Source organism: Pogonomyrmex barbatus, unplaced genomic scaffold (genome assembly GCF_055798465.1).
Source record: "Pogonomyrmex barbatus isolate J1 unplaced genomic scaffold, ASM5579846v1 scaffold16, whole genome shotgun sequence".
NCBI lineage: Eukaryota > Metazoa > Arthropoda > Insecta > Hymenoptera > Formicidae > Pogonomyrmex > Pogonomyrmex barbatus.
Window position 1 is genome coordinate 6,939,714 of NW_028297112.1, and position 72,089 is coordinate 7,011,802.

Here is a 72,089-nt window from a genome sequence, read left to right on the forward strand (position 1 = left end):
ATTATATCGGTGTTAGATATTCCGTGTGACCCTTCTAATATTTCATTCTTTTGCGATGAGCTCTCTGGCTGCATTTCGTCAGTTGTCGAAGTGCCTTCCTTGTGACACCATGGGTTTCCAAGGGAATTTTGGTCGCGATCCAATATTCGATGATCGGGCCGCGGCGGGCGCGTTTGATGACGACTTCGACATCGAGGTTGATGATATCGAAGTTCGCGAATTCATGGATAGTCCTGCCGCTCAGAACCACTTCCGTCGTGTGCGGGAGTGGTTATGGATCGTAAACCAATTTTATTGTGATGGAGTGTTCCTCGTCGGCGAGGATTCCATTCGTTTTGTCGCCAATGGTGCCGATAGGGTAGTTGAGTTACCCTGGTCGGTGGAACTGTACGAATTATTAATTTATATGCCCGAGGCCGTTTCGGCGGATATCGAAGGATGACAACCCTGAGGATGATCCTTTGGAGGATTTACCGGCCAATGACGAGGACGATATGGGGGATGACCCCGCGGCCAACCCCGCGCAGGCGAGGGACCGCTCTCCTGGGGCATTTTTATGTGCTTCGTAGTTATAGTTTATAGTGTAGTTTGTAGTGTTAGTTTTTTGATTAGTTGTTAGTTGTAGTGCTTTTGTAACTGTGGATGTTGGATTATTTTCCGGACCTGCTGAGATTCTTCTTCGGTAAGTCCCAATGTTTTTATTTTTATTTTCTTATTATTCTTATTTTATTCTTATTTTTCTTATATTATTCTTATTTTGTGTTATGTGCTTTTGCTTTATCTGCTTTTAATTTTCAACGAACAGTTTAATTCGGTTCGCGTGCACATTTATCGTTCGGCGGCCCATTTTTATTTTATAGTTTAAATCGCCTAATTTTTCTAAAATTGTATAGGGTCCAATCCATAACGCGTCTAATTTTTTCGATCTCTCTCGCCGGACTGTTTCGTCGTGTAATAGAACTTTATCTCCTATTTCGAACGTGCGTATTTTTGTTTTTCTGTCATAGGTTTCCTTCGCTTTTTGTTTTTCCTCTTTTACATTTTCCTTCGCTATCTGATTCGCGGCTCGTATTCTTTCAAGGAGTTCTTGCGCATAATCATCGTATGTGTACGATGATTTCGGTGAGCTCGTTAGGGCCGTAGGTAGTGGTGCCTGGTGCCCGTATATCAGTTCGAACGGCGTGAATCCCGTAGCGGTGTGCGGTGTCGTATTATATGCGAACATCGCATACGGTATCCATTCGTCCCAATCTGTCTGATCATTATTAATATAATGTCGTAAATATTTGGTTAATGTCCGATGTGATCTTTCGAGTGCTCCTTTGGTTGTTTCTGGATGATAAGCCGTCGTTTGCAATTTTTGTACTTTTAATAATTTGCACGTATTTTTAAATAATTCGCTGGTAAAGTTTGTTCCTTGGTCGGTCAGGATTTTGTCTGGAATTCCATATTCTAGAATGATTTTTGTCACTAACTCTTTTGCTATTGTTGTTGCCTCTTGATTTTGTACTGGTATTCCTTTGCTAAATTTTGTTAAATTATCTTGAAATGTTAATATATATTTGTTTCCCATCGTCGTTACGGGCAATGTCCTACGATATCTAACGTGCATTTCTCAAATGGTTTTTTTGGCGTATCTGTTATCATTAACGGTGCTTTAGTGCGTCGTTGCAATTTATTTTTCTGGCAATATTCACATTTTGAGATGTATTGCTCAACATCTCTTTTTAATCCTGGCCAGTTGTGGTGTAATCGTATTTTATTCATTGTTCGTTCAACGTCCTGGTGTCCTCCTATAGGTGTGTTGTGGTATTCGTATAATATTTGCTTCTTTTCTTCTTTATATCGTTTTTCTGACGCGTCGTCGTCAGTTTGTTGCCCTTCTGTTATTGCTGCTACGTTACGGCTTAATGCGTCAGCATTAGCGTTTGCTTTCCCAGCTTTATGTATTATTTCGTAATCGAATTCTTCCAATTTTAATCTCCATCTGATTAAACGTGATCCGGGATCTGTTACATTAAATAACCATATTAACGGTTTATGATCGGTAATTATTTTAAATTTTGTCCCGTATAAATAGGATCTGAAATGTTTTACTGCCCATACTATTGCGAGTAATTCCTTTCCAGTCGTATTATAATTCTGTTCTGCTCGTGATAGTACACGGCTGGTGTACGCGACGGGTTGATCTTGACCTACCTCGCCTTGCGATAAGACGGCTCCTATTGCATAATCCGATGCATCCGTGGTTAGGAGGAATTCTCTCGTGAAGTCTGGATATTTTAATATCGGTGCCGTCGTTAATTTATTTTTTAGCATGTCAAATGCATTTTGCTGTGTTTCGGTCCATTCAAATTTTTCTCCTTTTTTTGTGAGTTTTGTTAAAGGTTTTGCTATTCGTGAGAAATCTTCGATAAATTTTCGATAGTATCCGGCTAATCCGATGAATGATTGCACATCTTTTACCTTTTTGGGCATAGGCAAATTTTTTACAGCTTGCAATTTTGATGGATCTGGCGAAATTCCATTTTAATTATGTGTCCTAAATAAATTACTTCTTTTCTTAAAAATTCGCACTTGTCCGGTTGGAGCTTTAGATTATTCTTAGTCTTTGGAGAACTAATTTTAATCCTTTATTATGTTCTATTAGGCTAGGACCATATATTACAATGTCGTCAAGATACACTAGACATTTAATTCCTTGCAACCCTGTTAAAATTGAATTCATTAGTCATTGGAAGGTTGCAGGTGCGTTTTTTAAACCAAATAGCATTCTATTAAATTCATAGTGACCGTGGTGTAGAGAATGCCGTTTTATTTTTATCTCGCTCTGTCATTGATATCTGGTGGTAACCTGATGCGAGATTCAGTGTCGTGAAGTGAATCGAATTTCGTGTTGCCCAGCTGATCAAGTATATCCATTATGTTGGGCAACGGGAATGAATCTCCGATTGTGAGATCATTTAATTTTCTGAAGTCTATTACAATTCGTAATTTTGTTTTTCCTGACGCGTCTGTCTTTTTGGGTACGACTAATAGTGGTGCGTTCCATTGGATGACGCTCGGTCTGATAATTTCTTGTTTCAACATTTCTTGAATTTGTTTATTTACCTCGTCTTTATGTTTTTCCGGTAAACGATAAGATCGTACGTTTACTGGTGATGAATCTGTTCGTACTAATATTTCATGCTTAATCTTTGTTGTGCACGATAATGTGTCCCCTTCTAGGTGGAACACGTCATTATATTCGTGACATAATTTTAATACAGATTTTCGTTCTTCCTCATTTAAATGTTCTGTGCGCAAGGAATTGTTTATTTACTCTTCTCGAGCTATTAATTTTGTCTCTTTATTTTTTGTCTGCATTGCGTTCATAGATTCGTGTGTTATTTTTTCTTGTATATTTATTTCTTCTAATATTACTTGTGGTACCTGCACGATTTTTTCTTCTTCCGTAATATTTATTATACTGATTTGGCATGTATAATTTCGTGGTTCGACTAGGCAACATCCAATAAAAATTCCAGGTACCATTTCCTCTGGTTTCGTCAATCCAACTATGTTTTATTTAGTCGTGACTTGCACGATTGTTTCGCTGCGCGGCCCTAAAGTTACGCGCCTGTATGGGTACAGTCTGAATTTCGTATTTTGAAATTGTACTGAATTTGTTTTTGGATTGAACGCAGTTATGTATTTCCAAATGAAATCTGCTCCTAGGATTGCATTGTATTCCATTGGCGCATTATCTCGCACTATGTATACGGGGTGTCGTATCTTTTTTCGCGACAATTGCACCGTAACATGTGTTTTGCCCAATATTATTATTTCATGTCCTGTTATGCCTGTTAGCTTAGTTTTCTCTTCGTAGATTAGGACGTGGTCTAGAACATGTTTTAGTTTTATTATTGTTGCTGATGCTCCCGTATCAAACAAGAAATTAATTTTTCTACCTTTGACTTCTGCAATCGGTAATGTGATCACATTTAATCCAGTGTTGACGAGCGATGTTCCCTTGACGTGTGCCACGCGATACTCTGACTCGGGGCGCGGGACGATCGGTTTATCTTCGCCAGTTTCGCTCTTTTTATTTTTAAAGTTCTTCGGGTTTTTCTCTTCACGAATTCGAAAAAATTTTTCCTGTTTTCCGATTTTCCGTTTAATGACCAACATTCGTAAATGTCCTATCTTTTTGCAATAGCTACACTGTTTTTCAATTGTATTTATTCGTGGTTGTCCTGATTTAGGCAGGGTATATCTATTTGAGAAACGGCTAGTTCTACAATCGCGTCCGTAATGACCGATTTTTCCGCATTTTTCACAACGCGGACTGGGTGTATGCGCTTTAAATATTGGCCGGTTTCGATAGATTAGCGTTCGCATGCTAGGTCCTCGCGTTTTTTCTTCCGCGATTGCTCCTGCGATTGCTTCCTATATTGTTTGATATCGCTGCGATCGTACAATCAATTTAATTTCGTCGTGTAAACCGTTCTGGTAATTGTAGAGCGCCTGCTCTTTTATATTTTCTAAAATCGCGCGTTGCTATTCGACCGTATGATTTTTTCCTTCTTCCATGGATTCGTATAAATTCCATGGCTATATTGTCTGTTCGTCTGCCGAATTCTTGTGCATTCTCGTTTGGTTTTTGTTTGAGCGAGTTGAATTCGAGTTGTAAATGTGCGGTACTTCGTTTGCTCAGATATTCTTTTTCTAGTTCTCGTTTTAATTGTTCGAAGTTTATTATATCTCGTGTACGGGAATCCATCATGGCCTTGCCTTTGAATTTAATGCAAAGAATGGCTTCTAATAGAAAATGTTCATCCGCGGGATGTATATTTTTTATCGCGTACGTACTTGCATTTAGAAATTCGTACACGCGTCCTCGTGACGTGCCGTCGATCTCTGGGATCATGATATGCACGTCTTTCAGTGTGAGAAATGTCAGTGCATTTCCCGGCTGGTTTCGTATATCTTGATACGAACGTCCATAAGTTAGATCTAACGGGTGCGGCAGAAAATCCTGAGATATTCTCGTTCGTTCGCTTATAGGCAATTGTGTTTGCCGGCTTAATCCGTTAACTTGCACACGGAGATCGCGTATTTCATCCATTAATTCTCGAAGGAGACTGTTATCGGGCGGTTCGTTCGACTTTCTTGTGGTCCATGTCTCTCGACCGAATGTCGTAGTTGCAAAATTTCGTTGTCGATTTCATTCTGTTGTTCGACAGGTGAGTGAACCATTTCGTTTATTAACGATTGGTATATGTTGAAAGAATTAAATATGCTTCTGTCTCGTAAATTCGTGTGTAGGTGTTTGCGTGTTTGTACGTGTGTGTTAATGTGAGAGTCGGGGTCGTTCGGTTCGAGCAAGCTGTAATCTTTTTCGTCGTACGGAAATTCGCGTTCGGTTATTACGTGGACATCTTCGTCACTATCGTATCGTAGTACGCGGCGCACGTTATCGCGTATTTCTTTTAACGCGTTTCTCGCGGTATTTAACGCGGAGATAGTATGCGGAAATTTTACGGGGTTATTTATTGACCGCGATTTTGGCCAAGTCGCATTCGCTAAGCTGTCCTTCGCTGCAGACATTCGCCTTTTTAAAATATAATTTTTCGGACTTACAATAGAAGATAGATCGCATACACTCGCATGATCGCTGCTTGTGCTGGCGTGTCAGTTGGCTGCGTGTAGTAGTGCGTGTCGGTGAAGCGTCTTTACTGCCTGGTATCGTTGTACACGGTCAGCGCTGGCTGGCTCTCGGTGCTGGACTCTCGTCGTTGCTCCGCTGCCACTGGACACTCGTCGTAGGTCGGCACTCTACTAATGTTGCACTATACACTTGACACAATTTCGTGGGCGGCTTATTTTTTGACGGGACCTTTTTCGTCCGCCTGTTTTCTATAGGTCTTGTATTTTCTGCTTATTGGGAATTTAATTCTTCTGCCTGCTTGTAATTTATTACTACAGGTCTTATCTTGTTTCTTCAAGAAAAAAAATTTTTTCTTCTGCCTGTAATGCAATGCGTCGAGGCTTACTCGTTTGATTCTGCTGGTTTGATTAACGATGATCCTCTCAAGTTGTTGTTCTTGGAGATGGTTTTGACTATCCCACCGCTGCCATCAAAATGTTGTACCCCGGATGGGCTACAACGATAATATTAGAGATAGTCGGGTTCGTTAAGCCTAAGGAGTTGGGACTCCGAGCAGGATCAAAAGAATGGAAGGAAATCTTCTTGAAATCACTAACACACTTTCTTTATTTTAATTGGTTTATTTAATAAATGCACAAATTCTTGAATTTAGTATTTATTATTTATAATAATATTTCTTATTTTATTACTTTACACACGGTTAAACGTCGGCGGCTCGGCGCGTATCGCGTTACTCTGGCGGCCGACGACCGAGTATGTCACCTGAGATGCTGATAGTACGGCTCGCGTGAACTTCGCCGCGCTCTTGTAATATCTTGCGCGATGTTTATAATAATGATTCCGAACGACACGTTATTCTTGACTCTTGACTCTCCGGCGACTCCGCCTTGTGTAACCGGTTATATAGTTTGATCGATGCCCGATCAGCATTCGGTTGCGTGATATTGATTAATCAATATTACGCTCGATTTGATCATCAAATTTAGAAATTTGCTGATAGATTGCTTTTTCGTGTTCTCGCGTGATGCATTTCTGCGGTCTTTCGAAAGACTGGTCGCAATTTCGGCGGTCACACATTTGTGTCGTCTTTCGAAAGACTTTTCGAGATTCATGCAACCTAATTTTGTTGCCATGCGGACTACTTTTATTATTGATTGTTATTTTATTATTGGTTGTAGATTTGGCTACAACACTGATATGGCCCGCGCGATTCTAGCTTTCGGCATTGGCAGAGGCTTTCCGATACCACCGTTCCTCTCCGAGCACCAGGGTACGTCCTGGTCGGCTGAGTACACTCGGCACTGACGCCTCTTTCTCCGCACACAGCTGGGGCCCTCCCCGGCTGGCCGAGTTCACTCGGCATTCACTAAGACAGACGAGGGGTACACCCCCCGTCAGCCGAGCCCTCTCGGCAAGGAACGGGCCCATCCGTTCTCCGATCTAAACGATCCAACGACCTCGCGAATATCTCACCCTCGCGACAACGCCCGCAACACGCGTGCATGTTTTAAATCATCGCTGATTTAAAGATCCGCGGCAAACACGTGCGACACCGCCGCCGCCGCGCACGCCCCGCGCCACCGAACTTCGCACAGCGATCAGTATCGCGCCGACTGCCAGAGCGATACCTCATTTGTATCAAAACAATATACGCGCGCCGATCGCCGTCTCGCCCGTCCACGGCCACGACCATTCGCGAAAATCGGTGCATTCCATCGCATCCCCCACTGTTATTCTTTTATTTGAATAAATCATTGTTATTTCTTATAATTATCGCCTAACGACTTGATAACCAAATTTCTGTCTCCAACGTCCTCGCTTCCTCCTCCTGGTAACCGACTGACCGCTCTCCGCGGAAAAGCGGAAAAGAGACCGTTTTAAATGAAATTACACTCACGTAACAAATGATTCTGTCACTAACAAGATAAACTAACTTAGAATTAACTTAACTAGAAATCGAGAAAAATTTAGAAATGGAATTTGGAATTAGAATTAAGATTTAGGAATGGAACTTTGTAATCGCGTGACACTTGTACGGAGCAGATGCGTAATATTCAACGGCGCGCACAAGAGTGTCGGCACGTGGTCGTGCGCTGTAGTGCCTCGCCACGGCGGCTCAAGATGGCGGATAGTGTGGGTACGCCAACGCATGTGGCGCTAGCAATGGCGTGGATTGTAGATCATACTAGATGTGTGCGCTTATGTTATATATGCAATGGATTCGGCTAAACCAATGGAAAACGCGGATTGAGAAGCATAGTTCTATTAGTAAAAGCAATGTAAATGTTATTGTTAATGCTATCGTTTAGTGGTGATGTAGTTAATGTTTTAGTTAATAATAATAATAATAATAATAATAATAATAATAATAATAATAATAATAATAATAGCGTTTGAAATTGATAATATAGTACATTAATTATAATTAATGTAATATTGCTAATAATATAATAAAAGTGTGTAATAATGCTACTACTAGTACTACTAGTACTAGTACTAAAAAAAAAGTAATCGTGGAACGCGTCGCGTTTGACGCTGTACGGCAGGAGGGCCAATGATCGCGGTTCTGAGGTCATCATGGCGTTCGGGATTAAGGCGTTATAAAGGTGAGAAAAAAATTTATAGTGACTCTCCGGACGTAACAAAGCAATTTCTAGGGCTAGCAGGATATTACAGACGATTTAGCTCTAATTTTTCTAAACTAGCAAAACCCTTGATAAATTTATTAAAAAATGACGTACGTTTCGAGTGGACACAAGAGCAAGAAGAATCATTTGAAATATTAAAACAAAGATTACGTGAAGAATCTGTGTTGCAATACCTGATTTTTCAAAGCCTTTTATCTTAACTATCGACGCTTCTAGAGTAGTTGTAGGAGGAATACTGTCGCAGGATGAAATAAATAAGGACCGACCAGTCGCGTATGTGTCGCGAACTCTGATAATGAATTAAAATATATAAATACGAAAAGGAAGCGCTATATTGTGTTAAACATTTCCGCCCATATTTATATGGCCGAAAATTTACTTTAGTTACAGGTCATAAACTCTCTATTATGATTTAAAAACGCGCAAAATACTAACATGAGAATATTACGATGGAGATTAAAATTAATCGAATACGATTACGATGTTGTATACAAAGCAGGAAAAACTAACATAAACGCTGATGCGTTATCCCGGTAAATTTGGAAGAAATGGATTGCAGGGCAATTACTGATAGAAGAACTTTAAATCCTAATGAAGCAAAGGATGCGGAAATAATTTCCAAAATGTTAGAAGAACCCGACGAGGAGGAAGAAATAGAAGAGGACGAAAACTTCGAGTTATATCTTTCAGATGACGAGCAAATAGAAAATTTACTATTTGACGATTTGTTTAGGGATAATACGGATTCAATATTCTTTACAAGAAGAATTAGACGAATTACCAATGCAGCAGACAGAAAAAGCACTAATACATGATCCACCGAGAGCCAGCAGAATGCTCACTCGTAGCCAAACGACAAACGAAAGAAATAAACATTTAAAATTAACGCAAACTCAAGGAGAAAATGAAATTAATGAAATTGAGAATCAAATCAATAAGAGCGACAAGGAGGAGGAAAATGAAACCGACGACGAAAAAGAAAGCGAAATAATAAATGAAAGAAATAAAGAGCTTAATAGTACAAATAAACTTAAATCGACTATCATTGACAACAAGCTAATAAAAAATAATGTTGATTCCCGCGAATTATTATTTTTGCGGAAAGATAACGTAGCATATTTTGTTGATGTCGACGGAAATCCATTAGATTCTGTAGCACAAAAGTTATTCGAGCTCAACGAATTGCCTATCCTCAACGAGTTTACTCTGTGTAAATCGCAAGTCGTAAAATGCAAAAATTATTTCCACGTGGCCTTACCCATGGTGAAGGGTTGAGAGAAGGGCCAACATGATTTTAAATTATATAACGCAAACTCTGATTGAATTACGAAAAATAACAGAGGAATTAAAATTTGAAACTATTACTATTGCTAAAACGGATTTTATTTGCAACATTCCGTGGAATGTTCAATCAAATGTTAATATCAAAGCACAAATGCAAATGACCTTTCTCGACTCACTAATTAAACTAATTATTTGTAATGGATTGGTAAAATACTTTCCGAAAGATCTTCGCCCTTCTATAGGCGAAACACATTGCTCACCTACAGGTGGACATAGAGGCATTACTAAAACGTACAACAGAATTAAGCACAATTACTATTGGGAAAATATGAAATCTGATGTCCAACGGTATATTCAGCAATGCCTACAATGTTAATTGAAGAAGTTAGTACGTGTTAAAACGAAACAACCCATGATAATTACCGACACTCCGGGAACTGCTTTCGATAAGGTAGCAATGAATATTGTCGGGCCTTTATAAAAAATTGAGAGAGGAAAACGAGTATATTTTAACATTGCAAGACCACCTAACTAAATTTTGTATGGGAATACCATTGCCAGATCAAATTTCCGAAACGATAGCGGAAGCTTTCGTAGACAGATTTATTTACTAGGAGCACCTAAGACGATATTAACGGATCAAGGGAGAACTTTTATTAGCGAGCTAATGAAGAAGCTCGCCAGAATATTTAAAATCCATATTTAAAATAAGTTCCTCACAAAACAACCTCTTTCCATCCTCAATCTAATCTTTGCAGAAACCACACCACGCGCTGGGAGAATATTTAAAACAATACGCCAATGAGCAAAGAATGGGATCGATGGATGGGACTCGCGATGTTTAATTACAATACTAGCACGAGGCTACCATATGAATTAGTTTTTGGGAAAATAGCAAGGATTCCATCACATGAACCCTTAGCTCCCAAAGAACATTTAACAAGTTACGATGATTATTTAATAAATTTAGTTACGCACATTTGATACAAACAAACGCTCGGGAAAATGTCGAAGCAACATTTAAATCAAAGAGGCACTATGATAAGAAAATCAACTCGAAGATTTTCAAACCCGGAGATTATGTATTTTTATTAAAAGGGCCTAAACCAGGAAAATTCAGAGATCAATATACTGGATCTCACGAGGTGTTAGAAATATTGAACAAAAATAATGTAAGAATTTGTATAAAGAAAAACAGTCGAGTGGTGCCTAACAGATTACGAAAATCGCATATTAAAACAGTCGATCATTAAAACCAATAATTAATCTCACCCGAAAATAGCCGGAAAAGAGAAGGAATAATATGCGATCACGATAAACGATCACGATAACTTAATTACCTAACTATTCGATAACCTACTAGTAAGAACAAAAAAAGGGAAAAAAGGGGAAATTATTTAAACTCACCGGTGGAGATTACATCCATAACATCGGTGAACGTCGAGAAGCTCTGCCCACGCCTCGACCTCGGCCACTACCTCGTTGATAGTCTAGTTCGGATGGTCCCGAATGTTATATAGGGACATCCTCGGGTCTGACCGCTCGACCCCGTCGGTGACATGACAGGAGGCGTCTTATCTCCTCCATCTTCTCCAGATCGTCGCTGCGTCTAAATCGCGACGAGGGGGACTCATCGCGCTTTCCCAATACCGAGCCAGGAAATTCACCAGGCTCTGGCATATCTTGGGCATTCGCTTCCGGCCCACGAAGCCACCACATCACTTCACCATGTTACTGTCCACTTCGGTTACGAGATGATTTTCTCGTATCCACGAACGGGATGGATGAAGCGGACGCTCATCGTCTACCCGATTATATTGCAGCCACTAGAGACGCGATCGCGGCGATAATCGTGCCGTATCAACCTCCGGCACGATCCTATCCGGAGACGGAAGAAGGGAACGATCGAACATCACGAGCCGGTTGCGGTGGCGGCGACGGCGATGCCGCGACGTTTTCGTGGGAGCGGGCTCGGAGGATGGCGACTCGAACCCGCATCAGCACCGGCTCTCGCGACGAACTTCTCGAAAACTTTTAGGAGAAGCGCCGCTGAATCGGAAGACAACCTAAAAGAGATCATGGAGAATCCTTCGTGAGGATACAGGATAAATAATCCCTGCATCTCCTCCTCCTATCATTACCTCCTATCGAACCGGCCTCGCTACTTAGGCTCGTAGCTTACTATCACGACCGTAATCATCGAAAAATCACGCCATCCTTACAGCACAAAGACTCAGGAATAACTGTGGGCTCACGAAATCTAGACGTTTATGGAAAGCTAGCTTCATCACATCACTATGAACACTCGGTATACACATGTTTCAGAAATAAGTTGCAAAACCCCAAAAACGAAATAAAAAAAAAGAAGGAGGAGAAAAAATCCGAGAAAATACGAAACAATATTTCAATAATCATGGCAGAAGTCAACGAACCTGCCTGCCTGCTAAAGTTCAAATTTTATCCTCACAGATAAATTTTTTTTTATCACCAACCCTGGTTTCCAGAATATGTTAAACGATAAGAATACTTAAGAATGACTACAAAAACACTACAAAAATTAACGAATGCGACCTGTGAAAAATTTGAAACCCATAAATAAACAAAGAAACAGCTGAATTACAAATCAACCGCTATTATAATTCAATAAAGAACTAACATTCAAATAAATAATAATGAAATAATCAAAATTTCAGATGGATCATCAAAATTTCAGATGGATCACGAGAATAATCACCACAATCCTGATAATATTAATAACGCGGATTGACGAAAATTATGGAATCATAGGTTACGATTGCGGATCGCTATCTGCAAATTACACTACTTCATCTTTATTAAATATCGAGGAATGTGACATTCCATCACAAAACGTAGAATATAGCAAGGTCTACGTACAATTATTACAGATAAATGAATTTGAGGCAGTAAGAGTAATTCAATGCAAAATCGATAGAAATAGATGTTGAAATCGATAGAATGATCAAAAGATGTGGCATGTTTTCTCACTCTATGGACATTTTTAACGGCAAATATTCTTACATAGAAGAAACATCGCGTGAAGTGTGCCAGCATATGCCTATGGAATGTATCAATTACACAACACGTATATTACCGGATTAAAATCGAATCACACTTCAGCACGACCGGTAACATTAGCAGGCAACGTAGACGCCGACAGTGCATGCAAAGGGAGCACATATTCAGATCCATACGGCACGTGGACAGACGTTGTCATACTCGCAAGTATAAGGATTACGTTAAAGATTACATAGCCGATGTACGAATAAACACTAATCGAGTACTACTCAGATCGGGAGTAGCTTGTGAACTTAACGCTACTCGTTACACGGATATAGAAGGAGGCGATAGCTTTTGGGACCTAGTGCCTGCCGATTCTTGTAAATTTAATAATTGGGGGTATTATATAGCGGATATGCAAACAATATTAGACATAACATTAACGAACTTCTAACAGTTTACTCTTTAACCGCTCAAGACACTGTTTTTGCTTTAGCAACTAAAGAAAAGTATGCAACATGCGGATATACGCTCACATGCACGGAACATCCCAAGTTATTTTTGAAACCTCACCTGGCGTAGCAGTCTTTAAAGTCTCTAAAAAACAATCTCGAGTCTCTAACCTCGACATCTTTACTTATATGAACTCGAAATTCGTTAAAAAACATATCCGCACACAAATAAATCAATTATACCAAAATATTTTACTACAGCAATGTATACTGGAACACAAGATGTTATAAAATGCTTTAGCTATTGCCATGCAATCACTAGATATTTTTACCTATCATTTAATGAAAGAAATATATGCCTTTATTGGCGGATGAAGTAATTCACATCGTAAAGTGCGTACCCATCGAAGTGAAAATTGCACGAACCAATGATTGCTACAATCAGCTACCTGATTCGAGGAAACGATACTTATTTTTTAACCCCGCAGACTCATATTCTTTTGCGCCAAGGGATTCATGTAACATATAATTCGTTTACACCTGCTATATATCTCTTAGGAGATGCATGGTATAAATTAATGCCAAGACCGGTGGATGCATAAGCACCGACCAATGAAACCTATGACTGACATGGAAATATATTAATCCTGGAGTGCTCGCGAGCGGAATATACATCGATAGCGATTTTGAAGATCTTCGCGATCATATAATGTTCTCTGTTGAGAGGCCGATAGTACTCAACATCATGGCCAGAGGAATGATGGGACGACCAGCGTCTTTGAACGGAGGCTCATTCTCAAATTTAATGAAGCATCTATAACAAAAATAGCTGAATCTGCATGGCAGAAATTTTGGAGTAAATTTTTGATCTTCAGAAACATCAGCACCGGAGTCATTGGAATAGTAGGGAGAATACTTAGTAGAGAGAATAATAAAATTAATACTAGATACTCTCGTGCACGGATAAGCACACTGTGTATGGATGGTCAATATACCTAGGAGCTATATGGGACTCATTAACTTAACTTCTATTACTTCTATTACTTAGGAAAGAAGAGAAACAAGCCTGAAAATCCGAACAAGCCGAACTCACGGTCCCAGTCGAGATGAGCAAAAAACTAGACACAATCGAACAACTAAATCAACAAGATCTACAACCCGTATACCCTCCTTTCTTTACTAAAGAAACCTCCATACTTGCATTCCCACTTACACTGACTGCAGACTAGAAATAATATTAATATAAAAAAAACCATCTTTTCCCTACCTAACAACATTTCTTTTATATATATATATATATATATATATATATATATATATATATATATATATTATTGTTTGCTATAACCAAATCTTTTTTTTAGAACAACAAAAATGGAAATCGAATCATGACACTAATTTTTTAACACACGGACGTTTGGACGTGAAAATTCTGCGAGTGGAATCGCCGCTACTCTTTTGAGTCCAGCTCAAAAACGGCGAAGCTGCATTGGAAAAGCTCCACCAGAAGTTACATCAGAGGATTATAAAACAGGATTAACTGCGCTACCTGAATGACGTGAAACAGGACGATATAGTAACCATTAAAGAAACGCTTGATGGAGAGGCCTTGTAACCGCGGTTCTCTCCAACACAAACAACCAGGATCGCCCTTCGTGACTGGGGAGTCATTTACAGGAGATATTCATGTGTATTTCCTGGAGAATGTATTTCGCGACCTACTGTGGCAAGCTTTTATCTGCGGGCTAGCTCCCCTCGTCTCTTGTGACCTGTGCCGCAGGACACGAGGACTTTATGTCGAATCTTGGCGGAAGGATGGATTCAAATTGTCCACCCCCTCGCCGACGGCACAGCCCTCGTATCAATGACCGTTAAACATAAGGCAGAAAACGGATTTGTAAACCTGCGTCGAACGCTGGTCCAAGCCGGACATGCTCGCTTCGAGCAATATCTGATCGGAAATACACTTCCATCAGTCTGAATAATCAAAATACATAAGTTACATATTAAACACTTACATTATATACTATTATTATATACTCTTACACTTATTATTATATACTCTTATACTTATTATTATATATATCTATATATATCTATATATATCTTATATATATATATACATTTGTCATTACTTGTGTGAGACTAACATAGGGATTAAGTTTTAATAATACTAAGTTGTCCGAAATTCGTGCAGCATATTTGCTTTTCTTTAAACAATATAATAAAACAAGATTTGAAAAATTAGTACAAAAGAAAGGAGTTATTTTCTTTCTTTTTAGAGACTGATAGCATATCTAATGATATTATTCTTATTCACGTGCATTATTATTACTATGTGTGTTCATTTATATGCGCTGAGGTAATTAATTAATTTTGTTAAATGGGCTTGTTGTTGTTACTGTAACCGAAAATCATTTATGTGGTTAGGAGATTAATGTTTCCACTTTTTTAAATTACAATATCTTATAATTATGTTTATTACGGCTTATACAGGTATTTTTGGTGTCAGTGTTCTACAGCAAATTAATCTTTGTTAGATCCTATTGTGGCTTCGAAGAGCCTGGGGTCTCTGTCGTTGGAGATCACTCGGAAGAGTTTGTCCCAAAAAGTTCCTCCAAACGAACACGGATTTCGTGGCCTCTGTGTTTCCTCCTACTTTTCCTGCCCGGCGTCCGTGGACAAGATGTTGGCGTCACAGAAATGTCCGATGTAGATATCGGCCGTGACGGAATTGCAGGCCGTTTTGGCGAAAGAGGCTGTGGACTTGTTTGGATGGCCGCGTCATTCGTTGTGGGCTTATGCCAATAGGAGCATAGCCACGGACTCGTCTGCGTGGTTGCCGTCGTCCCCGTTGTATGTGGAAACTCTATAGGAATGAGCCTCCACGTTAGGAAGGAGATCTGAGAGCTTCTTCAGATCACTGAGGTGATAGTCGCGACTGTTGGAGGAGATCCTTTTTGCCTCGATGTTTCCGCGGCAGAGCAACTACCGCTATTGGCGTGGCTCTGAGAAGAACCGTTGGTTCAGAGCTCACTCTGTGGTAGTTTACAGAGGCCCGGGGCACAGTACATACAGTAACGCAACTCGCTGTCGGCACTTTTGATGTTGGCGTGTACGAAATTGAACTGCACATGCGCGAACTAAATACGTAACCAATCATAGATCTATTCTTCGTTGCTGCACTAGGCTGCATTAAAATGTTCTATCTCGCTTTCACTAAACTTTAAATATATATCTATTTCATTTTAAGTAAAATGAATGTATGGATATACACTAGTTTAATTATAAAAAATAAACTTCATATCACTGAATTTTTATTTCTCTTTCTCTTCCTTTTATTATTTCCTCTCTTTTTCTAATGTACTTATATACTAGTATTACATTTAAGATATAAATTAAATAAAAATGATATAAATATATGATATAAATACATAGTTAATAATGAAAAATACTGTATAGACAATATACAATATAAATATCAAATATGAACTAAGTAAAAGTAAGAAAATAATTTAAAAAAATATACATAAATATATATAAAAATATAGAAATATTGATTAATAAAAGGAAAACTATATTATATTATCTTTAGTAAAAAATTGCATAAAATATGAAAAAAATATTCAACATAAGGAAATAGTACATAAAAGAAATGTAAGTATTTATATAATATTACTTTAAAATAAAAAGATAAATGTAAATATATATAAATTTATAAGATTTAAAAAATACAATTATATTTATAAAATTTAGAAAAAATATCAAATTTAATGAATAAATAGAAATCTAAGTATATAATAGTAAAAATATTTTTGTATGGAGAAAGAACAATTTATTTTAAAAACATTACAAATATACTTATATATGCAATTACAATTAGATTAAATATAATGTCCATTTACTTTTAGAATAAGAATGAATAATTTTCAAAGGAAAACATTTTTTTTATTTTCAATATTCCAAATTTATAATACAAAATGTAATAATAAAAAATTCTAATAATACAAAAATTTCTATCTTAATTTTTATATATAATTTCAAACTTGTCGTCAGCGATACATATATAATTATACATGATCATATAGCTTATACAACTTTAAAATTCTCTATCTTCATTATAGTTTTTTATTTATTAATGCAACTATGATTCCTGGCGCGAGAAGCACTTATTAATAAAAAAAAATAGATTTTAAAATAAAAAGAAATATAAATATCTTTTTTTACATTTCAACACAATTGTAACGCACAAATATATAATAAAAAAAATAGATAAAGGCCATATGTTGTGCACAAGAAATAATCCAAAAAATCAGTTTCTAGACATATTTTAATCGTAAAAAGTTAATAATAATTGAAATATTAAAATAAGAATAAGCTTAAGAAATGTTACATGCGTAAATGTTATATGCATACATGTTACATGCGTAAATGTTACATGCGTAAATGTTACATGCGTAAATGTTACATGCGTAAATATTACACGGATATTTATACGGGTTACTTCTTCTCTCCTAATTTTCAATCATTTGTCTGCACCTCAGCTACTCGATCCACCTTGGTATGGATCAAAGAAGGAAAAGAAGTCTCCTATAATAATTAATACAATATAATTTTATAAACAATATAAATCGCAAGCATAAACAGCAAACAGTAAATATTAATAAAAAATCACAAATCATCACATACATTTGACTTGAAAATTAGCAAAGAAAAATTAATAGAAAATACATTATTTCGAAAACACACTTATAAATTAGAATTAAAGTATAACATGCATAGTAAAAACAAAACTGCAAGTACACATGCATATAAAATAGGAAACATAAAATAGAAAACAAAAGTTATAAATGTAAAATATTACACAATTTTCTACTTTTTATATTAACACTTTTTCCACATGTCTTATTTATTTATACGCATACGTATAAATAATTTTATTAAATAAACTTGTGGAAAATTTGAACATGGTAGTTCAAAAGATACAGTCTGGGCAAGTTGAAATAAATAATTACGAATATTTTTTTGGAAACAATTACTTTCAAAATTAGTAACAAACATCTTTTCTAATTTGTGAATGTAAGAACAAAAATTGTAACCTGTTACTTGTAAATTTTCAAATGAATTTTCTTCTGTGGTAGTAAAAGATCGAAAAGAAGTATATAAACTAGTGTCATCTATAATAGTCTTGTTTTCATTAAGATAAATAGTTTCACACGTTTCACATGTATGTATTTTTGAACATTTTTTAATCAAGTATCCGCATATCTAAACGCATTTTTTTCCGGTAAATTCATATTATAATAATCATGATTCGGGATATCTAAAATCGGACGCGCAGATGTGACTAAAGATGGAATGAACACAGAAGGTGATGAACAACTTGAACATGATGTCCCAATTAAATTTAATATTGTATCAGTGTCTTCAGCACAATTTTGCGTATCTGTATGTTGCAAAACTTTCATGCTGAACAATTTTTTAAAAGCGCGATTAAACTGTATTGGTGTAGGATTCAAACAATTACCGCCCTGTTGTCTAATGGAACCAAAGAAATTTTCAATACAGTCTTGATTTATTCTTCATGTGCGTAAAATGGAAAATCATGACATTTTAATTTCTCTCAGAGTAACATTACACTTCTAATTGTTATCTGCCAGCAAAACAGTTAACTTTAACACGTGCATTATTTTCATTAATTATATTTATACTTTTCAAAAAAGAAATCATTTGTTCTAAAAATTGAATTTGTTTTTGGCTTCCGGTAAATACTTTTCTATATTCTTTGGGACTATTTATTGTGAAAGAATTTAAAATATCAAATAATTTGTCAAAATGATCAACAAAATCAATTATTCCCACTGCTTCACTAGAAAGAAAACCGAAAGACATTTGTGTGACACATTCCCGCAGCTACGTGATTACTAAAAATTTGGACGGCATATTTGATTTTCATTTTTTGAAAATTGGTAGGTTCGATATGATTTTTAGCTTAGGAGCGGTTTTCATCCATTGTTTACTGTCTCTATAAAATTCCACAATATGAGCCCATGACGCAACTTTGTTTCATTCCAAATTGTATTCGATGTTTGTATAAATTATCGCGTATTCTTTTCATCAAGTGAGGCGTATCAAATATATATAATATTTCTAATTCATCAACAAAAAAAACAGAATTTTCGGTTGAAATGCCCAGTTCACGAGACAATTGTATGAAATTAGACCCCATATCCGAAATTAAAGCATGCACAATTGCACCACAACCTTGTAATTTTCGAATAATGTCAAATATAATAGACTTTAACACACTTGATTTACAGTTGTTTCCACAAAACAAAAGCAAACTGGAAATTTCCAATCTCCTGCAATGCTGCGTGCCATAACAACAAAAGCATTTTTCGCAGATTTTGCTGATTTCACATTACCCATATTTTCAAATCCTATAATTTCATCTTGTGATATATTGTAAAATAAATGAACTTTTAAACTCATTTCATCCACGCATAATATACAATGGCGTTCTAAAGGCGTTTTAATGAATTTAATTTTACGAGTAAAACTTCAAAGATATTATTATTTATGCTGTTTAACTTGCCATGTTTGCGTGAATGATTGAAAACTATGAATAGATAGATGGTAATGCGAATTGTTTTTTAAGCTCTCGATAATTTGGAGGACTTAAAAAATATAATCGTAGTGCAAATTGTTTAAATTCGGAAGTATATCTTCTCCCATGTTTGCTTTTAATTTGGGCATCAACTTGTGTACATAAAAATTGTACAATGTATTTGTGGGTAATAACTTACAACTTAGTTGATGAACAGTTTCATGTTCTTTGAGATCTTCTTTATTTTTTCTTGTATTTTCCATCTTCTCTATTTTTCTTTGAAGCCGTCTAATTCTTTCGCGCAGCATTTTATTTTCTGCTTGTAATTTAGAATTCCGCTCTCTTAATTTCTTCTTCTTGGAAAAAAGATATAATTATAAAAGTAAAACAAATATGTACATATGTATAAATATATATAAGAAAGATTAAATATCAACTAAAGTATATATATTATGAAATACTATTATATATTAAGGTTAACTTAATGTATAATATTTTGCTTTATGTTTTTGTTTACATTTTTGCTTTATGTTTTTGTTTTGTTAAAAATAAGAGAAAATAGCAAAATATCTCTAACGTAAATATAAAATGAGAAATATAACTTAAAATATATTTTAAATATACTTTAATAACTAATTAAATATTATAAATTTTATATCTTTACAAATAATATAATTAAAATGCATTTATGTTATTAATTGTAATATAAAAACTTACGGTTTAGCGATCTCAGCATCTGTATCCATAGGTAATATTGTTTTTGATGATTGGATATTGCTGAAACATATGACATATCTTCTTAATATTTTACTTTATCTAGATAAAAAATAAAATTGTTTAGTTGGCAATAATATATAGCAGCAAGAACTAACATTAGTATTAAAAACAATATTTATAAGAATATTTATGTAAAAGTTAGAAAACCTGTTCGTTTCTTCTTGTTAACAATCTTTGACAATCGTTGATCTTTGAAAATCATTGACAATTTCTTCTGATACTGTTGTCACAAGTGTATCACTGTAAATGTTATAGTATTATTTTATACATTATCAATTATTGTTCATAATTGCTTCAAAAAAAAGAAAACGTTATTCAAAATAAAAAATGTCTCATAAAAAATGCATTATTTACTTTGTTCCAAAAAATATTGTATAGCATCAGGATGAAGACTTGCTCTACTTTTGCCGATTTTATACTACTTTTCTTCAAAATGCAAGTGGCATAGTCGATAGTTCCGATGAGCATATTCTGAACCCATTACTTCTAAATCTAATCAATCAGAAGCACGTATCCATTGCATCCATCTATATTTTACCAAAAGTTGTTAATATACAAAAAATATAATACGTATACATAAATAAATATATAATAAATAAATAAATATATTTGAGAAATAAAAAGTTAAAGACACACACACACACACACACACACACACACACACACACACACACACACACACACACACACACACACACAAATAAAACATAACTAAATTATACATGCTTTAAAAAAAAATTAAAACAAAATTACCTGTCGTATTCCTTTGGAAACGAAAAAAAGTGTCTTTTTTCTGTAATTTTATTGTTATATTTCTTTGCAACACACCATAAACTTGATTTATAAGTCGACATTTTTTCCCCTTGTATTTTTATATAATTTGTATATACTTCCAAGAAGCAGTATCTACAACAAAGCTAAGATGAAAAATGTTTCTTCTTGGAGAATTGAAAATCTGTATAAATTTTTATACAGATTAACTATTTACCAAAGAAGAAAAAACTCTTCGTTTTCAATTTACTTTATCTTCTTTCACTAATCACTATTCACTGAACACTGAACTATTCACTAATCAATATTCAATATTCACTGAACACTGAACACTCCTATTTATTTTCTTTAACACGCCTTTTAACAGAGTAAACTATTTCATTTCTGTGTGTCAGATGCTTGCTCCCGCCAGTTTTGATTGTTGGGTATTTAAATAACAGAGAACGCTATAGAAAAACCCAAGAAGAAGTGTGAAAATCAGTTACGTGATTGGTTACCTACATAGCTCGCGCATGTGCAGTTCAATTTTGTACACGCTGAAATCAGGAGAGTTGCGCTGCTGTATGTACTGTGCCCGGGGAGCTCACTCTGTGGTAGTGTACAGAGGCCTAAAAAGCTCACTCTGTAGTAGTGTACAGAGGCTCAGAGAATTCACTTTGTGGTAGTGTACAGAGGCCCGGAGAGCTCACTCTACACCGCAAAAAGGCTAATACGTTGCTTCTGAAAAGAGCCGTTTGTACTTCTCCAAGAGGCACAGGGAGCACAGTTTTGTTTTCTCGGAGGACCAGTGAGCACAGTCCGAGAAGTGAGAAGCGTGCTGAGGGCTTGTTTTCGTGCCCTTTATATACTGCTCGTGATCTAATCTTAGTCACGAGAAAGTGCTTATCTTCCTGCACCGCATAGCGGTGGCGCCGCGCACTACGATGCTTATATTGGGTGTGCGCTTGTGGCGTATCGCCAGGCGTACCGCCACAATTTATATATCTGTGAATTTTAATTGTAGCGTATTTACTGCATTTTTCTTTCTCTTTCCATGTAAATATTAATGTATGTATGTATTGGTTCAGTTTTAAGAACAGACCTCAGCGGATATATATATATATATATATATATATATATATATATATATATATAAAGGCATAGGAAAGACGAAAGAATAACAATAATAATGATAAAAGCTTTTTCTTTCCTCTTTTCTAAGAAAAGGAGAAATTTTTTTTTCAGGATGCTTATGTAAGCGATAAAACCTAAAAGTAGATTCTTTACCTTACGAGAAAGAAATAACATAATTTATTAATATAGAAAAAGGAAGAGAAAGAAAAAAGAATTGTTATATTTCTTCTTTTCTTTTTGCAAATGTTGTCTACCCCCAATTTATCTAAGGCGGGGAGTGTGTTACGTCCGAACTTCACGATTCTTTTCTCTTTTTGGAACGAATGGGCGAGCTCCGATATAGCATAAAAAATCACGCTGAATAGTAAACTAAAATAATTTTTACGAGCTCAAGCTCCGTGGATGCCAGTCTGCCGAACACGTGAACCTCAGACTGTTGAGGGCTCGCTTTTCGAACTAACAAATAAACTATAAAACCCGATTAAATTGCAACTAAGCTAAAATAATACTTGATAGCCATATGTCGAACGTAAAGAAACCCTGCACTGGCGACGACGGAAAATCATAAATTATCAAAATTATCAAAATAGGTATCTGTCTTCCCTCATAGCAGACTGCGTACTCGAAGAGCCTTCGTGGCGTTAGTTATTTAATCCGCTGATTCAGCCACAAATATTTAGATAATGCCATATGTTAATAGAGACTCAAATCCACTATCTAACTATCCTATCTAAAAATTCTCTTCGTAATTCTATCTCATAATCAGACTCTTTTTTCGAAATTCAGAACTATGATAGGCTAACTCCCCCCACATCCCTAACGATTCGCTAATTCCTATTCGTTGAAGACCCGTGAGATACTTTTAAGTTCGAACCGAAGCTCCACTCCCGCGATAGCTTTTTATTAAGATCCTCTCCGGAGGAAAGCACTTTTGCGCTTATTTTTTGACCGGCAGTCTTTACGCGCTCTGATCCGTCAGTTTTTTTCACTAGCAAATCTTTTTACGGACATTAGTATGCCTTTGCGTTTGTTCGCGTTCGCATTCACTTCTTAACTCCTGATTTAATCTTTGTTGTTTCTCGCCGAAATAACCGCAAATTTAATTATTAATATTTTAATATTGGGACGGATGAATTAAAGTAAATTTATAACTTCTCTTTATTTTCATTTATTATATTCAAAACGAGAGTGTTTCCTTTTTTGTGTCCTCCTGTTGGTTTCGACCTCACCACGAGACCCCAGGAGCATCCTGTGGAGAACCACTGGCCGCTGGTCCCTACTTCCCCGCTTGTGTCTAGTCGATCCAACAACATTTCTACGACATTTCTTTGTAATCATCACAGTAATAAGTCGCATGGATTAATATGATCTACCTATCACCATTTAAATATCGATTGTTTCCCCTTGCTCCCCTCTCCCTTACTTATCTTTCTGAGCCTACCGTGTTTTAACACTTTTATACTTACATAATTGTTTGTTTAAATTATTCTATTATTTCTTTTTATTTATTTATTTATATTGTAAAAACCGGGCATGATCCTAAATATTTTAACGTAGAGTCTTACTCCAAACTGCCATGCCCGACGACCTCCGCACTTTTGTGCCACCCACTTACATGCAATTTTATTCTTTTCCACTCTCATCCGCCCATTGGAAAGGATATTAACCGTTACCATTATCTACCGAGTAATCACTATGCGTACCATTTCTCCTTTATATTAAGTATTTTGTGTTTTAATTTTATATTTTGTTTCACATTAATTAATTAAATATTTACTTTAACAATAAATTAATTTATTCATTCGTAATTTAATCCTCTCGTCACACTCGTTCCTGTCCACTCTCGGGGATCGCATATGGTCTTATCCCAGGCAAAAGAGATTAAATTCTCTTGCCTAAATTAACGGATCGACGGACGTACGTCACACAGTCGGAGTCATAGCGTCTTTTTCAAGACGTTGATCCGTATCGGCTTGTACGGTGCGTTCGACTCGCAGGCACGCTCCGGAGCCACCTGCGAGAGGATATTCGGTGCGTCTTTCCTTGCCCTATCCCTTAAGTAATAATTCTGGGGTTTGGACGTAACACTCTATTTTATGAGCCTGTTAGGAAAATTTTTGTCTTTATTAGACTTTCCGTCCTGTCGGCGCCGAGACTATTTGTTTAAGGAAGAGAAAAAAAACATTTAGTGAGCAATATATCTTTCATCGAGAAACGAATTTTTCGAGATTGTTCGAAGCCCTTCGAAATTGTTCGAAAGGAAGAAATTGTGGAGTACGTAGAATGTAACGAATAAATTATATAAAAAATATTATTTATAAATATTATTTATAAATATTTTTGAAAGTAATATTTACATTATTATTGTAAAAAGATAAACAGTAAGAATGCGATATAATACATTAAGTGTGTATGTACATGTTTTAATGTGCCCCGGGCACGCCAAGTTTTTGTATGTCATTTTTTTTTCTTACACATCAGATTTCAATAAAATTTTTTGGCAACTACAAATTGACATTAATTTTGGATTGGTAACATCTTTTTTCCTTTGCAAAATTTCTTTTCTACTTTATAGGATTAAAAGTTTAGGCCATTTTTTTAATATGATTTTTTTTATTTTTGACATGTTTCTTATAGAAATAATTACATAATTTTGTAATATAATACTTGAATTAAAATAGAAAAAGTCTTGGATGCAAAGATATGTGTCGAATTTTATCTTATTTTTTTTAAAAAGATCAAACTTTCAGTTAATGTAATTATAACTTAGGGCCACTTTTTTGATATCAAATCTTTTATACAAATGACATATTATTAGAAGCGAGTAGTATATATTATATATATTATTATTGAACATCAGTAAGATGACGTAATTTTGTAATATTTGGATTGAAATAGAAATACTCTTGAATGTAAAGATATGTACTTGAGTTATGTTTTTATTAAATTTTATTTTTTTAAGAAGATATAAATGGCGCCAGAAATTGATAAAAAGCTTTTAATTGATACTTATCATGGTTTTATATTTTAAAAACAATTGTATATTAAACTTCCGAGATAATGTAACTATAATTTGGCGCCACTTCTTTGATATCAAATCTTTTATACAAATATTAGAATTGAATATTATATACTATTCGAACATTAGACATAAGATTGCGTAATTTTATAAATATTAGATATCAGATTACGAAATATTACAGATTACAGATCACGAAATATTAATATTACTTTCGAAATAATGAAATAATAAAAATATAGCAATAAAAAAAGTTTAATATTCAAATAGATTAAGTAATATATTTTATAATGATTTTTAATTCTTTTTACTTTTTACATTTAATATTTTGTATAATGATAATTTTCATAGTTTATTTCTTTATTTTTAAGTCTCAGATACTTAAAGAAAACAAATACAAACATAAATTACAGACACAATGTCTGACAACTCAATGGGTACATACAAACAAAGCAGATCAGTGATTTTTTATGATTGGTTCTTGCCTTCAGTTTTTCTATGAATCTAAGTAGGTATCAATCCTAATGAAAAATTACTCAACACTCACTGATTTTTGTTTATTAAATGTGCCATTTTGGACATTCTTTGCTCAAGGATTACCTTATTAAAATTTTGCCTCTGAATTTTTTAAGGAAGCAAAGTCCATTATTAATTTCTTTTTAGAAAACTCTAATGCTCAAATATCTAATATCTAATATCTAATATCAAATATCTAATATTAGGTATCAAAATTTAATCTCGATTTGGCAATATCCTATAATTATTACGTGTATAAATTAATTTATTTTGAAAAATAAATTAATTTAATAAATTAATTTTGAAAAATAAATTAATTTAAAAAAATAATAAAAAATAATTTAATCTTATCTTCTCTCTCTTCTAAGTTAACAATGTACATTTCTGCATATATAACAATGTTAGCGTGCTGTTTCGTCTCATTTTAACATTATCATTCATTATATATAAAATAAAAATAGAATGACAAACAACGCGCTATTATCATTATAAACACGTTTTAAAAATAAAAACTTACATAAATTAATATGGCACTTTATATTTGATGCTCAATAATCCAATTCAGTCAATTAACGAATAAAATTAATTTATCAATTTCTTCATTATTCAAAATTCTCGGAGAAATATCTGATATTGTAGCTTAATAAAAAAGCTTAATAAAAATAGATCAAATAATTTGAGAAATTAGTAATTAACGACTGAAGATATTTAAACATGAAGAAAAGATATTAATAAGAAATCGTACTTAAATTTAATCTTTTAGGAACTAAATTTTCTCTTAAAACATTTTAATTTTCTGTTAACTAATTTAGATAACAGATATATTCAGATATATTCAGAGACTCAAAATTATACAAAATAGTAATCCATATTTGTATTGCTATATTTGTCAGTCTTAAACTATAATTTAGAATTAAATTAATTATAAAATTGAATTAATTGTATTACAAAACTTACAATTTATTGAAACAGAAATTTAGTTCAAGTTGGGTTGTCGAAAAAGTCATGACGCATTTTTGTAACAGATTGCGCTAGTTTATTTTTGAAAGTACTAGAGTCATTCACATCTATATTATTGCTATGTCATTTGAGACAGCTGACAGTTCTAGCTTCATTTTAAAAAAAAACTGAGCGATTTGGTTAAGTTTTGGAGATTTTATAACAAGTTGAAGATGGAAGACCAAACTGTGTATTTTCGCCACATACTACTGTTTTACTTCCGTAAAGGGAAGAATGCGAGTAGCTATATAAGGCCGGTTCTAACTCAGGAGCTCCGAGGGGGGTAGAGGAGCAGAGGAGTTCCGCGACGCGGGGCACTCCATAAGATGGATGCGGGATCCGCAAGGCGAGGAGATGGAAGTCCGCGGGGCGAGGAGGTGAAAGTCCGCGGGGCGAGGAGGTGGAATATGGCGCGGGGTCCGCGAAGCGAGGAGTGACGTCACCGATGCGGGGTCCGTTGTCGTCGCCGCCGTCGCCGCTATCGCCGCCGTCATCATGTTCTCTCTCTTACCATTTTTTCTTCTGTCTTCCTTCTTTTCTCTTCCTTCCTCTTTTCTTAAGTTCTCTCTCTTTCCAGCAAGGTACCTCGTTTTGTCTTGATATTTTTTTTGTAATTTTAATTTTTTAAATTAATTATTTTATTTAAAATTAATTATTTTTTTAAAGGAGATTTTTTTAAATATTACTTAGTAATTTAAATTTATTATTATGAGTATATTATTTATGAGTATATTATTTATGAGTGATATTATTATTCAACAAGATGCGTCGGCACGCGACTCGTTATCGCAGCGCAACCTGAAACCGCTGAATTGAAAGGAAGAATGGAGAATAAACCGAGTAATATAATATCATAATATACATTTATTGGTCATGTAATGCATAGTGTACAATATTATCTATTGCGTACGCTAATAATTCACAATCTATAATCAAAGTTTTGTCAAAAATGTCGCTCTCACGCAAAGTTTTTATTGCAATATGTTTATCTGTGATACAATTCCGCCGTAAAAAGTTTATAAATTGTTTAAATTTTTCGCTGACACCATATATATTCTCATAGAGTCTGTAATATACATGTTCGACGCAATGTTCAAGTTCAAATAGAAAGAATACGGTTGATGGCTTCATGTACAAGCATGTATCGCGCAATGTAAACTTTACAATATTTGTATTTCGCATTTGAACAAGTTCTATAATTGTAAGATTAAACGAACTTACCAAGTGAAGTTCGATCTTAATTATGCCTTCCGTCTCGTCCGGATGGACTCTCCTCACCCTAAGCGCTTACGCGCTTTTCCCACCCTTTTGACGATTTGCTTCAAGACTTTAAAATAATGAAGAGACAAGATGGCGGACTTGGGGCCTGGATGCCGGAGCGCCCCCTTTTCTGCTTTTACGATTCTGTGAATTCTGTTGACAACGCAGGCGCGGAGACGTAACTACATAGTTATCCATCCACATAGAAATGAAATAGCATAATTAAGATCGAACTTCACTTGGTAAATTCGTTTAATCTTACAATTATGCCACGTCTCGTCCGGATGGATAATATGTAGTTGTTCATAGCGCGATTTGCAAATAAATGTGTCTTTAATAAAAGACTGGGTAGTAATACATCAAACTTATAACAAAAAATTAATTTGATCCTTATCACAAAAGAAAAGATAAACAAATAAAATATCACTAACTAAAAAACTTGATATTCTTAATGTAACTTAATACTGCTACTGATAGTAATACTGATAATAATATCTTAGGACAAAAGAATGGAATTGCAAAAGTCGTCTGCGTTAATAATTGGGCGATTATAAAAATTCGCAAAAATTCGAGATTCTCCGGACTAGCTCGCTGCTCTCTTGATAAGATCCAGAGAAACTCCCCTAGCGGCAGCAAGGGAGGTAGAAGCATGCCGAGTGCTATGGGCTGAAAAAAGATCGCTCCGCACTCCGCACTCCTCCAGACCTCTGCGAATCCAGCGACTCACCGTCTGGACTCCGACCGCTTTATAGGGTTTAACACACGAAATAAACAATGCCTCACAATCCGGAGGACGCAGTTCTTTGGTACGCTGTAGATAATGTTCTAAAATGGTAGCAATACAAAGCTCTGGGCGGTCGGAAAACCGTGGAAAAGTGAGGAGAGGTTGGATCTGACCTGGGGCAGAGTTCTGTCCCAGGTCGGATCCAACCTCTCCTCACTTTTCCATGTCTTTATTCTGTCAGGAATTCTAATAATAAGTTTATTATTTGTAGAAAAGATATATGGGACTCTAATAGCCGCGAGAGTTTGTGCGCGCTGTCCTGAGGCTAAGGCTAGGAGAACTAATTTCCTACTGATAGTATCTAGCGTTAGAGAATCATAGGGAAAAATTTTTGCTAGCTTCGCAATTACCGGAGCTGGGTCCCAAATAAAATCGTACCGAGGTTTCTGTGGTTTCATGACACTGACTCACCTGCCGAAACGTTTGATCAGGGAGTGATTGCCGATTGCGTTGTCGGAAATCAGAGAGATTGCTGAACGGATCGTGTTAAACGACGAATAAGAACCGACCTTCTTTAGTTCTTGAGTAAGAAACTCGAGTACTTGGTTAACTTCCGGAGAAAAGAGTGAAATCCGATATTTCTGACAGAAACTCCACCAGGATCTTAGAGGGCGAGCGTATTGTTTAAATGTGGCTGTAGAGAGCGAGGCCAAAATGATGTCTAAAGCTGATGATGGGACTGCCTGAGATCTGAATGCCTTCCTGATAATTTCCCTGCTGCCAGGGAAAGGTTCTTCCACTCCGGATGTTGAGATCTAAAAGGAGATGATAGAAGAGAATGAGAAGGTGCACAAAAGATAGGGTCAGCGATTAGAAGATGATGAAATATTGGGAACCATGGTTGAGATGGCCACCATGGTATGACCAAAATTCCCGTAGCTTCATCATCAATTATCTTACGTAAGACTCTGGGAATCAAAATAAAGGGTGGAAAAGCGTAAAAATAGAAAGAGTGCCAAGATAGCGTAAAAGCGTCTATCGCCCAAGCACCTGGGTCCGGGGCCCAGGAAACGTAAGTCACAGTTTTTGTATTTATTAATGATGCAAAGAGATCGATGTCGAAAGGACCAAATGATTTCTCGATAAGATTAAATGCCTGAGCTGAAAGAGACCACTCTGTGTCGGTATTCACTATACGTGATTCGCTGTCTGCAATAACATTGTCCATCGATGCAATGTAAGATGCCATGAGGTAGATATTTCGTTCCTCACCACCTCCAAATATCTCTGGCAATATCTGATAGGAGGGGATATTGGACTGAGCCAAACTTATTTACATAAGAGATGGCAGTGATGTTATCGACTCGAAGTAGAATATTACAGCTATGAAGATCAGCTGCAAAACACTTTAAGGCGTACAGAACAGCCTTCAATTCTAGAGCGTTAATGTGAAGAAGTCTATCCTCAGGTAACCACCAGCCATGAGTCCGTCGACCATCGCAGGAGGCTCCCCAGCCTGTTAGTGACGCATCTGAGAAAATCTCACGAACAAAGGGGGCAGACCGAATAACGTTGGATTGCTCGACATCCGAGAGCACGTTGAGCCACTAATTAAAATCTCCTCTCAAATAAGAGGGAATTGTCATTTGCCTGGAATAATCCATAGAGAAGGCTTTAAGAGCCAAAAATTTCTCTCTTTCAAATCTCTTGGTATATAAAGGGCTATATTGTATTGCTGGGAAGACTGAAACAAGCGAGCCGATCATACTCGCAAAGTCCTTTACAGAGCAATGTGTTCTCTGAGAAAAATTTCGTATTAGTGAAAACAATCTTCGTCTTTTCTCATGTGGAATGGCCACAGATTGCTGAACCGAGTCAAAAATAAAACCTAAATATTTACATTTTGAAGAAGGCGTAAGTTGAGATTTTGAATAGTTGATGAGAAAACCTAGGGATAAAAGTAACTTTTGTGATGCGTAAATGTTATTCTGGCATTCTTCGTCTGAAGCGCCTAAAAGTAGAAAATCATCAAGGTAAACTACTGAGTGAAAACCTCTTTCTCGCAATGACTTGACTACAGGACGCATAATCTTAGTAAAGATGAAGGGGGCGGTAGCAAGGCCAAACGGTAGGGCCCTGAACTCATACACCTGACCTCCCCACTGAAAACGAAGAAATTTCCTATGTGACGGATGGATAGGCATCAGTAGGTAGGCATCCTCGAGGTCTATAGTAGCCATCTTATAATTAGGAAGCATGAGGCGGATTACTGTGCGCCAGTCTTCCAACTTGAAATGTGGAGGAGAGATGCACGAATTCAGCCTCCGCAAATTTAAAATAAATCGCATACCGCCCGAAGATTTCTTGATGAGAAAAAATGGAGAAAGAAATTGGTCGATTGACGGGTGAACTTTCTCCAAGGCGCCCTTTAGGAGTAAACGTTTAATTTCAGAATTACACAATTCTGCCTGAGTTGCGGAAAACGATGGTTCCTTGACCAAAAGGCGAGGTGGAGGCGGAGTACAAAAGGGGATCTTATAACCCGTCACAGCTTCCAATACGATAGGATCTGAGGTAATTTCTCTTCAATGATCTATAAAAGAGGCCAAACGATCTGCTGGCCTTACTGAATTTAACGGCGGGATCTGGACCTCGGCCTCCTGCCACGACTCGACTGGACAGAGCCCCTCCTCGGCTGATGAGTCGACGAGTCCTTGTGAGGAGGGGCCTTGAAGTTTTTTGGAAACGATTGGTTGATACGAGACGGCTGGTTTCTCTGCTGTTTAAAGTGTTGAACTGCAGAACGTTGAACTCTCTGAACTGGCTGCTGGATCTTTCTAGCCGTCTTGTGTGCTGTTCTTTCGATTGCTTGTGCAGTATTTATTTCTTCGGCAAAGTTATTTCCGAAAAGGTATTCGTATTCAATGGCGGCTGAATCGGATGCACACTTGCCGAGAACATTTAGCGAAGGAACGATGAATGCACGTCTAGTTTTAGATAGGCCAAAATGATGCTCTGATAACAGGCGGATGCCTTCAGCAATCTTGGAGATAGCGGATTTGCCCTCCAAAGAAGCCTGGAGGGATTCTAGCTTAGAGAGCTCCGAGAAGCCAGAAACAATTGCGTTTAAGGACGCTCCTACTTCCCCTTCAGATTGCGATTGATATTTATCGCGTGTGATGACCGTGGCTCCGAGATTTGGAAGAATTTCTTTATTCATCTTAGGAGGAGCGAGAAAAGCAAGTTCCTCTTTGGGCTCGTATTTGGCGAGGAGACTATTTTTTAGTTCCTCTCTAAAACCCAATCGGACATCAGATTTGATCGTATCCAAAATAATAAGCGACCAAGTGGTAGCAACCGGAGAATCAGTTCGCTCGCCAAATAATTCCTTGAGAAGAATATCCGATGCTTTCTCGTTGGTACTTGAATCCTCGACCACCTCCGTGACCACCGGGTTAGAAAAGGTGCCATTTTCCGAAAAATTAAGCGTGCGATCCCGGTCTCCTACCTGAGTGAGCGATTCGTCTGCCTCAATAGATATCTCCAATGAGTGCGAGATCTCGTCGACATTCGGCAAGATTTCTGAAAAAAGGGGTTAGCATAACAGATAGGAAACAGTCGATTGCGTCCCCTCTTTGCCGATTCTTCAAAAATAACGGGTCAACAAGGGGACACACCTGGTACGCAGCCCCGGTCCGTTCCTCGGACCGTCTGTCCATCTGTATGTGAATCTACCGATAAAGCAACGGGTGCATCCGAAAAAGATGAGGTGTCATCTAAACGCGGATGCGATGGCCTCTCGGGCCTCACCAATTCCGCCTCTCGGTCCTTTATGAATGCCATAAACTCGGATAGAACACGCATCAATTTCTTACATAACGAAGATTCCCTCGATCTTCTAGAGGGGTTATGTCGAGATCTCTCACGCGAACTATCACGGTGCTTATGACCTCGATACTTTTCTTCGTCCCGAAGAGCTCGATGAGCGATCTCTTCTTCTTCTGGGCATATTTCCTGAAAAGCAAACTCACAAAACTATGAAAATTATAAAACTGTATGTGAACTCTGCCGTCCGTGCAGGAACAGAAAAACATAATGAAGAGACAAGATGGCGGACTTGGGGCCTGGATGCCGGAGCGCCCCCTTTTCTGCTTTTACGATTCTGTGAATTCTGTTGACAACGCAGGCGCGGAGACGTAACTACATAGTTATCCATCCGGACGAGACGTGGCATAATTAAAATCATGAATCGACAATGATGAAGGAGCAATTGATTGCACAAGCTGCTCGATATTCACACGTTTCTCGATGAATTTTCACATTACATAAGGCAATAATATTTGATTGCCTCGATTATCACCAATACGTAATTCCACATAGGATACAGGTCCCACGTTGATTCCAATATCCAAATATTTATAAGCTGTGGATGTTAAGACAAATCTTCTTCCCAAGATACGAGATGTACAAGGTTCCAAAGATGATGAATTATGAGAAAATATACTGTAAGGAGAAGAATATATATAAGTAAGCTATTAATATATTAAAATGTATAAGAAAGATTTGTGGTAATGAAACTTACTGTTTTTTGTACGCCTCATTCTGTTGAATCGAAGTGTAATAATTCACAGAGCTTCCTTTGTACATTTTTTCAAGAGCTGTTTCTTTTTATAGAGGTATAGACTGTCCATCTTTCACAGAGCGATTAATGCAATAATGATTGTTGAAGTTCTTTTTAATTTGTATACCCCTCTATTCTTTTTTCGACAGTTTACTACGTGAGATGTGAAATATAACTCTTATTAAAATTGCAATTTTGCATTTTTGCATAAGCGCCAACGAATGGCAGCTGCGATGAGATTATACAGAATAAATCTACTTTATGCACGTTTTCGTACATTATTCGATATATGATGTAACTGTAAACACTGCAACATTTGCAATAATATTAGCGCCAATATATGGCTGCTACGATGAATTTCGCGTAAATATCTTTATCATGTCACAATGAGATCACCTCACGTATTAAAATTGCAAATTTGCAAATCCACATAGGTCAATGATACGAAATATACATATTTTTTAAGAACAATTGATGTTTTTTGCGATGAGATCGGACACGTGTTAAAATTACAAACTTGCAATTTCACGTAGGTTAATGGTATGAAATATGATATTAAGAACAATGGGCACGTCACAACGTGTCCTGCGATGAGATCATTGTGTTAAAAACGCAATTGTTGCATTTTCACATAAGTCAAGAATAAAATCTTTATATATCATTTGATACACTCTGAAATTAAATGCCACATGCGAAAATATTCTAAAGAAGATACAACCATCATTGGTAAGATATAATGAAAAGACTGTGACACGTTCGAATTGTAAGTTGAGAGTTGTACATCAAAGAAGATAATTAATATAGAGCAAACCGAGAGTGTTCTTTTGGAACAATCTCCGATTGAATTCGAGAGAAGAATACATCGCGTGGGAGCAACGATGCGACAAGTATATCGAGTCGCTAGAAGAGCATGGTCGAATTAAACGCCCGCGATTATCAATTAGTATTAGACAATCATTGGTCACACGGATAGCGCGACTCGAAAGTTTGAAAGATTCGGTACGCCAACGATTCGTGACCGCAGGTGCTGGATACAGCGCAGATCTCAGATGACGCGAGATTAATACGGCGTTTGAAAGCCGTGTTTTGACTGGTGCGGTCATTAATACGAAGCACATCGAACTTCGCCAATTTCTCGAGAATGCGAAGAACATTGTGTTTGAGCGTGTGCAAAATATCATGCAGAAACATAACAATATCAAGGTGAATACAGTATTTAATAGTGAATTTGTTGCGAATAACAAACGTGCAAATAAAAATGTCAACACGAGAAACTGTAAACTCTTTCGTTCGTCCAATTTACACGAGTGATACGAGTTGCGCGTTATTGAGCCTATCTTGGCATCCCTAGAAGAATTTCAGGAACGCGATAACGGGTGGGCATTGTCGCGTATACTCAAATTATAAAATTACCTTTTATTTAAAAAAAGGTAAAAAAAGGGTGTCAAATATAGTGGATATTGCCAACTCAAATGATTGTGTAAAATTTATATAAAAGATTTGATATCAATAATTGGCGCCAAGTTATAAAGTCTTACATTATATATAGTCTTACAAACATGAAACTACAAGTCCATTTTAGTCAAATTATATATTTCAATCGTATAAAAGATTTGATAAACCACTGTTTTAAAAAAATAAAACTCAAGTAGTAGTTTCTTTAATTTAAACATAATAAAAACCAAATTATATATCTTTCTATCCATTAAAAACTTCTTTTTCTAACCCAAGTGGTAGTAATTATTTAGCTTTAAAATATTTTTATATCACAAAATTGCTTTACTCAATTTACATTTTTATTACAAAGAATTATAAAGTAACAGTATAAAATAAATTATAAAATTTTATTTAAATAAAAAAAATTTTTATGTAAAAACACTTGGCGCTGCTCATACCTCTAAAAAGAATATGAATAAGATGTGTGTGTGTGTGTGTGTGTGTGTGTGTGTGTGTGTGTGTGTGTGTGTGTGTGTGTGTATGTAATTATAATTTAATCATATTAAATAATAAATTTTGCCTTTATTTGTAACATTCAAATAATCTCATCATTAGTTTTGCATTTTCGTGTGATCTAAGCAGCACCAAGTGATTTTACATAAAAATTTTTTTTATTTAAATAAAAAGTAAAATTTTATCATTTATTTTATACTGTTACTTTATAATTCTTTGTAATAAAAACGTAAATTGAGTAAAGCAATTTTGTGATATAAAAATATTTTAAAGCTAAATAATTACTATCACTTGGGTTAGAAAAAGAAATTTTTAATGGATAGAAAGATATACATATAATTTGGTTTTTATTATTTTTAAATTAAAGAAACTACTACTTGAGTTTTATTTTTTTAAAACAGTGGTTTATCAAATCTTTTATACGATTGAAATATATAATTTGACTAAAACGGACTTGTAGTTTCATGTTTGTAAGACTATATATAATGTAAGACTTTATAACTTGGCGCCAATTATTGATATCAAATCTTTTATATAAATTTTACACAATCATTTGAGTTGGCAATATCCACTATATTTGACACCCTTTTTTTACCTTTTTTTAAAAAAAAGGTAATTTTATAGTGTATATATATATATATGTATATATATATATATATATATATATATATATATATATATACCTAATAAATAAACATGTAATCTTATTATTTATATTCTATATATATATATATATATTGGAAGAAATAATAAATTTAAATAATCATCCATGCAATCCGATCAAACAATGTGTATATATACAAACATATATATATATATATTGTTATTAAATAGTTTAAGATCAATATAAGTTGGAAATTATCAAATGTCAATCTTTAAATTCTTTGTAAATTTTGCAATTATATATATATATATATATATATATATGTGTGTGTGTATGTAATTGTCTAATAATAAATAGTTAATTAGAAATATGATTCAAAATTATAATATATGTATAGTTCTCTAGATATGTTATTTTTTTAATTGACAAATTTTCATTTTTATTCGATTTGGAACTGATTTTTCCAGAGTGACATAATAAGAGTATGTAGATAAGATTGAATAAAAGAATAATATCTTTGTTCTCTGATAAAATGAAAAATAGAACTTACCTGCAAAGTATAGACACAAACATGAGTTACACTCCGAAATTATTACAAATTGTCAAACTCGCCGCGAACGTCAACATCGTTGGCTACCACTCGGACGTGCAGAAAAAGAATAATAGTAGTATGCAATTTATTAATACTGCTAATGTTTCCTTTTTAATTTTAATATTCGCGTATTTATTATTATATTGATACCTGAGAGATCTAACCAAAAACACTACCATGTTTACATCAATCAATTTTATCGATCCAGCGGATAAATCAGGCCGATAAATCAGGGTCACTGCAGGACCCAGCGAACATTGATTTGTTAGATTTTACAATAACCCTAACTTATCAGTCTGATAATCCGCTGGATCGATAAGATTAATAATGACATCTCGTGACAGACATTGCAGCCGTACAAAGGCGACGATAATGACGTTTCTTAAAATAAAAATTTCCAAATCGAACTTTGTGTAGCAATATCTCTACTTGTAGGGCATGTAGCAGAAAAATAAAAATACTTTTATTATGCAAGTCGGACTCAAGCTATCGATCAAGCCTACTTAGAACTTGATCAGTATAGCCATTATTGAGATTCGATAATTTCAGATGCTCGAACCTCGACGACTCGCGTAAAGTCACACGGCAGTGTTCTCGGTTGACTTGACACCCGAGACACTACTGTGTCTCCTGATTTGACTGTTAATATAAACAAACACAATCTTCTGCAGGATGTTACATTCAGTTACCGCGGGAAATTATGATGAAGAGAGCGGTGATCAACGTACAGTCTACGGACAATGCGTGTTTTGCATGGTCAGTGATCGCGGCTCTGCATCCAATTGAAAGAAACACTGAACGAGAATCCTCGTATCCACATTATAGATCAGTACTCAATTTTCAAAACATTAAGTTTCCGATGACGTTGGAACAAATTAAAAAGTTTGAATTTCTCAACAACATATCCATAAATGTATACTGCATCGAAAAGAAGAAAGAACTTTCGATCCTTCCGACACGTCTTACCAATACGAAGAAGGAAAAGTATGTCAATCTGCTATACGTGCAGGATCCGCGGGATGATAACGCGGGACATTTCGTGTGGATTAAGAATCTGTCCCGCCTCATAGGCTCGCAACTCAACAAAAAAGAACACAGGAAATTTTTTTGTGACCGGTAAGTATACATATTTTAATAAGTTGAGAAATATTTTATACTCGTTTAAAAAAACTAATAAAAATAATAAATAAAAATAATAAAAAAATAATTATGTTTCTTGCAGATGTTTACACTATTTTAGCATGAGTGAAAAATTGGAGGCTCACATTATAGACTGTACAAAGATGAACGACTGTGCCATCAGATTACCGAGTGAGGACAACAAGTGGTTCAGTTTCAACAATTATAACAGGAAAGAACGAGTTCCGTTTATCGTGTACGTGGACTTGGAATACACCCTGGAGAAGACGGAAAATGAATATTCGAAAACATCAAGCTATGCGTATCAACACCATCAGCATAGGCTATTATGTACGCTGCTCGTACGATAACTCACTATCCACATATCGGTTTCGTCGCGATAAGGATTGCGTCGTATGGTTTGCCGAGGAACTCAGAAGTTTAGCGCATCGCGTAAAAACTATTTTGTGCGCTAATGTCCTTATGACAAATTTTACGCGAGAAGATTGGGAAAAATTTAATAACGCTACGTACTGTCACGTGTGCGAAAAACCGCTCCAGATGACATGCGGATACGCGATCATTGCCATCTAACTGGTCGATTTAGAGGTCCCGCGCATTCAAATTGTAATTTAAATTACAAAGACTAGCATTGCATTCCCATAGTTTTTCACAATTTATCCGGCTATGATGCGCATTTTATCATTACGGAAATAGTTACGGCATATGAAGAACGAATAGAATTACTTCCGATAACAAAAGAAAAATATATTTCGTTTACAAAAAATGTCAAAGATACGGAAGACAAAAATGATCAGAAAAATTGTGTTAAATTACGATTTATTGATTCATTCAAATTTCTCAATACCAGTCTCGACAAACTGGCTTCCTTCTTGACTAAGGATAAGCTACGAATATTGCAATGCGAGTTTCAAAATTTATCGACACAAGATTTTAATTTACTGACGCGAAAAGATATTTTTCCGTACATTGACTGCGTCGAAAAGTTGGAGGAATTATGTTTATCATCACGCGAATCATTTTACAGTTCATTGACAGGTGACACCGTGTCCGAGAGCGATTACGCACACGCCGGCAACGTATAACGGCAGCGGTTCTCCATCCGGACGCTCGGCAAATACAATGATTTATATCTCAAGACTGACGTCTTGTTGTTGGCTGATATCTTTGAAAATTTTCGTGATAGTTACATCGCTAGTTATGGACTCGATCCTGCGTACTATTATACCCTATCGGGTTTTACGTGGGACGCAATGTTGAAGCATACTCGCGTCAATTTCGAACTGCTCACCGACATCGACATGATCATGTTCATCGAACGCGGTATACGCGGTGGTAGACCATTGAATTAGAACCCAATGTTCCAACCGATACGCGCGAGCCAACAACAAGTACACGCAGTCATACGATCCATCGAAACCATCGTCGTATCTTATGTACTTTGACGTTAACAATTTGTACGGTTGGGCAATGTGTCAACCATTGCCTTACGCAAATTTTCGATGGATCGTCGACGTGTCCAATTTTAACGTAAACGCGACATCACTGGATTCGCTTATCGGTTACATTCTCGAGGTAGATTTAGAGTACCCGGAACATCTTCACGACGCGCACAATAACCTACTATTTTGTCCAACGCGCGATAAACCATCCGGTAAGCGACAAGACAAACTTCTCGCAACCTTGTACGATAAGAAACGTTATGTCATACATTATCACAACCTACAGCAATGTATTCGTCACGGTCTTCACGTTACAAAAATACATCGCGTATTGCAATTTTCGCAATCTTCATGATTCCGGGAGTATATCGAACTCAATACGAAATTTAGAACACTCGCTAAAAATGATTTCGAAAAAAATTTATATAAATTGATGAACAACGCGGTCTTTGGCAAAATCATGGAGAATGTGCGCAGTCGACGTTACACTTTTAACAAAATGGGAGGGAAGATGCGGCGCGGAGGCAATGATCGCGAAACTAAATTTCCACAGTCGAAGCGTTTTTTCAAAGAACTTGATCGCGATCGAATTGCGTAAACTCGAGATGAAGTTCGACAAACCAATCTATGTAGGTATGTGCATCCTCGACATATCAAAGACATGTTTGTATGAATTTCATTACGATTATATGTCATCATTGTACGGCGAGAAATGTAAAGTAATGTACACGGATACCGATAGTTTAATTTATCACATCGAGTGCGACTACGTCTACGATATCATGAAACGTGATATTGTAAGATTCGACACGAGTGATTATGCGATTGATAATGTATACGGTATTCCACTTACTAATAAAAAGATACCAGGTTTGAAGGACGAAAACAATGGTGCAATTATGACTGAATTCGTAGAGCTTAGAGCAAAAATGTACGCCTTGCGTGTTGATAGAAAAAATGATACGAAAAAAGTGAAAGGCATCAAGAGTAACATAGTAACAAAATCGATAACATTTGATGATTACACACAGTGTTTGCGAGACGAGACTGAAATAACACAGCAGTCTTGTATAAGATCAAAATTGCATAAAGTATATACGATATCCGAAACAAAAATTGCTCTAAGTCCGTACGATGATAAGCGATACATTATACCCGACTCTACCGACACACTGCCATGGGGACATTATAAAATATCGTTATAATACATATCTTATAAATAAAAAACTCATTTATTTTGTATAATATATATTTATATATTGTAAATAAAAATTCATTTTATTTCTATAATAAATTGTAATACATATATAAAGAAACTTATATTAAATTTATTTTACAACACGTTACTTTTGTGTATCCATGAATTGTGCGAATTATCAAATCCTAACCATTAACATAAACCTCGTTCTCCCTGTTGCCTAATACTTTTTCAACAAGATACACGTCGGGGTTTACAACGCGATGCAATTCGTATTCGTAGAATCCTCCAGCGATTGATTTTCCACATGAATCTTGCAATAGATACGTCACGGGATTAGTTTTCTGAACTTTGATGATCTTAAACACCTCCGTGATCCAATTTGGTGTATAACCTTTTTCAAATATTGTCTTGAATTTACTCACACGTACCGAATCGCCTACTTTGAATCGTGCGGGTGCAGCAATTTTTATGTGATTATACACTGTGGTCAAGAGTTTGTCTGCGATTGCGGGAGTAACATCGATGGGTCGCATACTGATAGTTCGATGCTTTCGCGTATTATACGCCGAGACGAGACGTGGTAACAAGTCGAGCCATCTATAATTACCATTATGAGTAAACATCTTCCACATGTCATTTTTCAACGTGCGATTGAACCGTTCGACGATTGATGCTTTCATTACAGAATATGTCGAATAGTGATTAATATCATATCTCTTTATCACTTTTTGTACATTTGCATTATAAAATTCCTTTCCTCTGTCGATCTGCATTTTTCGGACATCTTCTATCGTCTCGAATTATCTTTTTGATCGCTCTTGCAACTTCTCTACTCTTGGTCTTGAGCGGTACGGCCCATGCGTGCTTGTTCAGCACATCGATAATAGTGAGGATATAGTGGTAACCTTTGTTGAATCGCGTATAAGGTCGCATTTCGACTACATCTGCCTGCCATAGGTCATCGTACCCGCATACTATGACACGTCTTCGTGGAAAATTTCTTCTCGCCGGAGCGGGCAGTTCCTCCACTAGCCACTGCTTCTCAGAATTTTTCTTCTTTTCGAACATCACGACACGCAAATAACACAAAATTTGGTGTATATTCTTATCTACGTACTCTCGGTGCGATGAGTAATCATCATTTGTCGAAGCTCGTTTAAAATAATCTGCACGTCCTTTTGGAACGCAATCAATTTCTTCTCGATTTCGTTCTGTCGATCCTTTAAAATTTGTACACTATGTTCTACATACCGTTTGTTTACAACGTCGCCATCATCTACCGGTAACGCTACACGTCGAATTTTGCGTGACTTTGCATCAAAGTCGGCTGCGACCACGCAAAGAGCGTTATCACGCACGTAATTTCTGACTAATCTACTCCATTGGTAGTATGGTTCTGCTCCGCTTCTTCCAAGTGATGTCCCAAACTTGTTGATTGGCATTTCGACACTTATTAAATGACTCATTTCCTTGATACGCGATTCAATTTATAATGAGATCAGCTTCAACAAGTTCCTCGATAATTGACTGTATCTCGTTGTCGTGAGCGTTGTGTCCAGCTTGGCGCGAAGCCTCGAGTAATCGGAGACGATCTACAAGTTTGGGTCATCCCAATGCACGTAATCGATGGCATTATCGTTTAGTGTCATGACACGTGGTATACCTCTTCCGACTTTGGTATAGAAGGGGTGCGATTACATACTTGTATTTGTATCCTTTATTACCCATAATTGGATTAAGCATATTATGATTATGTCTATGCGCGTTTGTCAGTAGCAAAATATCTTTGTATTTCTGTTTATCTTCTTCAGTGTACAATTCATCGTCAGGTACTTTTTTAAAAATTAACTCGTAAAGACCTTCCGTTCCCAAGTATCTTATCCCGTTTATATATTGTCATCTTTGCATACATCAAAACACTTATCACCAAGCATCAATCCATCGTGAAATAAACACCATAAACGTTATATATATCCTTGTTTCCGGTTAAAACAGTTCCCATGTACTTTTGTCCTAGTGGACCGAAATGATTTTGCAACGTTTCTAGACCTTCCGAGGTTTGTAACTGACGTCGAACAGACATCACCAGTGACTCGTTGGTAGTTTCGAAAACATCTTCGACAGGTAAAATATTGTTCGAAGGCTGTTCATACGGTGTTGCATGATGTGTGACATTAATCGGAATAGAGGTCATCACTGATACATCCGATAAAGCGTTTGATCGTTTTCGTGGAGTAGAAGTTATCAGTGAATTATCTAAATTTTGCGATCTAAATTTTCCGTTTTCGTTTTGTCTCCCTTGTCACGTTAGACTCCAGCTTATAATTAAGTTCTTCACCGCCGGTATTTTCAACAATTTGAATCAAAGGTTCGACAATCGGTTTGAACTGTCTTTCCAAAGCAATATCCTCTTCCATCTTACCCGTTTTTAAGGCGCGATACTTCTTGCGAATCGAATTGCTCGTTTTCGCAATCTGCTTTACTATCTTCTCGCGATTTCTAATCTCTTCGTTATTATCCATGTTCGTAAACGTTGTCTAGTCGACGTATCAATAACAACTAACAACATTATAGTAAAATCGTTAAATTCTTTTCTGTATCGTCGTCGTATTAACAAGCGTGCTATCTTTCTCTATCATTACGAAACCATATTTTTGTTGCCAACAATTGCGACACAATTTATAGAAATCCTCGTAGGACATATCAGTGTTTACGTGATCGTTATATACATGTTTGAGATTGATATCGTCTTGTTTAAATAGAATCAACAGATTTGCGTTGTCGCGTATAAGATACTTGGGTATCTTTGCATACATCTGACAAAGATAGAAGCAATCGACGTCAGCGTGACGACCCATTGCAAAGTACTCTCTTACTGTATCTTGCTTGTCACATGCCACGTCATCAAAGATAAAGATGGAATTCGGAAGCGCTTCGCTCGGTGGAATGACGTCGCTATTATTGGAGAATGTAAAATAACCAATTTCTTCTATCGATGTTAATAAATTTTCCAAGTATCGATATTTCGGTTGCTGGAGCGATTTAGAATATATGTACACGTTTTCAAAGCGCACACCGTGTGGACTCTCCAGCAAATTTATCAACATGTTTGTTTTGCCACAATTTGACGGTCCACATATGATACTATAGAAATAGGAAGCATGTTTCCATGTTTGCATGTTTTCCTTTCAAGTTGTACTTTGTCGTCTAAATTAATCACTCTGATCATCTGTGATTGTCGCACGAATTGCATTTTGTCTCCTTACAACGACAATAACTGAAAATGGTGTAGAAAAAGCGGATCTATTTATAGAGGAGTACGGAGCGAAACCGCTCAGTAATCAAAATGTTTCTTATTGTGTCAGATAGCTGCGATATTTACAATATAACGAATATATCCGAACAGTTACAATATATACCGAAAGTTGTTTTACTATGAGAATTTCAAAACTGCATAGATCTTTTGTGGGACAAGCTGCCCGAGCATATAAAGACGAATTTGGAGGTTCGAACCTATCGTCGCTGCGTTGAACATTATAACCAACCGTGGCAACGCACATACATCGACAGTCTGACACCGTTGATAAAGAATTGTGACGAATGTCAGCGAGAGGCAGAAGTCTGTTAAATCGAGCGATAAATGCGCTTCCTTTCGAATTGCATATCCCCGGATATCAATTTTGCGGTCCTGGAACGCATTTAGAAAAGCGGTTGGCTAGAGGCGATCGAGGAATTAATATATTGGAGGCTGCGTGTCGCGAACACGATATAGCTTACTCACAAAACAACGATCTCACTAAACGACACATAGCCGACAATATACTCGCCGCAAAAGTGCGAAAACGCATCACCGCGAGAGATTCGACTCTGGGTGAAAGAGTTGCCGCCGCAGCTGTCTGGGCGGCCATGAAAGTCAAAACAAAAATCGGCATGGGTTTGAAAATGAAGAAGAAGCCGATGAAGAAAGCAATGAATAAAAGAATACTTCCAGTAGCGAAACGCGGTGGTATCCTACCTATCCTGCTATTGTTGAGAGTTCTCGGTTCCATTGGTTGGTGGAACGGCGGGAGTCGCCAAGGCAGTGAACGATAACAAAGCTGTGCAACGTCAACTAGAAGAATTGAAACGTCATAATCGTGCTATGGAAGGTCATGGACTTTATCTCGCTCCGTACAAGCATGGACGAGGTCCTCTTCAAAAAAAAAAACGTCAAAAAGACGTTAAAAATTCCTAAAGGTATAACTACCAACGTACTACAACTACAACAATTGGCAACGCGTATGCGTATGCGCATTCCGTATTTTAGAGGTGTTTTTATGCGTACTACTTTACCTACAGGAATACATCGAAACGAGAAGGTATCTTGAATTTAGATAATGCTGAGGGACCAGGTACTCATTGGGTAGCGTAGGTTGTGTGCAAAGAGGGGGGATCGAGTTATTTATTTTGATAGTTTTGGTAGTTTTGCAATCTTCGACCACCGAAGGAATTGGTACGATATCTAGAAAAGACATACATCGAATATAATCGCACAGCATATCAACGGTATGATCAAAGCAATTGTGGACAATTATGCTTGCAGTTTCTGAAGGGAGTTGACAATCAATTTAAGAACCGACATTGCGTTGTATAAAGTCAGTATTCGATCAAACATGTCACTAACGTTTACGTTGACCGGTAAGAGTAGTCTGCTCTCGGTAAGCTACTTTCCAGCCATAGATTTGAGCGATGGTGATTACGAACTCGGTCTGGCAGATTTTGAAACGTACGCGATACCGAATGTAACATTGTCTAATAACAAATTTTATTTTGACCAAGACGACAAAAAAATTATCATTCCCGAAGGATCGTACGAACTGCATGACATAAGCAGATATTTAAAACGTGCAATATTACAACAATATCCTCTCAACGATGTTGTGAAAAAGAAGATGCTCGAAAGAGAAGATGAAGGGAACGAGTATTCATTGATTATTCGAGCTAACAATACTATGAAGAGCGAGATCAAGTGCGCTTATCAAATAAATTTCGTCAAACCTGACAACATTGGACCGCTGCTTGAATTTTCGTCGAATCGTATGCTAGAGCCGCAACAATGGCACAAATCAGACGTACCGATAAATATCGTCAACGTAAATATTATTCGCATAGAATGCAATATGACCGCTGGTGCGTACAGCAACGACAAGTGCGTACATACGATACATGAGTTTTCACCGAGCGTGCCGCCGGATATAAAATATCTGAAACGCCGACGCAAATCATTTACCTTCCGATCATCGCACGGAGCATTACAGATTTAACGATACACATTGTGGATCAAGACAGCCGATTGCTCGATTTTCACGGAGAGGAAATCACCGTTAGATTGCATATACGCAGACGACAGCGATAACAAGAGTGTTGAATGAAATGCTAGTGTTGAAACAAATAAAGGACACAATTTTTCAGGCGACGACTAAGAGTACTAAATCATACGGTAAAAAGAAACTCAACATATCCAACGTTAAATTTTTAAGATCATTAGGATTCATCGTTCGAAATGATTGATATTTTAAATATTGGAAGTGAGCCGGTCTTTGACGATCATCAAGATTGAGACTCACACGTACAATCCGCAAACACGACGTTTGGACATAACGATGAAACAAGAATACCTATACAACAGCAAGATTTATATATCTTGCCATGCGAAAACTTTCTCTATGTCGAAGGAAAATTGACGATAAAGAAGAAAAATAATGAATCAGTGACAACTCTTGGAAACAATTGTGTAGCATTTATGTTTGATGAAATTCGATACGAACTCAATGGTGTGGAGATTGATCGCAACAAAAACGTTGGAATAATCAGTACAATCAAGAATTATGTATCGCTGACGTACGACAAGGCGCTAATTTTGCGAAACGGAGGATGGGACATTTCATCGACCATATCGGAAGGATACTTTAATTTTTGCGTACCACTCAATCTGTTGTTTGGCTTTTGCGAAAATTACAAACGTGTGGTTGTTAACGCTCGTCACGAATTGATACTGATACGAGCGCGCAGCGACAACAACTGTATGGTGGGAGTTTCGACGATGGAACCGGAAATAGAATTATTCACAGTGGCGAATGCCTCATGTAATGTTGAATGAAATCAATAAACTATCTTTGTTGCGAGCTTTGGAAAGTAGGCGATATCTGAGCACGAGTTTTCGCTCGTGGGATTTATATGAGTATCCTTTATTACAAAGTACAACCAAACATTCGTGGGCTGTAAAAACGTCGACTCAGCTAGAGAAACCGCGGTATGTTATTTTTGCTCTGCAGACGGGCCAAAAGAATAACATGTCTGAAGATGTTACGATATTCGATGACTGTAAATTGACCAATGTGAAACTTTATTTAAATTCCGAATTTTATCCGTACTTAAATCTAGATTTTAACAAAAATAGATACGCCATCCTATTTGACATGTATGCACGTTTTCGTAAATCATATTACGGATACGATTGTTACGAAACGCTTTTCACCGTAGGAACATTTTTGACAAAAGGACCTATTGTGGTCCTTGACTGCTCGCGACAAAACGAGTCCATCAAGAGCGCTACTGTAGATGTACGAATAGAATTTGATTGTAAAGAACGATGACCGATACACTGACCTACATTCCTGCTCGACGCGCGCGAGTCACCCCGGCAAGATAAACTTCTCGGCGTTATATATGATAATTATATTATATGATAAGAAGCGGTACGTCGATCGTTAGAATTATCAACTCATGGGAAAGAAATAAAAAACATAATTCGTATATCATATTTATTTTATTCATGGTTATCTACCATGAATACCATGACCACCAATTAAATAATTTGAATACATTTTGTAATGCGCAATTAGTATAGTGATATCCGCATCGCATAGTATTATCAGCGTCCAGATTGTTTAGAGAATCTACGTCTTCGTAATCAGCATCCAGAGTCTCGATGTACACGCGCTCATCATCCAGAAGCAAATTCCACAGCCATTGTCGTTTTTCATGTCTCTTGACATATACGACAGCATCGCTGTCATCGTCGTCGTCTTCTTCCGTTCCATGCACAGTCTTTGTAATCAAACTCTTAGCTTTGCTGTATGAAATCGTTCCGTCGTCCCATCGCAGTCTATGGTGATGACGTATCACCCAGCGTGCGCGAGACTTATCGGCACTTGCGAGGAAATGCCATGGTATAGGGCTTGCGAAAATGTAGTGAGAGAGAACGGTCCGTTTTCTGAGAGCGGCAAACTCCTTTACAACAAACTGTCCTCCAACGAGAAAACCTTGCAGATCTACGAACGTTGGCACGACCATGACGAGCAATTTTCGAGACTGCGATTGATTTCGATGTATCGTAGATTTTATTGTCTTTCTCTCTCATGTGCCAGCGATGCTCTTAGGTGATCTTGCGTACAACATTAGTCAACGGATTCTAGTGAACCACGCGATCGTGTCTAATGAGACAGTACGCGGTTGTATTCATCGGTACGTTCTCCTTAGTCTCAAATTCCAATCTCACGTCCACGGTTGCGCTCTTAACCGATTCGTTTTGTCGAGAACAATCGATGATTACGAATGGACCGTTATGTAGAAAAGACGTGACGGTGAGACTCGGCTCGAGATACTCGTATCCGTAGTAACCCTGGCAGAAACGCGCGTACGTTTCATACAACACGGACCATCTGTTTTTGTCGAAATCAAGATGCATATCGTCGTACGGATAACATTCTGAGTTCAGATAGAGTTTCACGTTGGTTAAGTTGCAGTCGTCGAATCGGCTCGTGTCATCAGCCATGACATTTTTGCGACCTGTTTGCAGAGCAAAGATGACGTATCGCGGTTTCTCGAGCTGAGTAGCGGTCTTGATGGCCCACGAATGCTTGGTTGTACGCTGTAACAGCGGAAACTCGTACAGATCCCACGAGCGAAAAGCCATGCTCAAGTATTGTCCGCTCTCCAAAGTGCGCAGCATCGATAGTTTTTTTATCTCGCTCAATAACACGTGCGGCATTCGCCATTGTATCTTGAATAAGTCGATCACGGGATCCAACGCCGAATTTCCCATCAGGCAATTGTTGTCGTTACGCGATTGTATCAAGATCAACTCGTGACGAGCGTTGATTATCACGCGTCTGTAATCCTCGCAAAATCCCAACAGTGCGTAGAGAAGTACGCAAAAGTTAAAATATCCATCCGCGCTAGTATGCGCATCCCAATCGGCATTCCTCAGAATCACGCTTCTGTTGGGTGATGTTACGTAATGTTTGAGCGTGCTAGTTACGCCCACGATCAATCTCCACACCATCAAGCTATCGAATCTCATCGAACAGGAACGCGACAAAATTATTTCCTAACACCACATTAGATCCCTCGACAACTCTGTTCTTCGTTAGTTTTCCCTCGATATATAGAAAGCTTTCGTACGGCAATGTGTACAGATCCTGTTGCTGTATAAGTATTCTTATCTCATCGCTGTACCCGGACGTTGTATTGGCGAACGGATTGTACGCATAAATCTCAATTTTAATGATGCGATCGTCGAAAATTGGCTCGTCTTCGATGTTTAGGATATCAATCATTTCACAAGTTGCGCACCGCGAATCCTAAAGTTTGTAAAAATTTAACGTTCGACGCGTTAAATTTCTTCCTCTTCTTGACGCAGCCGGATGAGCGAATAGTCGATCGGTGTTTTCTTTGTAAAAGATGTGTTATCTCTCTGTGTATGCTTCGCTTCGTTCAACACGAGCATCTCAAATGTCACGCTCGCGTTATCGTTGTCACCGTCATACGTATAATCTGACGGTGAGTTTTTCTTCTCTGAAATCGAGCAATCATCCGTTTTGGTCAACAATGCGTATCGTTAGCTCCGTAATACTCCGTACGATGACTGGCAGGTAAATGATCTGCATCGGCCTTTCCGATATCTTATATTCTAGCGGCACGCTCGGCGAAAATTCGTGTATTGTGTGCACACTTTTGTCTTTGCTGTATGCGCCCGCGGTCACGTTGCACTCTACACGGATAATGTTTACGTTCATTATGTTGATCGACACGTCCGATCATGCCATCTTCGCGGTTGCAGTATACGCCTCGAGAAACCCAGCAGCGATCCAATGTTATGAGACTTGTTAAAGTTTATTTTGTAGGCGCATTTAATCTCATCGTGTTGTAATTTGCACGGAGCACTATTGGGTAGTCTCCAATCTCGTCATCGCCGCGCGCGGTGTCACCAGCGTTACCCTCGGGCGCGTCGCGTCGCGGACGTTTCCGTAAAATCTCACGTTTCAAAAATTCATTTATGGCATGCAGTTCATACGACCCCTCGGGAATCGTAATTTCTGCATCGTCTTTGCCAAAATAAAATGTATTGTTCGAAGCGTTTACATTCGGTATCGTGTAATAAGTCTCCAAAATTGTTAGACCAAGCTTGTCATCGTCGCTCAAATCTATGGCTGGAAAGTAATTTGTCGCAAGAACGCCGCTCAGCGTAAGCGACATGTTGAAAAAAGCGTTCGACGAATACTGAGACGCCGCGACATTTTGTCGGTCTTTATAAATTCACGCGCGTCGACCGTTTTGGAGAAGAAACCACAAGCACAGCTGTCCGCAGACGCTCTGATCGTACGTCTGATAGGACGTTCGATTGTACTCTATCGTAGCATCGTCTCCGAAATATCGTATCAGTTCCTTGGGCGGTCGAAGATTACCAAAACTGTCAAAGTACACAATGCGATTGTTTCTCTTTGCGTACGCTACCCAATGAGTACCGGGACCCGTCGTGTCGTCCAGATTTACGATACCATTTTCATTTCGACGCGTGCCGCTAATCGGTAATGCGTCACGCATGAAAACACCTCTAAAGTACGCGCATACGCTTCGCCACCTGGTCCAATTGTACGTTGGTGATTACACCCGTAGGTATTTTTATTGTCTCTTTGATGTTTTTTTTCTTTTTTTTCTTTTTTTCGCTGTTACGCCTCGTCCGCCTTTGTACGGGGTGAGATACAGTCCTCGTCCGTATTTGTACGGAGCGAGATACAGACCCTGTCCGCGCGACGTTGCAATTCCTCGAGTTGCGCGACTTTCCTTTCGTTTACCGCTTTCGCCACGCTGGCCGTTCCGCCGATTAAGGACCCGAGAGTGCCCAAAATTGGCAAAATCGGTAACACACCACCTCGTTTCGTGAATACTTCCGTTGGAAGTATTCGTTTCTTTTTTTTGTCGGCTTTTTTCTTCGCCTTCATACCCCATGCCGAGCTTAGTCTTGGCTTTCATCGCTGCCCAAATGGCTGCAGCTGCAGCTTTCTCGCTCAGAGCCGAATCTCTTGCGATGACGCGTCCTAAGGCTTTTTCGGCGAATATCTTGTCCGCCGCGTGTCTGTCGGTGAGATCGTTGCTCTGAGAATACGCAATGTCGTGTTCACGGCACGCCGCGTCCAGTGGATTTATGCCCGTTTCACCTCTGGCTAATCGCTTTTTCAGCCGAGTACCCGGACCGCAAAACTGATAGCCGGGGATATGTAGTTCGAAAGGAAGCGCGTTTATCGCTCGATTGAGCAGACCTCCAATGTAGCCTTCGTTTGACGCTGCTGGCATAGGCCACAATCCTTTATCTTCGGTGCAGGACCGTCTATATGATCTCGATCTCACGATTGATTATAATGCTCGACGCAGCGACGATAGGTTTGAACCTCCAAATCCGCCTTTATATACTCCGGAAGCTTGTCCCACACGTGATCGATATAATTACCGCACACGCGTAACAGTACGACCTTCGGTATATATTGCAACTGTTCAATGCTCAAATCCCGAATATCGGAGGGATGCGACAGCGCGAGATACATTTTTGTTACTGAGTGATTCGTGGTTTCGCGCGCCTATAAATAGGCGTTCGATCGAAGCCTAGATAAAGCAGTGTGAAATTTGTAACGGCAGCCGCTGACGATACGCATCGCGAACTGTGACGAGAGAGCGCGAATGATGGGAGACATCGTGACGGAGCGCAAGCACGGTGAAATGTTACCGAGTACTATACGCGCCATCATTTGCGAGCCATCGAATTGTGATAAAACCAACGTTCTCATAAGCTTGCTCGAGAGTCCGCACGGTGTACGTTTCGAGAACGTGTACGTATACTCAAAATCACTGCAACAACCGAAATATCGATACTTGGAAAATTTACTAACATCGATAGAAGAAATCGGCTACTTTACGTTCTCCAACAACAGTGACGTCATTCCACCGAGCGAGGCATGTCCCAATTCGATCTTCGTCTTCGACGACGTTGCGTGCGATAAGCAAGAGAATACTTTTCGATGGGCTGCCACTCGAACGTCGATTGCTTCTATCTCTGTCAGAGAACGTACGCGAGGATACCTAAACATCTGATACGTGACAATGCGAACCTGCTGATTCTGTTCAAACAGGATGATACCAACTTGAAACATGTTTACAACGATCATGTGAATATCGACATGTCATACGATGAATTCTGTACGTTATGCCGCGATTGTTGGCAGCGCGAGTATGGATTTCTAGTGATAGATAAGGACAGTCCGCTTATCATGGGCGATACAGAAAGGAATTTAATACGTTCGCACTGTAATGTGATAATCGATGTCAATACGTCAAGCAGGCAACATGGATAACACCAAAGATCGCGAGAAAATAACGAAACAGATTGCGAAAACGAGCGATTCGATTCGCAAAAAATATCGCGCTTTAAAAATTGGTAAAATAGCTGAAGATACAGCGTTGGAGAAACGCTTTAAGCCCATCGTCGAACCTCTAAAATAGATTGTTGAAAAAACCGAGGAATCTCAATCGATTGAAAAAGAAGCAAAGGATCTCGATATTAAGAAAAAACAAAAACGTGAAGACAGCGATGACGACAACGATAACGATATTACTACTATTGACAAGGATTCATATTGGACGGATGTTGAATGGTTGAAATTAACAACGCAGTCTAAAAAAAACGACGTACAATGAAAGAATTGAAAGCTGCGTCAGATTCACTCGTTTCGAGTCTACAACCATCGAAAGACTCATCGAAAGAACCACCGCTGTTCCTGCAAAAGGAAGATGTTTTCGAAATAAAAGACGTTAGTGAATCGTCATTCGAAACAACCATCAAACAGAGTCTGCAAACGCAACAAGATCGAGAGGCGTTGCATAATCAGCTGGGACCATTAGGGCAAAAGTAAGTAAACCCTCTCCTCGATGATAATGGAAAAAACGATACATTTGATCGCGTATACGGTGTTTATTTCGATAAAAACAGTGGTGCGATGCTTGGTGACAAGAAATTTGACGTTGACAAAAATGATTCCATAATCGTAGACAATGTGAGATACAATGGTACACCAGTATTGTACGAATTGATCTTCAAGGGACTTCCCGATGACGCGGTTTTTACCGAGGATGACAAACAAACGTATAAAAGTATATTGTTAATGACAAATGCCCATAGAGATGATCACAGCGCCCATAATCCCATCAAAGGCAATAGGGGATCCAAGTATATTAACATCATCGCTCCGCTCGTATCTATGTATGAAAGTAGCGGGCGTAAAAAGGATGCAGGCGTGAGCAATATACCAACTGCCATGAAGTTAAACAATAAGATCGATTACGTACATTGGGACGATCCCAACGAACTGAATCGACTCCGATTGCTCGACGCTTCGCACCGAACTGGTAACAACGCTCACGACAACGAGATGCTGTCGATCATCGAGGAACTTCGCAAAGCCGGCATTATTATAAATTAATCGCGTATCAACGAAACAAGCCAGTTGATTAACGTTAGTGAGGAAAAAAACAATTTTAAATTGTATATCTTATTTACTATTAAACATCGTCGAAACATGCGATCCGATAGACCTGAAAAAAATGTTAGCTCCGAGAGGCGACGACTCGTTGAGGAATTACATCCGGCGAGGAGAAATTTTCCGCGAAGACGTGTCATAATTCGGGGATACGACGATCTGTGGCAGGCTGACCTCGTCGAGATGCGTCCGTACTCGAGTTTCAACAGAGATCATCACTACATACCTACCGTCATCGATGCGTTGAGCAAGTACGCCTGGGCCGTACCGCTCAAGAGTAAGATCGGAAGCGAAACGGCTAACGCTATCGCTAAGATAATTCGAGAGAGCGGAAGATGCCCGAGAAATTTGCAAACGGATATAGGAAAGGAATTTTACAATGCCTATGTGCAAAAACTCTTGAAAAAACACAACGTTAATCATTATTCCACGTATACGGTGTTGAAGGCATCGATCGTCGAGCGATTCAATCGCACGCTTAAGAACGACATGTGGAAGATGTTTACGCTCAACGGCACTTACAAGTCGACGCGCTATCACGTGTTAGATTACAACGCGCGCAAGCATCACACTATCGGCATGCGACTCGTTGACGTAACTCCCGCGATCGCTGAAAGACTCTTGGATACAGTATACAGTGCGATAAAGATCGCAGGTCCAGCAACATTCAAAGTAGGCGAATCGGTACGCGTGAGCAAGTACAAGACAATTTTCGAAAAAGGTTACACGCCAAATTGGACCATCGAGATGTTTAAGATCGTTAAAGTGCAGCGTACTAATCCCGTAACTTATGTAGCGTACTAGTCCTCGTAATTCTGCTCGAGGACTATCACGGAAAATCGGTCGCGGGCGCGTTCTACGAGCACGAATTGCATCGCGCGACTCATCCGGACGTGTATCTCTGGAGAAAATACTACGCAGGAAGGGAGACAAGGTTTACGTCAAGTGGCTGGGATAGATCGCATAACTCATGGATAAACAAAAGCAGTGTGAGTTAATTCATTTTTCTTATTTTTATAATGTATTAAAAAAAATAAATATACACTGTATACATGTATGCAAAGATTTATTTTATTATTTTTTTCTTCCATTACATTTTTTAAACTATACGTGTATGCAATTTACGAGAACACATGTAAAACTACATGTATTGTAAACAATATATATTAGTATTAAGCCGAGTATACATTAAATAAATCGAAGAGAGAATTAAAGCTAATTCCTCAACAAGCAGGATCTTGGTTGCTATTATAAATTTTATATATAAAATAAATTTGAACAGCTAAATTTTATTATAAAACTACATATAAAAACTACAAAAAATACATACATCTATACTACATATATAACAGTATAAAAATATCGTATAAAACTACAAGAATACATATGTTCATACATACATACATAGATACATAGATATGATACATAGGTACATACATACGTGCATATATGCATACATATAAACTATATAAAAAATATAAAAATATATGTACATTGTATAAACATGTATGTATATATATATATATATATATATATATATATATATGTGTATATATTACAATGGAATCCGCCAAATGTCCCCATGGTAACGTCTTCGTCGAATCCGGTACGATGTATCATTTGTCGTCGTACGGACTCAAAGCGATTTTCGATTCGGACACCGTATATACTTGGTGTAGCTTGGATCTTATACATGACTGGCGACGAATCATTTCGATCTCTTCATTCAAGCACCGCGTATAATCGTCGAACGTTATTGTTCGCGTTACGACGTTATTCTTTACACCTTTCGCCTTTTTAATATCTTTTCTGCCGTCCACTCTCACCGCGTACATCTTCGCTTTGAGTCCGACGAATTCCGTCATTATCGCACCGTTATTCTCATCCTTCATTAGACCGGGTACTTTTTTATTCACGAGAGGTATCCCGTACGCGTTGTCCGGTGGATAATCATTCATATCAAATCTAGCGATATCGCATTTCATCGTCTCGTACACATCGTCACATACGATGTGATATACTGTCCGTATCGGTGTACATTACTTTACATTTCTCGCGATACAGCGGTGACATGTATTCGTGGTGAAATTCGTACAAGTAGATTTTTGATATGTCAAATATACACATATCCACGTAAATCGGCTTGTTGAATTTCACCTCGAGTTTACGCAGTTTGACGGCGATTAAGTTTTTCGCAAAAACGCTGCGGCTATGGAAATTTGGTTTCGCGATCATTGCCTCCGCGCCATACCGTCCGTCCCATTTGGTCAAAAGTTTAACGTCGACGTGATTGCGCACATTTTCCATTGTTTTATCGAATACCGCGTTGTTCATTAATTTGTACAAATTTTTTTCGAAATCGTTTTTCGTACACGTTCTAAAGTGTGTATTGAGTTCGATGTAATCGCGGAGCCAGGCGGATTGAGCAAATTGTAGTATGCGATGTATCTTTGCGATACGAAGACCATGGCGCGTACATTGCTGCAGGTTGCAATAATGGATGACGTACCGTTTCTTATCTATCGTATAACGTCGCGAGAAGTTTATCCTGCCGCGTGCCGGGTGGTTTATCGCGCGTCGGACAGAAAGGTAGGTCAGTGTGTCGATCATGCAAATGATGCGGATACTCGAGATCGACCTTGAGAATATAACCTGTAGACGAATCCGGAGCGATCGCGCTCGCGTCAAAGTTCTCAATGTCTTCCATCCATCGAAATTCAGCATAGGGCAGCGGTTGACACATCGCCCATCCGTACAGATTATTTACGTCAAAGTACATAAGGTATGATGATGGTTTCGACGGGTCGTACGAACGCATGTACTTGTTATTGGCCTGCGCGTATCTGCCGGAACATTGACTGAGACCGCCGCATATACCGCGTTCGATAAACATAACCATATCGATGACGGTGAGCAACTCAAATTTTTTTTTACGCGCGTATGTTTCAACATGGCGTCCCACGTGAAACCTGGCAATGTGTAGTAATGCGCGGGATCGAGTCCATAACTCGCGACGCAACTTTCGCGGAAATTTTCGAAAACGTCGGCCAATAACAAGACATTGGTCTTGAGATATAGATCGCTGTATTCGCCGAGCGTTCGGATGGAGAACGGCTGCCAGACATTCGCGGCGTGCGCGTAATCGTTCTCCGACACCGTGTCACCGGTCAACGAGCTATAGAACGATTCACGCTGTGATAGGTGCGTGTCCTGCAGCTTGTCCGCGCGATCCACGTATTCGTACGGAAAGACACCTTTGCGCGTTAACAAGTCAAAATCTTCGTTTGATACCGTGGAAAATTCGGAATGTAAAATTTTTAATTTTTCTTTCGTTAGAAAAGATGCTAATTTATCAAGACTGATATTTAAAAATTTGTTAAAGAAATCTATGAATCGCAGGCGTACGCAATTTCGCAAATCTGATCTCTCGGTGGTATCTTGAACATTTTGTAAACGAAATATATTTTTCTTTTGTTATCGACAGCATGTCGATCCTGCCTTCGAACGCCGTAGCTATTTCCGTGATGATAAAGTGCGCGTCATAACCGGATAAGTTATGAAATATTATGGGAATGCAATATGAACCTTTATAATTTAGATTACAATTTGAGTGCGCGGGACCACGGTAACGACCGGTAAAATGGCAATGATCGCGTACCCGCGTGTCATCCGACGCAAATGGTTTCTCGCAAATGTGACAACTCGTCGCGCTACGATATGCCTCCCACTGCTCTCTCGACAACGTTTCCATGGGGACATTCGCGGAACAGAATTTTTACTTGATGCGCCAAGTCTTCGAGTTGGAGTTTGCCAAACGAACCATGCAACGCAGTCTTCGCCGCGACGAAATCGATATATCGATAACGCGTCGTCGTAATATCCGATGTTAAATACCTCGTGCTGCTGGTAAGTGTACAATGCGTCTTCCCTCTCTGCCGGTTCCATTCGCCGTAGTACGCACTCAAAGTCCGCGTAAACGATGAATGGAAGTGGTTCCTTATCCGTGTGGTTCTTGAATTCGAGCCACTTGTCGTCCTCGCTCGGCAGTCGGATGGCGCAATCGTTCATTTTTTCGCAGTCCGTTGTATGTGACTACAATCTTTCAGACGAATTGAAGTAATGTAGGTATCTGCAAACGGAAAATATGATTTTTTAATAAACAATTTTATAAGAGAAATAATAAAATTTGTTAAAATACATACCGGTCGCAAAAGTATTTCTTATGTCCGTATTTATTCAGTTGCGAGCTCACAAGACGGGACAGATCTTTGATGTACGCGAAGTGCCCCGCGTTGTCGTCGCGCGGATCCTGCATGTACAATAGATTTGCGTGCTTCTCCATCTTCCTTGATGTCAGCCATATCGGGAGAATCTCCTTTTCCTTGATACCGTAGACGTTGATTGAGATGTCGTTGAGATGTTCGAACTTGTTAATTTGATTCAACGTCATCGGAAACGTAATGTCTTGCAAATTTAACGCTGTCGTATAATGCGGTACGACAATTCCCGATTTGTATTCCTTTCAGCTGGATGCAGAGCCGCGATCACCGACCACGCATTTTCCTTGGACATTGATCACCGCTCGCTTTAATATAATTTCCCGCGGTAATTCGATGTAACATCCCGCGTGCATTGGATTATATTTGTTCACGTTTACAGTCAAATTTAGAATTCGCGACAACGCCCATCCACTGTCGCGTTCTTGGAATTCTTCGAGCGACACCAACGTGGGTTCGATAATGTACTGCTCGTACCATTCGTTCAAATTTGACACTCGAAAGAGTTCACTATTTTTAGTGTTTATACTTTTGTTCGCGCGTTTATCGCCCGTCACAAACTCGCCGTTAAATGCAGTGTTCACTTTCACACTATCATGTCTTTGTAGAATATCTCGCACTCGCTCGAGCACTACACCAGCGTCTTCTAAAAATTGTCGCGGCTCGACTATAATCCACATTGATCACCACACCAGTCAATATATGGTATTCAAATGCTGTATCAATCTCTCGCCAAACGAGAGATCCAGTGTCTCTACTCGCGTACTCACCACCAACGTGCACGAAACGTCTTTCTAGTTGTATTTTTGCATCCGCGAGTCGCGCGATCCTCGCCACCGCAGATTGTCTATTTGCAACGGTGAGTCGAGGACGCTTAACACGGCTAAGTTCCTCGAGTTGTTCGATGCACTCTTCACATCGTTGCAACCATGCGAAACACTCCACCAAGATAGCGACTTGGCTGCACTATTCCAGCAGCTCGCTCTAGGCTTTCCATATTGCAAAATCTTGATTCTTTTAAATTGTTGTACTGTCTTATCAAAACAATTTTACATTTTTTTACTTTCTTTTTTTCTTTTCTCTATAGCTTTAACTCGAAGCTAGTATATAAAGCGTTGTATTTTCGACATGTCCGGAGATTGATGCGAATAGAACAACCATATATGATTATCCTCGCTTCTTGGAATTATCTCTGCTACTTTTTGCCGCGAGAGAGGTAATAATATATTGTATGCGTGTCCTCTATAATGATAATATGTGCACGCTTCCAGAATTATTTCCGCTCTCTCAGAAGGAGCGGAGAAGCAGAGAGTCGAATTGTAGCGTCCCTTAACTTTTGGACGAGGAATCGGGAAATGGGGAATTGGGGTATAGTCTCTTTATAAAATACACCGCCACGTTCACTGATAGATGAGAGATTGAATCCCATAACGGAGAACTTGTTAATTCTTTCAATGACCTTTCCATATTGTTTTTATATCACATCACACTCTTCCACGGAGCATATGACTTGTTCACAGTTGTCTTTTTTCAATTTGTGCAAATTGGGCACACGTTGCATGGCATTATCACACAGACGGACTGTTGGCAATTGGAGCAAAATCGGCTGTTTAGCGCATTGAGAGTATCCATCTCGTGCTTCCTAACGGCATACAATACTCCAATGTCAGTGTCCGCCAAACGAACCATGCATTCGGCACACAGAGTTAGTGCATCATTCGTTGAATAATAAAATTGTATTGAACAATACTTTTTATTATTATTCAATGCAAGGAGTTCCGAACGGGTAACAATTTTTTCTGCGTAATCTGTAAGATCATCACTTTGATCACTTACGTAATTGCTATCGTCAGACAATGCGTGCTCTTCGTCTTCAATATCAATGTCAATATTGTCAATATTGTCAATCTCCATTTCTTCTTCATTTTCAAACACTTCGTCCACTATATTCACAAAGTCTTCCTCATCCATATTAAACACATATTCTATTTAACACATTATCCATTTTCACCGTCAACTATTTTTTTCACACACATTAGATTTCCATCTACTGTGATCCTGCACACCCCATGACCCATTATATATCATCGACAACCTCTTTGTCCCTTTGTCGGAGCATCATCATAGGTCTCCCCAATTTGTTTATAGCAGCCGGAGTATCGGCGCTTCTCTTGACACGCCGCGACACGTACGCCCATTTCTATGAAGAGTTATCTTTTCGCGGGCTCTTCCTAGAAAAAAATTTGAACGTCATCGCGCTCCTTTGCGAACATGTTGCTACATGTTTGATTGCAACAATGAAATTCCTAGAAAAAGGGGGGGAGGAAGGGGGGTAACGGTTTGCCATGTCAAAAATTTATGCGATCAGTCCTCCATCGAACGATCTGCACGACAAAAAAGGTACTCCGCTCCTCTATCATTCGAACAACACGCAATGTATTCCGCCAAAGGAAGCAGCGCACCGTACAATGGCGAAAAACAAAAGAAGGAATGTAACGCGTAAGTTTCAACTGCATTTTTTTATTTTTTTCTCTTTTTTCCAATATTGTGCAATATTATATATTTAATTTCCACAGTATTTCGGTGGAGCGTCGCGCGGTGCGCTTACTGAGCAGACGTTACACTCTGACGGCCACGGGTTACAAATATTTGGAAATTGGAATCAACGTTGGTCCACCGAGTTACGTGGAGATCGCTCTGGGAGATCATCGGGGACAGGAATTGATATTGTCTTTCGAAACGTGGAAGGGACTCTACGAGCAGCGATGGAATATCTATAAATTGCTGCTAAATGATTACAAAGACAATTTTATAAGCGTCGGAACTGTTAACTGTCAGAATTTGTCTGATGAACGACGTTACACTCGTACGTCTTGAATCTTTGAACGTACGCGTAACGATGATCGAATCGACGTTACGTCGAATGTTTGCTCTGAACGAATGTATCGATGTGACATTCGATCGACTCGTCAGATTCGTCGATACGATCGATATCAAGTATACGCGATTCTCCAACATCGCGTCTGTTGTAACAGATCCCGAGGAAATGCCGAATGCGATACGCGATTACGATATCTTCGATAGACGTTAACTCGTCGGTTGCGAGCTGTTAGCTTTAGTTTTTAGTGTATAAGAAAAAAACATGTGAATAAAAAAATTTCACACTTAAAAATGTATTCAATTTGTTTAAAAATATAAACATATATAATATGCAAAAAACATATATTTCTTTTATTTCTTTCTTCCCCAGCATAAAATAATTAGAAAAATAACATTCGCCATAAGAGAGAGAAAGCAACGGAAGAGATAATAAATATACGAGAGAGAGATATTTATTTTTTACTCGGTGGGGGTGGCGGCGGCGGCGGGCGCGGTGGCGGTGGCGGCGGTGGCCCCTTCCCCCGACATCATGTCCATGCGCCCTGTCCAATTTTTTATATCATCTTCGTTATTTATCTTTTCGTAATTATTTATCACGGTGTTGAAGGCATCAATCGTCGATTCAATCGCACGCTGTTTACGTTCAATGGCACTGGGTCGCCCAACACGCGCCGTCCCCCCCTCCCCCTTACCCGGAGCTCATCGGTTGCGCGCTGTTCCCCCCGCACATCGCACCCCCCTCAACGCTTCTGAGTTAGAGTCGGTGTAGTATACCTACTTGTATATTATGATAAATATTACTCGGTTTATTCTCCATTCTTCCTTTCAATTCAGCGGTTTCAGGTTGCGCTGCGATAACGAATCGCGTGCCGACGCATCTTGTCGCGAATAATAATATCACTCATAATAATAAATTTAAATTACTAATATTAGTAATATTTAAATTAGTAATATTTAAAAAAATCTCCTTAAAAAAATAATTAATTTTAAATAAATAATTAATTTTAAATAAAATAATTAATTTAAAAAATTAAAATTACAAAAAAATATCAAGACAAAACGAGATACCTTGGTGGAAAGAGAGAGAACTTAAGAAAAGAGGAAGGAAGAGAGAAGAGGAAGGAAGAGAGAAGAAAAAATGGTAAGAGAGAGAACATGATGACAGCGACGGCGGCAGCGACGGCGGCGGACCCTGCAACGTTACCCCTCGCTTCGCGGACCCCGCGTCATATTCCATCTCCTCGCCCCGCGGACTTCCACCTCCTCATCCCGCGGACCCCGCGCCTAGTGACACACTTCCCTCCTCCCTTGCCCCGCGGACCACGCATCCATCTTATGGAGTGCCCCATCGCGGAACCCCCGTCTGCCCCTCTATCCCCCTTGGAGCTCCCGAGTTAGAACCGGCCTTATATAGCTACTAACGCGCGTCAAGCTTGTGAAAAGTTGCGTAAAATTTACGGTGACAATGCTCTACATGACGCACATCCTCCCTTCTTATTCGGAGGTTCGGGCCATGCTTGATGCAATCTCTCTTATTGTGCTCCAGGAGGATTATTTGTATATTTGCCAATGGCGTTGGAGGATGTCGCCGCTGCAGTCCGACCTACATTCATCGAGAGAATAGGACCATCATCTCTCTGAAGTATTGGTGGAGATTTGAGAGAATACATGTATATATGTATATTGTAATATATGTGTATCATTATACATATTGTTGACGTGTTATTCTAAACACATTATTTGCGATAAATATCATCACATGCCTCGGTAATCGAAGGGATAAGATGCCTGAAAGGATAAGATCCAGGTTCGATTCTTGACTGAAATGGTATTTTTTTGCAAAATAAATTACGAGTTTTTATGACTTGTTCGTGGTCGAGCCCCGCCGTGACGCACACCCTCAGTAGATAAGCACAGGGGGTCCTAAGCCCCCCGGAGGGAGTGGGGGTGAGGGGGGGAGGGAGGTTGTAGAATTCCCAGGGGGTTCGTATCCAGAGGAATATCCTCTTGAGTCAGGAAGAATGATTTTCTTTTCTCAGGGGGTTCGTATCCGGAGAGCATGGTTTTCTTTCCTCAGAGGGTTCGTATCCGGGGAGAGAAGATGGATCCCTCTGGCGGTCGTCGAGATAGGTTTATCCTTCTCGGTCGGTAAGGCGGTCGCGGGATTTCCCCGGGTCGGTTTCCCCCGTCCTCGACGCCGCCCTAGCGTTTTTTTTTCGCGCGGTCCGGCGCTCTCCGCGCGACTCCCGGGGCGCGTCTTCGACGCCGCCATAGCGTTTTTTTTTTCGCGCGGTCCGGCGCCCTCCGCGCGACTCCCGGGGCGCGTCTTCGACGCCGCCCTAGCGTTTTCCGCGGAGGATCTAGCGCGTCCTGTTTCGCGGGATGCCGCGGTTTGTCACGTCGCCTTAGCGTCTTCCGCGGGATGTGACGCTTCCCGCGTCTGGGCATTTTCCGCGGAGTCTAGCGCGTCCTGTTTCGCGGGATGCCGCGGTTTGTCACGTCGCCTTAGGCGTGTCCGTGTCTAGACGTTGTTTGCAGGATGTTGCGGTTTGTTACGTCGCCTTAGGCGTGTCCGTGTCTAGACGTTGTTTGCAGAATGTTGCGGTTTGTTACGTCGCCTTAGGCGTATGTGTTTTTCATAATGTTGCGATCGACGCGTCGTCGAGGCGATTCGCGTCTGAGCGTTTTCCGCGGGGTCTAGCGCGTCCTATTTCGTGGGATGCCGCGATTTGTTACGTCATCTTAGGCGTGTTTCATGTCTAGGTGTCTATGAGGATATAGCGCGTGCCGCTTATCCTGTTTTGTAGAACGTTGCGATTTGACGCGTCGTCGAGGTAATTCTTTTGAGCGATACTTGTCGCCGTGTGTTTACGATGACGAGAACCGTTAAAGTAGCGAATCGGTGCCAGCTATGTGAGACACGAATGATCGACGACGATAAGATGTGTTAGTGCCATTCACTGGATGACCTAACATCTTCTCTATTGCGAAATGTGACGGCGTATCCATCGATCAATGTGACGGAGTACATCGTGAGAGGGCAATACACACCGATTTCCAATCAATTAAAGAGGCGTGGTTGTCGATCTCCGCCTCAGCGTGAGATTTCACCTAAAAAGATAATGGAGGCGTGTGTATGTCATCACTATCGAGGGATGGCATATAATCTTTTACTGAAGGTACTCTACGAAAAGAAGAAGCCGATCGAGATTAGCAGATGACAGGAGTACATGGTGTTTGTACATGGAATTTTCACGAAAGCGGCTATTACGATGTATTCAACGATAACGACGAGATGTTTTTTTGCGCTCATCGCAAGTATTGCAGAAAAAGCAGTGTCGTTTCGTCAGCCGCGTACGAGGAGGAGAGAAAAAGAAGAGAGCGTGTTGGCAACAATTGGCGCAACTAAGTGTGCGCGCATATAAGTATGTACTATAATCGTAATATAACTATGGATTGTATATATGAATATATAAGAATAAGATTAACCGCGAGAGAGACGGAGTTTTTTCCTCGTTCGTTTGCGTATCGCGGGGGACGAGAGGCGGATCGGCGACGCGTCGAGAGTCTTCAATTAGCGATACCGAAGGTGACGTTATATTATCGGGAACGTATGAGAGACGAGAGGTGGGGATCGCGCGAGGAGGAAATCGTCGCACGAGTGTTAATAATGAGAAATTTAATGTGCGATATCAAGGGCAACGGTATTGGGAATGTATGAGAGATGGAGGTCACGCGAGGAGAGAATCGTCGTAGGAGTGTTAATGACGAGAGAATATTTTATTACTCTATTGTTGTATTATTTTATCAGGCACGTAAAAAGAGGAAAGAGCTATTTGTAGGATGTTGCGGTTAGGCGCGTTCTGTGTCTAGACGGTTTCCGCGGGGATCTAGCGCATCCTGTTTTTGCGGCAATGGGAAGGCGCACGTTCTGATTATGTAGGATGCCGCGCGATTTGTCATTTCGGAATGTTGCGTTTTCGATGCTGCCTCGGGGTATATATCTAGTCGTGAGAGGCATTTTTTCCCATTGTTAGAACGTATATTGTCACGTCCCAGCGCCGAGAGTACCTCTAGTCATGTCTAATGTAAATTTTTTCAAAATTTTTAATTATTTATGACTGACTGTGTTAGGAGACAGCACCGTCAGGTTTTTAATATACACATAATAAAAGAATATACCGCTTAAAGTTATTTAAAAGCTTATACAAAATGGCCGCTCCTTACCACAACCTTATGGCGCTACTACAGCCTTAATGTTCCTAGTAAATTTTCCCTAGAATCTCACTAACAAAAAACAGAACATACTGAAATCACTTCTCCAGACTGTTCAGTAAAGAAAATAGAGCTTAATATCGCATCCTTATATAAGCATTTCCACATTAACAACAAAATTTCAACAAATAGTAAATAATGAATAAAAACAAATGTAGGAAATAAACCCTCGCCCACGTAATGCACGAAAACTATAACGAAACATTTACACAATTACACAATTATCGGTACATTGTAATATCTTTATTATCAATTAATAAACAAAATCATATAATTATATAAATAACAAAATACCAACCAATTTCTTTATATCGTCAAATATAATTTCAGAAATTAAGAAACTCTTGTATATCAAACACTTTCACTTTTGTTCCATTTTAATAATAAATATAAAAGTTAATAACAAAACTAATAACAATAGAAAGGATATGAATAAGGAATAAAAGTCATAATGACAATATAACAAAATCCATGACAAAACATTTATTCAACAGTTCACCTGATACATATCCTTATTTCAAGGATAAATTTTGTTGATGTCCTTATATGGATATCTTTTCCTTACATGAATACATTCTCCATCAAAAATCATTTCGAAAATATAATTATAGTTTGTGGTTACGATTCTTAATTCTCAAGATATAAACAAAATTAAGGGTATATGAAAGCACACACACATGTATACATATATACATACATTATACATTTCCTTATAAGATATAGTTTTCTTTATGAAATTATATAAACAACCCGGATAGAAACATATTTTATCTCAGAAAAGAAATTCTACGATTTAAATTTCGTTTAATAAAATTTATAAATAAATAAATTATTATATTAACAAATAATTATTATGAAAGATTTGGACAACACATAGGAAATCCTGCAACTTACCTCATTACACATACCTACCTAACTCGCACCGTTTAGAAGATATTTAAACAATTATAAACTTCCTTACATACACTTACTTCAAAAACTCAAATCAGTTCAGCAGGCAAATCTCCGTATATAAACCAGTTCAACTTGTAGAAACCTTCATCCTAGACTTATATTTATAATTGTTACTTCCCTTTTTTCATTAACACTAATCCTATGGCTATGACAAAAATCTTGAATATTAATATGCATGGAAAACTACCCTAACAATTCAACCAATCACAATCAGAGCCATTTTGTATCTAAAAACATTTAATAAATAATGTATTACAAATGTAAAAAGAGTTATACTGATATATTTTAGATATACTAATTATATGATGTAATCATTATTATTATAAAAATTGTAAAGTATATCTAAAACGATATTGCGATAAAAGTTTAAATTCAAGCAAACTATATGAAAAGGAATTATTATAACGAAGTATAACTCTTTGAAAACAAAATAGGTCGACCGAATAGTCATAAGTATGACTCATGATCAGTTTGAAAGCAAAAATAAGCCAACGTTAAATGTCAAGGCCGCCATAATATTTAGTCACAGGTGTGACTCATGGTCAGTTTATAAGCGAAAGTAGGCCAACGTTAAATGTCAAGGGCGCCATAATATTTTAATACCACGAGTCATCGCTGACTCATAGCAAATGTAGACTAAGTCGATCAATAGAAAACTATGTCAAGGACAACTAGAAGGTCTTAAATGCGTGAATCATAGCTGACTCATAATGAAAGGCTTTATTCAGACCTGTAGAATCATAACATTGGAATTTAGGTCACCCCTACTTCCATGTTTTGGCAAAATATAAAAACCTCAAGCGACGATACCTTGGGGCCTCTTTTTCGCGCAGGCATTCACGCATTCATTCATTCGTACCCACTCGCGATTCACATCCACGGACACTTACATTTTGTTCGCATTCTTGTACGCGCACGTACATTTTTGCACTTGTATTTCCACTCGCATTCGCTAAATATATATATATATATATATATATATCATTTATAACAGTGAATAAATTCCAATTCAAATACCACAAGTGTGATATATTATTCCTTATTCCCAAAATCGAAAACTCTTTCCTGAAAATAAAAGTCATTTCGACATTCCTGTTACCTATTTCCTTCGCAGTATCTAATCCTGAGGTTTTACCCTCTTAACCGCATGGAAAAGAATCTCACAAATAACGTGTGAGTGTAGCTGTCGAGGATCTGTTGACTTCGGCCCCGTGCGATCTACCAGGACCTCCCAGGACGTCACAATATGGAAGAAATCGCGCTTAACGGTGGTTCATCTTCGAGCGAGAGCGACGATTCGCTTTTACGCGCGTTCGATCGTAACGTGACGTATCGCGAACTCGACGACGATCGTTGCGAGTTGATTATCGAGAGTGACAATAGTTTAGAGTGTTACGAGACTATCGCGTTTGGCAACGACGAGGAGCGGCGAAGGAAGATGTTCGCTGGAACGTGGTCACGTATCACTTGCGACGAGGGATCGGTACGGAGAGTCCACGAGAGAAACTGTGGATCGACACGTTACTCGCTCTGAGCGATAATCTACGAGAGAACAGCGAGAGAGAGAAAAGTTCGAGACGTTAAATTCGTTCCTACGGACGGTTGGGGTAACACAGTATGGGAATAGTTGCGATATGGAGAAGAGTCGCGATCTTCTCGAACGCGCGGCGGGGGTTGAAGGGGTGTGCGCCTATCGTATTTGGGAACAGGAGTGTATCGAGTGTCTCGAGGTCTTGAGAGATAGATGTGAGAATAGAGTCGATTCTACGGTTACCGGAACGATAAATTCTCTGGTCTCTCGAGTAGCGCAATTGGAGGGTGTGAGATTCGCTTTGAGTCGACGTTTTAGTTACTTGGGTGCAGGATACGGTTCGAAGGGATTCGAATAAGTGGATATCGAGACGGCTTTCGCGAATCGCGTACGAACAGGTGCTGTGGTAAACATCGAGTACATCGAACCTCGACGGTTTCTCGAGGACGCGAGAGCCACGGTGCTCGAGCGAATGCGAGTCGATCTCGATCGCGAGATCGATGCACGCGTGTTTAAAGGTCAACACCGTGTTTCACGTGGAGTTCGTCGCGAATGATAAGAGCGCTGTTAAGAGCATTCGCACGAGGAATTGTCAACTATTCGATATGTCCGATCTACGAGAATGGTACGACGGAGATGTTATGAATGTTGTTCTGACGTCGCTGGAGGAATTTCAGGAACGCGATAGCGGTTGGGCGTTACTTCGAATATTAAATTTAATGATCAATGTAAATAAGTGTAATCCTATGCATGCTGGATGTTGGATGTTACTTTCTCCGAAGATAAGATATAAGAAAGCCGTGATTAATGTACGTTCACACGATAACGCGTGTTTCGCGTGGGCGGTGATGGCCGCTCTATATCCCGTTGATCTACACTCGGATAGACCGTCGTCGTATCTTCACTACTCATTGGTGCTGAATTTTGATGGTATCGACTTTCCTGTGATTTCCTACGAAACATCGCTAGATTCGAACGTCTTAACGATTTGTCTATCAACGTATTTGCCATTCGAGAGAAAACGGGGAGGAACAATATCATGATTGTTCCTTTGTCGTTTACGGGGAACAAAAAGTCTACGCACGTAAATTTGCTCTATCTGTATCTCGAACGAGCAGCGCGGTGATAACATCGGTCATTTCGTATGGATAAAGCATCTGTCTCGACTGTTAACGTCGCAAGTAAACAAGCATAAGGAAAAAAATACATATGCGATCGGTAAACGTAAGAGAGAGATTATGCTCGTCGCGAGATAAATTTTGTATTAATTATAAATTGTATTTTTTCATATATCTACATTATTTTTATTCAGACGATAAATTGGTCGCGCATAGCGTCGAGTGCGGAAGAGCGAACGACTGCGCCATTATTCTTCCGAGCGAGGACGACAAGTTGTTCTCTTTTCACAATCACGACAGAAAGGAGAGACTACGATTCGTCGTATATGCAGATCTGGAGTGCATCTTAGAAAAGGAAGATCAGTGGGAGTCTCGACAATAGATTCGCCTATCAACACCACAAGGCGTTTAGCGAAGGCTATTATTTGCGTAGCACGTACGGAATTGTATCCGCGTATAGATCTCGCCGAGACGACGTCTGCGTCTCGTGGTTCGTCGAGGAGCTGTGCGCTCTCGCGTGTCGCGTGAAGAAGATTCTGTGCGCGAGCGTACCGATGTCGGAGCTCACGCCGAACGAGAGAAGCGCTTTTCAAAAGGCGACAAATTGTCACGTGTGCGGAAGGAGCTTTGAGTCGTACGATATTCGCGTGCGCGATCACTGTCATCTTACCGGACGATACAGAGGACCCGCCCACGCGAGCTGCAATTTGAATTATCAGAACGCGTTCGTTATTCCCGTTTTTTTTTTCACAATCTATCCGGTTACGATGCACATTTGATTATTAAGGATATAGCGAACGCTTTCGAGGGTCGATTTGTTACCATTGATTAAGAAGAATTACATCGTGTTTTCGAAAATCGTCAACGATTCGGCGTACGGAAAATGGAAAACTTGTGTTAAGCTACGTTTCGTGGATTCGTTTAAGTTTCTCAATACTAGTTTAGAAAAAGTAACTTCGTATCTAGATCGGGAAAAATTGAGGATCTCGCGATTCGAATTTTCCGATCTCATCGCGGAGGATTTCGAGTTGCTCACGCGGAAGGGCGTATTTCCGTACGAGTACACCGATAGCGTTGATAAACTGTTAGTGACCGAGTTACCGTCGATCGAAGCCTTTCACAGTTCTTTAACTGGCGAAACTGTGAGCGTTAGTGATTACGAACATGCGCGAAGGATATGGGAGCGTTTTCACATGAAAACTCTCGACGAATACAGCGATCTATATTTGAAAACGGATATGCTTCTCTTGGCGGATGTTTTTGAAAATTTTCGAGATACTTGTATGGAAAGTTATGATTTGGATCCAGCGCATTATTTCACATTACCGGGATATACGTGGGACGCTATGTTGAAATACACGAACGTTCGATTCGATCTGCTTACCGATATCGATATGGTGATGTTCGTAGAGCGCGGTATACGCGGCGGTTTAAATCAATGCTCAAACAGATACGCGCGACTTAATAACCAATATGAATCGTTATATGACTTGTCTCAGCCGTCGTCGTATCTCATGTACTACGATGTGAACAATCTCTGGGCCATATGCGAATCTTTACCGTATGCGGACTTTCGGTGGGTCGAGGATGTCGAGGGTCTCGATATTATGTCCGTGCCATCTGACTCCGATATCGATTATATTCTAGAAGTCGATCTCGAGTATCCGCGATATCTTCATGACGACCACGCGGATCTTCCATTCTGCCCGACGCGCGAGAGACTGCCGAGAAATCGAAACGAAAAGCTACTCACCACGCTCTACGTGACGCGACTTGTAGGCGCTGACGATTATCGCAATCTTCAGCAGTGCGTGCGACACGGTTTACGCGTGACGAAGATCTATCGCGCATTGCGGTTCGCGCAGTCTCCTTGGTTGCGCGCGTACATCGAGCTCAATACGAAACGGAGAACTCGCGCGAGCAACGAGTTCGAGAGGAATCTGTATAAGTTGATGAACAATGCGGTTTTCGGCAAAACAATGGAGAACGTGCGCAATTACGTAGACATGAGACTCGTGATGCGTTGAGACGGAAGATATGGCGCGGAGGCGCTGATCGCGAAACCGAATTTTCACAGTAGGAGCGTTTTCGACGAGAAATGGCTATCGAGTTGCGCAAACTCTAGGAGTTTAACAAACCAATCTACGTCGGTATGTGCATTCTAGAGATATCCAAGATGCGATTGTATGATTTTCATTATGATTATATGATGCCGCTCTATCGCTCTAAATGCAAAATCATGTACACGGATACCGATAGCTTGATATATTTTCTGGAATGTCAAAACGTTTAGGAGAATATGAGGCGAGATATCGACACCAGCGATTATTCCGACAACAACGCGTACGATATACCGCGCGCGAATAAGAAGGTTCTTGGTTTGATGAAAGACGAGAACAACGGAGCGATCATGACGGAGTTCATAGGACTTAGGGTGAAGATGTACGCTCTGAGAGTTTTGGGAAAGAGCGATACGAAGAGAATAAAAGGCGTCAAGAGGAATACCGTCGCGAAAACGATAACGTTCGTGGATTTCGCGCGTAGCTTGAACGAATCATCGCAGCAATCAAGACGTCAGGCGTGCATACGCTCGATGCTGCACGAGGTTTACACGTATCCGAACTAAAGCTAGCTTTGAGTCCTCACGATGACAAGCGATACTTAATACCCGACTTCACCAATACATTACCGTGGGGCCATTATAAGATACCGTTATTAGATACTAATGTAGTATAAAAAATTTGTACTAATGTAGAATAAGTAATACTGTCTTTATTCATTACAATACAGCTGTTTTGTGAATCCAAGAGTTATGTGTATTGTCCATTTCTAACCATTTGACAAAAACTCTATCGTTCTTTCTACGTAGCATTTTCTCAACGAGATAGATATCGGGATTGGTAATTCGCAGTAACTCGTGTTCGTAAAACCCTCCGGCTATTGGCTCTTTACGATAGTCTTTCAGCAGATACGTCACGGGATTTGTTGCATCTTAGCGATTCGAAAAATCTCAGTCGTCCAGTTAGGCGTATATCCCTTTTCGAAAATCGTTTTGAACTTGCTGACGCGTACCGGATCGTTCACCTTGAATCTTGCGGGGGCTGCGATCTTCAAGTGACTGTATACCGTGGAGAGGAGTCTCTTGGCAATGGCTGGAATTACGTCCGCTGGTCGCATTCCGGTCGTTCGATGCGCGCGGTTGTTATACTCCGAGATTAAATGCGGTAGAGCGTCGAGCCATCTGTACGATCCGTTGAGCGTGAAGAGCTTCCACATGTTGTTTTTGAGCGTGCGATTAAATCGCTCCACAACCGCCGCCTTCATCACCGAGTACGTCGAGTATTGGCGTGTATCGTACCTATCAGTAACCGCTTTTACGGAGGCATTGTAGAACTCCTTGCCCTTGTCCGTTTGTAGATTTCGCGGATGTCGAGCGTCGTCGCGAAATATCTTGGATAACGCCGCGACTACCTCGCTTCCGCTCTTGCTCTTCAGCGGTACAGCCCACGCGTACTTGCTCAACACGTCGATGACCGTCATCACGTAGTTGTAGCCTTTGTTTCGTCGCGCGTACGGACGCATTTCGACGACATCGGCCTGCCACAGGTCGTCGCGCACCACGACTCGACGACGCAGAAAGTTTCTTCGCGCGGGCGCGTGAAGCTCCTCGACGAGTCTCCTCTTCTCGACGCTCATCATTGATTTTATGAAGAGGCGCGATTCGCGTTGGTTTTATTCGTGTACGTTCGCTCTTGTTCCTCGTTCCAAACGTTAATCGCGTATTTCATGGTATTTGGAATATCCATTTTTAGTGC

At 38.8% G+C, this 72,089-nt stretch overlaps 5 protein-coding genes and 5 pseudogenes across 5 annotated transcripts; 3 read left to right on the top strand and 7 right to left on the bottom strand.

Annotated features, from left to right (window-relative positions):
- Positions 1–18,901: 18,901 nt before the first annotated feature.
- Positions 18,902–20,638, bottom strand: LOC148937175 (uncharacterized; annotated as a pseudogene).
- Positions 20,356–22,290, bottom strand: LOC148937176 (uncharacterized; annotated as a pseudogene).
- Positions 22,291–24,097: 1,807 nt separating this feature from the next.
- On the bottom strand, positions 24,098–33,485 carry LOC148937177 (uncharacterized; annotated as a pseudogene).
- LOC148937178 (uncharacterized) lies at positions 29,081–32,681 on the bottom strand. Its single transcript, XM_089074137.1, has 2 exons — positions 32,516–32,681; positions 29,081–32,420 (listed from the first exon to the last, which is right to left on the bottom strand). The coding sequence occupies exons 1-2, from the start codon at positions 32,679–32,681 to the stop codon at positions 31,471–31,473; spliced, it is 1,116 nt and encodes a 371-aa protein (XP_088930263.1). The 3' UTR covers positions 29,081–31,470.
- A 663-nt stretch (positions 33,486–34,148) lies between the features above and the next one.
- LOC148937179 (uncharacterized) lies at positions 34,149–34,866 on the top strand (annotated as a pseudogene).
- A 1,488-nt stretch (positions 34,867–36,354) lies between these two features.
- On the top strand, positions 36,355–40,478 carry LOC148937180 (uncharacterized). The gene is made up of 2 exons (XM_089073857.1): positions 36,355–37,721; positions 37,828–40,478. The coding sequence occupies exons 1-2, from the start codon at positions 37,306–37,308 to the stop codon at positions 38,093–38,095; spliced, it is 684 nt and encodes a 227-aa protein (XP_088929983.1). The 5' UTR covers positions 36,355–37,305; the 3' UTR covers positions 38,096–40,478.
- Positions 40,479–40,570: 92 nt separating this feature from the next.
- Positions 40,571–40,921, bottom strand: LOC148937181 (uncharacterized). The gene has a single exon (XM_089074146.1). It carries the CDS (start codon positions 40,919–40,921, stop codon positions 40,571–40,573), a length of 351 nt encoding a protein of 116 aa, XP_088930272.1.
- Positions 40,922–41,825: 904 nt separating this feature from the next.
- Positions 41,826–43,278, bottom strand: LOC148937182 (uncharacterized; annotated as a pseudogene).
- A 48-nt stretch (positions 43,279–43,326) lies between these two features.
- LOC148937183 (uncharacterized) lies at positions 43,327–45,573 on the top strand. Its single transcript, XM_089073858.1, has one exon. The coding sequence runs from the start codon at positions 43,989–43,991 to the stop codon at positions 44,478–44,480; it is 492 nt and encodes a 163-aa protein (XP_088929984.1). The 5' UTR covers positions 43,327–43,988; the 3' UTR covers positions 44,481–45,573.
- Positions 45,574–57,761: 12,188 nt separating this feature from the next.
- On the bottom strand, positions 57,762–58,196 carry LOC148937184 (uncharacterized). Its single transcript, XM_089073902.1, has one exon. The coding sequence runs from the start codon at positions 58,194–58,196 to the stop codon at positions 57,762–57,764; it is 435 nt and encodes a 144-aa protein (XP_088930028.1).
- Positions 58,197–72,089: the final 13,893 nt, after the last annotated feature.

Bases quoted from the DNA above. Each gene is read 5' to 3' on its own strand.
- LOC148937178 (XM_089074137.1), bottom strand. From the start codon at position 32,681: ATGGCATTCATAAAGGACCGAGAGGCGGAATTGGTGAGGCCCGAGAGG. The intron at 32,421-32,515 runs GTGTGTCCCCTT...CCCTTTTTTCAG, and splicing joins GGACCGGGGCTGCGTACCAG to AAATCTTGCCGAATGTCGAC.
- LOC148937180 (XM_089073857.1), top strand. From the start codon at position 37,306: ATGATGAAGAGAGCGGTGATCAACGTACAGTCTACGGACAATGCGTGT. The intron at 37,722-37,827 runs GTAAGTATACAT...TGTTTCTTGCAG, and splicing joins AGGAAATTTTTTTGTGACCG to ATGTTTACACTATTTTAGCA.
- LOC148937181 (XM_089074146.1), bottom strand. From the start codon at position 40,921: ATGCGACCCATCGATGTTACTCCCGCAATCGCAGACAAACTCTTGACC.
- LOC148937183 (XM_089073858.1), top strand. From the start codon at position 43,989: ATGTCAGCGAGAGGCAGAAGTCTGTTAAATCGAGCGATAAATGCGCTT.
- LOC148937184 (XM_089073902.1), bottom strand. From the start codon at position 58,196: ATGTGGATTATAGTCGAGCCGCGACAATTTTTAGAAGACGCTGGTGTA.